At 45.5% G+C, this 72,089-nt stretch overlaps 1 protein-coding gene across 1 annotated transcript; it reads right to left on the reverse strand.

Annotated features, from left to right (window-relative positions):
- Positions 1-2,662: 2,662 nt before the first annotated feature.
- Positions 2,663-55,956, reverse strand: NUMBL (NUMB like endocytic adaptor protein). Its single transcript, XM_040406175.1, has 10 exons — positions 55,848-55,956; positions 17,064-17,207; positions 10,780-10,921; positions 10,174-10,248; positions 9,467-9,541; positions 8,115-8,255; positions 5,890-6,094; positions 5,334-5,633; positions 3,694-3,855; positions 2,663-3,410 (listed from the first exon to the last, which is right to left on the reverse strand). Exons 3-10 carry the CDS (start codon positions 10,903-10,905, stop codon positions 2,704-2,706), a joined length of 1,791 nt encoding a protein of 596 aa, XP_040262109.1. The 5' UTR covers positions 10,906-10,921; positions 17,064-17,207; positions 55,848-55,956; the 3' UTR covers positions 2,663-2,703.
- Positions 55,957-72,089: the final 16,133 nt, after the last annotated feature.

The raw sequence follows: 72,089 nt of genomic DNA on the forward strand, positions 1-72,089 counted from the left end.
AAGGGAGCGGTGGCCCAACAGGTCCTGCAGCTCTTTATACCTTTTAGACCAGCGCTTGCTCTTGTAGTTCAGACATTAGATTCCTTCAAGGGGTTGCACAGAATTAGATAAACATGGCAGCTTTCTTCCAAAAGCAGCGCCACACTTGACCACAGGTTGTGCGTGGTACGGCAGCTCAGCCTTGTTCAGTTCAACGATGCAGAGTTGCTGCAATATCTGACACAACCTGTGGACAGGTGTGGCGCTGTATCTGGAAGAAGGCAGACATGTTTATCTAGTCCCATGCAACCCCTTTAATTGTCTAGATGTCTTTGTTCAGTAAAATTCAGATGACGAAAACAACTGTTGTGCAAAATAGCATTTTTTTTCCACATTTGACCACTTCTTGGATGAATTTGGCCACATGTGTGCAGATTTCCATTCAGAAAATTCACAGAGTAATACAGTACCAGCTAAGTGGATGAGATTTTCAAAATCTCATGTACACGGTGCAGTAATTTTCTGCGCAGAAACTGCGGATTTTGTAATCTGTGGCGTGTCAATTGTTTGTGCAGATTTGCAATGCAAAGCATGAGATCTGGGGAAAATCCATGTCATAGTCCGTGGCAAAATCCACAAGTAACACCTGTGGATTTTGGCGTGGTAACACAGCAAAAAAGTGCATTAAAATCCGTATAAACTGCACTGTGCATGTACCCTTAAAGGGGTTGTCCACCTTTCTTGTGCTTTTTTTCCATACCCAACACTGTGGCCGGATCGGTGGTGGTGAGCATGGGTTTCCGGCTCCATTGCTCCCCCTTGTACGTTGCTGATGTCGTATCTACCCGCATCAACATCCTGTTCGACACAGGTCACGTGACTGCTGCTGGCTATGACTGCTATGGCGGTGATGTGTCATGTCCCTGGGTCACGTGACACATGGGTTACTTGTCACTGCTGCGACAAGACATTGGCTGTGGCGGTCAACCACGATGTTGAAGCGGGTAGCTACAGGACCAGCGGTGCTTGAGGCGGAACGCAGTGGCTTGTGTCAGGTAAGTCTGCTCACCATGGGTCCGCCCGTGCTGTTGGGTCTGAAAAAAAGCTAAGAAAGTTGCATGTATCTGCATGGGGAGCATAGTAATCCATATTCCCTATACTGATCTGTAGTAAGTGGCCAAAGGTGGAGAAACCTATCTGTAATGGACCTTGACGCGACTTCTCCCGGCTATCTCCCAATTTAGTCAACTTCCATTTCCAAAAGTTAATTTTAACAAATGCAACAGAACTAGGAAAATATATATTAAATATGGAATACATTTGGCATATAAGTTACATTTATATATATATAAAAAAAAAATACAAATAAAACATAACGCTACAAAAAGAAACATAAAAGGTAACTGGGTCTATACAAGAAGTATAATCGTCTATGCTGCGATCGACGGTTTGGTCACAAATGACACGAATTATGATTTGGCACAAAGAAATGAGATGAAACAGCGAAGCTTCCCTCCCCGGTCCATAAAGGAGGCGGCCATTATTGTGGTCAGAGCCAATATGAGGCCACCAATATCATCTGCCTCCTCTATGTGCAGAGGATGCACGCTGCGCAGCCGCCCACAGATGCAGCCATGAAGGGTTAAATCCTGGAAATGAGAAGCCTGGATGCCCGGTGCTGCCCGGGAAGGGGCATCACCGGCACAAGCAAGAAGAAGTCTAAAGCGCGGAAGAAAAGTGTGCCACTTTATAACATGGATAAATGGATAAACGAGCGCCATTTATGTAGGTGCCATTGTCTTCTTTGCTTTCTGATCCTGGCTAAATATAATTGCCGATTCTGTCCAGTTGGTATTGCAGTGGCAGCATATCGCTGGGTATGCCATCACTTGCCAATAGGTGTGGGTCCAACTAACTAAATGGAACTGAGCTGCACTTGCCTAGAAGGCCCTGGCATGATGCAGGGAAAAATCCAGAACGCCGCAGCCCATTTACTTTGTGTGCCGGAGGTTGAAACCCTACAATCAGCATCTGATGCCTACCGAGATGCCATCACTTCCTATGGGTGAAATACTCCCCTAAATGTGTGCGTCTATAGCTGTGTGTGCAAGTTCCACGCTCTTCCAGCAGGAGGCAGCAGAGGCTTGGAAGCTCCTCTAGATGAATAATTTAGAACAGACCAGCAGTATATACAAATAAATAATAAGACCTGATAGAAGACCCAGCGACAGAAAGAGCGCCCCCCACGGGCAGCGGTATGGGCAGCGTGCCCACTGTGGGGTAAAACTATGCAATGATGTGAGTGACATCCGCCCCACGTCCAATATATCCCACCTCAGTGCCTCGCTATCACTTACCTCAAACCTCCTCTGCACCTACATAACCATTCTGCTGTTCTTAGAACGCTCGCGTTTCCTACCTCCATGTTCCAGTCATACATTATTCCCATAAACCAAGATCTTTCTAGATTTTTGTTTTCACATTCAATAAGCAGGTCTGGCGGTCCTCATCCCCAGTGGCTACAACATAACGGGCGACCCTATCAATCCCATCCATAAATATGGATGTGGTCTTTTTTTTTTGATCAGATGATCTCCAGTTATACCCCCCACCCTACCCCCCACTGGCATTCAGAGTCTTGGTCCAGGACCGGCCAGGAGGATTTGCCATGTCTACTGACACTTCATCCTGAACACAGTTTACGTAGACTTGGTGCCATCTTGGCTACAATTCTATCTGGAAAGTTTTTTGAAGTTCATTGGAGAAAGGGTTGGCCATACGTTGCTGAGACTTGGACTCGAGTGCTGCCCACTGAGCTTCAAACTGGTCCACCTCCTGTGCTGTGGAGGCCAATCTAAGCTGGCTGGGATCTGGAGGCCATGTACCATTGGCTGTGCCGTTTGACTTTGGTCCTGATGAGAGAGGTGGCTGGGAAGAGGCAGGGTTCTGGATGCTTGTGGTTGAAGAGTAAAGAATGTTTTGTGGGAATGGGTTGGTTTTACATGCCAGGTTGGAGGATGGGACTTGGGTGGCAGAACAAAAAACATTGGCCACCATCTGAGACGGCGTAATACCCACCACAGGCACACTGGGAGCAGGGTAGGACATGCTGTTGGCCATAGATGGAGTATAACTACCTACAGGTACATAGGCAGCCTGCATATGAGGAGCAATAAACATGCTAACGGGAGCAGGAGTGGCATCGTATGAGACAGGATAGGCCTGCACAGCAGCTGGTACTGCCATGGGCACAGCCACCATAGGTTGAGGTATGGGCTCTTGTTGCTGCTGCTGCTGTTGCTGTTGGGCTTTGGCTGCTTTCGCTACCTCTTCCAGCCATCGCTCAGCCTCAGATGGTGTTCGGCGATGACCCATCTGAAAGTTAGAAGGGGCTGGGGTGGTCATTGCTTGATCTGTCCATCCAGGGACGTCTAGAAAGAAATGGGCAAAATTAGAGGTGCCAATATGGAGTCATCTTTGCAATACACATATCTAACAAGCTGTTGGACAGACTGCAAAGGGCGAAGGAACCCTGGCATGTTATGGTTCATGAGCTAAGACACCCATGGATTGCCAGAAGAGAGTTGACCCTGGCACCCTTTCCAGCTCCACACCCCTACCGTCCTGCCATAAACTTCCTGAGGACCTTATTGAGAGTCTGGATGAAATAAGGCCAAATGGTAGACCCTGTTGTCTTTCTTCCTGGTTACTCACTCTGTGCCGTCTGCCGTGGTGCCACATTAGGAGGGGTCATAGTTCCATTGCCATTGATAAAGGGGTCTTCCGGTGGTATGTTAGTGAAGGAGTTATTGATCTGGTTGCAAAGATCGGTAATTCCATCTGGATCCGGGGGTCCTGCAGGATCCATTTCTGTGACTGAGAGAAGAAAAAAAATAGCCATCACTACTCTGTCCTGTGGACCCTGAGGCATGTCACCCTTCTTTACAGAGCATCTGTCAGCAGTTTTGTACCTATGACACTGGCTGACCTGTTACATGTGCACTTGGCAGCTGAAGACATCTGTGTTGGTCCCATGTTCATATGTGCCCGCATTGCTGCTCTCTCTGCAACTGCTGCACCCTCTGCACTTTGATTGACAGGACCAGGTGTGATGATGTTTTCACCGCCTGGTCCTGTCTGGTTTCAGCAAATCACTGTTTCTTGAGTAATCAAAAGTCAAACAATTTTATAATTTTTGTTTCCAGATCTCTGCTTGCTGTTATGCAATAGGTTTACTACCAGTTTCATTGTTTACTGCCAGTAGATACAAATCTGTCCTGGCCGCACGACTCGTTACAAGACCCAACTCTGATAACTGTACTGCCTGATCACCACATGACCAGAACTGGAAGGAAACAGCGCCTCTCTTGTCCATGGGCTATGTCTGGTATTGCAGCTTAGCCTTAATTTAGTAAATTAAGCTGAGCTGCAATACCAGACACAGCCTGCAGATAAGAGTGGCGCTGTTTCTAGACAACTCCTTAAAGCTTCACAGCGATGTATCATATTTTCAAAGCTGTTCTCTGCATTGTGATTGACGAGAAACCTAGCTCTGCATGCAGACGGACGCCTTGGTGGAACCAACAGACTCCATTGTAAGTCAATGGGGTCTTTTTGGTGCCACTGATGTTGTGCAATGGATTCGTCACAGTGTTGTGGCATCTGTTGTAAATGGAAGTCACAAAACTGATGTGAACATAGAAAGCCACAGTTTAAAGGGGTTGTCCCACAAAAAACATTCTACATTTTTCAAACCAGCACCTGGATCCGAATACTTTTGTAATTGCATGTAATTAAAAATTTAGTATAGCCAAAGAGTTATTCAATAAAATGTATCCGTGGAGCGCCACCTGCTGTTTGTTCTTTTTCTTATTTCGCCGACCACCTCACTGAGGTGGTCGCACGTGCTCAGTTTAAATCTTCAGTTGCCACCAGCCCTATCTTCTGTTAGAAGCTGTGACAGTTACAGGGAGAGAGCTGCACACGCCCCCTGAGAAAGGACACGCCCCTGAGCTGCCAGCCTGATGTAGCAGAACAATTGGAACAATGAATGGGGAGATCTCTGGATCCATGTGAGGTCCAGGGCTGGTTCTAGCTTTGTTACAAAGAGATTGTCATATGCTATATGATGCTCATTTTTACATCAATCATAGCACAACCCCTTTAAGTCATCCCTCCTTGCCCAGCTGAGGACCTGACTGTCACACATTTGCTGTGTATATCCGTCGATTTTTCCGGTGCATACACCAAGCAGTGTGAATAAGCCACCGATTCAGTTTTAGGCTACCTTTCAGTGCTGAAGCAGCGTGATACCCGGACCCCTGGATTTACTGTCTTCATACGTTAGGTCTCACCTTGGCTCTTGTCCTGGAAGTTGGTTTTGCGCTGTAAGGTGGACGGGAGCTCGTTGAGTCTCAGCGACAGCTGCCTCTTGAAGGGCGAGTTCTTCTGGCTCAGAGCTGGGAACCCTCGAAAAGATCCCTGTCTCACAAGCTGTTCCAGGGGAGCGTGTCTGCGGGGGATGGCATGCTGGCCGCTAGTGTCCCCCTTCTCTGCCGGACCTGAGTGACCTTGTAGTGGAGAAGAACTCTCCGGCGGGACTGGCAGCACCGGGTTGGGTGGCGCATTCACAGGCTGGGTCTGAGCTGCTTCACCTGAGGAACACAGAGACCACCAGTGACCTACTCAGATCCTTCTCCGTTCCATATTCTAGGGCAGTGTGATTAACCTGCGGCACTCCAGCCGTGGTGAAACTACGACTCCCAGCATGCTCCATTCATTTCTATGGAGTTCTATTGCGAACAGCCAAGCAAGTGTGCATCTTGGGAGTTGTAGTATTACCACAGCTGGAGTGCCGGAGGTTAGCCATCACAGTTTCTAGGGGCATTTTGCATTTTTCCACAATTTTACCTTTCTTCTTATCCTGTGCCTGCTTCATCGCATCTTCGCGCTCCGTTTGCTGGGATCCCGAGGTGACGCGGAAGGATCCCTCGCGGGCAAAGCTGGTACGGCTGGCATCGAAGGATGCAGTGACTCCGCACTCCTTTTCTCGCTTCTGCTTTCGCTCAAGGCAGGCAGCAAACGCACAGCCCACAGCATGACTCAGGCGCTCCCCCTATGGGTAAGTCAGGCACGTAGGTTAGCTGCCCTGGGACCACACCACCACCTAATCTGCCATTTTTCTGAACTGAAATAACCAATCTTGAGTCCAAAACTGTATGAATACTTGTTAAATAAGTTCTTAATAAATAGAGAAGACATGGCTGCTTTCTTTCAAAAACAGTGCCATACCTATCTACAGGTGGTGTGTGGTATTGCAGCTTAGCCTAAATTATGTCAGAGGAGCTAAACTGCAATACCAGACACAACCTGTGGACATATGTGGCGCTCTTTCTAGAGGAAAGTAGCCATTTTCCTAAAATCCTATACAAACTCTTTAAAGGGAATGTGTCACCAAAATATTTATCTGCCAGTTAAAACCAGATAGCAGCACATCTCCTATTTTGTAAACGTTTTTGATTTTCTGATTGCAGATTTTTTTTTTATTGTATTTCCTGAACATGATTTATGGAGGCATCTCCCCTCAGCTGTTCTTAACATCATTTACAAAGCATTAAGAAAATTGCTATACGGCAGCGACATGGTCCATAGACACAATGGTCAGGAGAGGACCTCATTGACTTCTATGGGAGAGTCTTCTGGGCATTCTCTGTGATCCGTGCAGAGGTCACTGTACAAGGAAGGAATAGATGAGCTCTGACAATCACCTATTGTGAATGGAGGATCCTGTCTTATCTATACACAGAGGTGATATCATTACAGGCAGGATTAGAATGACAGATAAGCAGATAACTGCAGTAATGTGATCTGTACAGACCAAGAAGTGGCGCCTATTATTAGGCTTAAAGGTAAATTGATTGGGTTGCACTCGTTGTCCAATCTGTGAGGTGCTTCAGTGGAGTGGATAGAATCCAGGTAAACAATAGTAAGAGAGATACCACCGCACACTCAGGGTTATGTGACATATCCTCCAATGAGTACATTAGTAATTGCGGAAGAATGCCTTGGTCACATAAGTCCCATGAGTAGGGTAATCGGGATTTAAGTCCGCAGCCTCCCCCCGCGCGTTCACGCTGTACCACGGGGGCCCTCCTGAAATCCCGATTACCCTACTCATGGGACCAAGGTCCGAAGTGACCGAAACGTAAAGACTCGGAGTCACGAAATTGGCATTCTTCCGCAATTACTAATGTACTCATTGGAGGATATGTCACAATAAAAGTATTTTATTTGCATCATAACCCTGAGTGTGCGGTGGTATCTCTCTTGAGGCTCCATTTACACGTCCGCAATTCAGTTCCGCATTTTGCGGAACGGAATTGCGGACCCGTTCTTTTCTATGGGGATACACACGATGTGCTGTCCGGATCCGGAAATGTGGATCCACACTTCCGGGTCCGCAATTCCGTTCCCGAAAAAAATAGAACATGTCCTATTCTTGTCGGCAATTGCGGACAAGATTAGGCATTTTCTATTATAGTGCCGGCGATGTGTGGTCCGCAAAATGCGGAACGCACATTGCCGGTGTTCGTGTTTTGCGGATCCGCAAAACACATACGGATGTGTGAATGGACCTTTACTATTATTAGGCTTAGTGGCCAGTGCAAAAATTGCAGGATTTTATAGTTTTTGTTTAAATATACATATTGACATAGTAATTTAAAAATATCATCAAAAATTCTTTGATAAAACATAAAAATGTTAGTTAAACAATAGGTAATTTTTTAATGACACATTCCCTTTAAAGGGGTTTTCCGGGAGTTTAATATTTATGGTCTATCCTCAAGATGGGTCATCAATACCTGATCGGTGGGGAGTCTGACTCTCGGCTCCCCCGCTATTCAACTCTTTGAAGAGCGCCGAGTGACATCACATTCATCCATTGTGTGGATAGGGCTGAGCTGCAATACCAAGGACAGCCACAATACAATGTACGGCGCTCTGTCTGGTATGCTGTGAATCGGTGCTGGGTGTCAGAGCCCCACCCCCACTCCTGAGGATAGATCATCAATATTTTCCTATTTAATGTACATAGGGCTATTAATTATTACTATACTCCCCTATAGTAAACTCACCGAATCTTTCAAGGCCATAAAGCAATGACATATCCAGCGTCGGGTAGTTCCGTCTCGACATATATAGGAGAAAGCCTTGTCAAAGTTGCGGTCTGGTGCACAGAATGAAACCTTTTCAATGGTTTGGTCCACTATGAGATCCTGGGAAAGAAAGAGAAAGGAGATGAAAGCCATTATCTGTGGATTACTGTCAGGGACTTTACACTTTACCTTCTCTGCAGCCCCTGAGATAGTGACCTCCATACAGGGGTGGCTGTGGCTGGTAGGGAGGTTCAGCGCTTTCTAAACAGGGCTGAGCTGCAGTACCAGACACAGCCACATGGGTGTGCACCTGCTCCATCAGGTACTGCAGAGAAGAGGCCGCCTGCTGGAGAGCGCCACTGACTCTTCATTCTGCTGACAGTGGGTCCCAGGGGTTACACGCCCATTGAAGGCCTTTAAAATAATGGAGAACCCCTTTAAAAAACCTCCCAAGTCCTTGCTGTCCTCTTGTGTGAAGTGACATGATTTCCAGATGTTATATGTTTGGGTGGGGAATCTGGATGACTACCAATATGGCCGCCATTACAGCTCTTATACCACCTAGTGTTCCAGCGGTGGCCGGTAACGGGACATCCACCAAACTGAGGCATAGTTTCCAGCAGTTCCGAATTTTCAGAGACAACCCCAGCAAATTTGGTCTGTCCTGGACCAAAAGTGGGCACGACTTAGGTAAGCATTGCCCATAAGTGGGAGGTCCTGGGAAGGTCTGCGGTTGTTCCCATGCCTTGTGTTGGTAAGTAGGCTGAGGTGATGCACAACTTTAGTTTTCAGTAAAGATGAGCTGTAATACCAGACCCAGCCTCTAGACTAGAGTGGCGCTGTTTGCGAAAAAAAAAAAAAGGAGCAGACCCCTTTTTTCTAAAACAGGACAACCCCTTTAACCTAATGCAAGAGACGCAGGTTCCAAGGTAACTGACATAATTAAAGGGGTTATTTGAGATTTTTATACTGATGACTTATCCTCTGGATAGGTCATCAACATCTGATCAGAGGGGGTCCGACACCCAACACTCTGTTAATCAACTGTTTGAAAAAGGTTGCGGCGCTCCGGCGAGTACCGCGGCCTGCTCGCAGTTCACCAAGCACAGCGCAGTACATTGTTTAGTGGCTGTGCGCGGTACTGCAGCTCAGCCCTATTTAATGGAATGAGACTGAGCTGCTCCTAGGCCATGTGACCGATGAGCGCAACATCACAAGACAATCCCTTTAACCCTTTAGGCTCAAGTGAGCTGGTGAGACTGTGGAAAGGGGATGTGATAATTGCGTGACGCATTATAATCATGGCTGCTCTGAATTAACCCTGTCCTCACCTTTGTCTTATCGTCCACAACTCGCAGTCCATCAGCGGAAACCCACAAAATGGCTTTTACTGACTTCTTACCGAGCTAAAAAAACAGAGGAAAAATTGGCGCAATTAACAGAAGTTATGTTTAATACGTTGTATCTGTCCTAAGAAAGCTGGGTGGCATCCAACGCGGCACCCATTACAATGTTCCCGGACAAGGGATATTCATTACAAATGTTTCTAATGTGATGGAAGAGGACTGCTGTATAGAATGTGAACACTAGAGGGCAGCACAGACCACTATGATCCCATAGTCTACCATAGGTTGATGGAGTGAGAATGCTGCTAATATAATAATCTATATGACACTGTGGACATATGGGGAGGGGGGTCCCAGGTGGGTGTAGTGAACATTATGTACTTCATCCTCTCACCGCTCTATAACTGGGCACAGAATGGCTGGCAGTGCCTCTTTGATGATGACTTTGGTCTCTTTCCTAATTCCTCCCCCGGATTCTGCAGAACACTGACATGCCGCCTTTCATCTTATCTCCAGCGAGCACATAGGCCCAGATTTCCTGCCTCATAATACCCTTCACAAAGTCTCCATGTATTATGCAAATCCATCCAGATGTGTCACCACCCGCTGTAGGACCACCCCTGCAGTATTATCTGTGCCCCTATAATGAGATTTGGAATTGAGGAGAGTCACACATCATTGTACAGGCTCACCAGCTTCAGCTTCTTCACAGCATCTTCACATACGTGCATGCCCCGCGACTCCTCCACCTCCACGTGCCCCAGGTACTGCGAAGAAAACAACAAAGATCTTATCAGCACAGTACAGAAAGTGAGCACTAGAGGGCGGCATAGACCGCTATACTCCTATATAATAAGGCAACTGGGTAGGGATGGATAGATGGATAGAAGCTAAGATATGAGAGAAATGATGCAGTGGCGTAACTAGAAATGACTGGGCCCCACAGAAAATTTTTGAACGTGCCCCCCCAATCCCCCTAGCAACTTCTTCGCAACTCCTGACTCCTGTGCAACCCCCACTCCTGTGGCTAGTCAAGATTGCGCTCTCAGACGAGCCCCGGCAGCCGCTACGCCCGTTTCCTATAGTGTCTCTGTATATAATGTCATTGTATAATACTGTTGAGGGGGCCCTGACAATAAAAATCGTGTCCCCTGTTTCCCCCATAGCTACGCCCCTGAAATGATGGGTAGATAGATAGATATATAGATAGATATGAGAGAGATGATGGATGGTTATAGATAAATATATGAATTAGATAGACAGATAGATTTGATCAGTCGATAGATAGACAGACTCACCCTGACAGGGAAGCTGCATTTCCCCCTCCTCACGGCCTCCTCGTCTGCCCCCCACTGGTGGGGTCGGCTGGCCTCTGGGACATACGTTGGCTTTTTCCTCCGTAGGCTCTGCCGCAGCTTGTTCATCTCAGGAGGTGCCGGGCTAAGAATAAGTGAGGCGGCCATAAAGACATGAAGTGAAATGCTTTCATATCCCTCTTTACTAAACTGAAAGTGGGGTCATGTAACACAAAAGTACACCTGTTACATATCCGTGAGGGGGGCATGACCACTCTGCAGGCAGCATTATCATCCTGAGGGGGTCTCAGGTCTTGTTCATGTCAGTAACATGGAACAAACACCCCCAATATCCTCCAAATTCTACAACATTATGGCTGATAGCAGAGAACATTAGCTATGCTATGACTGGTACCTGGGGAAGCTGTAATGGCGACCATACTGGTTGTCACTAAACTAATTTAGTGATCTCCAACTGTGGCTCCTCAGCTGTTCCGAAACTACAACTCCAGCATGTCCTGATAGCTGGGGCATGCTGGGGGTTGTAGTTTCGCAACAGCCAAGGAGCCACAGGTTGGAGACTACTGACCCAGTGTAGCACAGCAAAATTGTCAGGGGTTTGGGCGGCTGGTGGCGAACCTCACAGGAGACCCAATGGTACAAAAATTCCAATGTATCCACGAGCCTTAAAGAGTCAATAATTCCTAGAATTCCACACTCTGCCTTCCAGACATATGTGAGGCGAGATTGAAAACATATGTTGAGGAAGATGTTTACCCGAAAGCTGGATCCAGAATGGTAGAAATAACACAGAAACAAAAAAAAGAGAGCAAAAAAAAGCAAGATCACTCATAGGGCCATTAAATAGCAAAATAAAGCAAGGGGGCAAAAAAAGAAAGAGAAAAATAAAGGGAGACCCCGCCCGGGGCTAAAAAATAGACCAAGATAAAGCAAGACTCCTCCTGGGGCGAAAGAAGAGCAAAATAAAGTGAGATCCTTCCCGGGGTGAAAAAAGAGCAAAATAAAGCAAGACCCCTCCTGGGCAAAAAAAATAGCAAAATAAAGCGAGACCCCTCCTAGGGCCAAAAAATAGCAAAATAAAGCGAAACCCCTCCTGGGATGAAAAAATAGCAAAATAAAGCGAGACCCCTCCTGGGCCAAAAAATAGCAAAATAAAGCGAGACCCCTCCTGGGACGAAACAAGAGCAAAATAAAGTGAGACCCCTCTTTGGACGAAAAAAATAGCAAAATAAAGCGAGACCCCTCCTGGTATGAAAAGAGAGCAAAATAAAGCGAGACCCCTCCTGGGATGAAAAGAGAGCAAAATAAAGCGAGACCCCTCCTAGGGCAAAAAACGACCGAGATAAAGCGAGACCCCTCCCAGGGTGAAAAAGAAAGAGCAAAATAAAGTGAGACCCCTCTCGGGGCAAAAAAAGAGCAAACTAAAGTAAGACCTCTCCCAAGGCCAAAAAAAACCAAAACAATATAAAGGGAGACCCCTCCCAGGACGAAAAAAGAAAGAGCAAAATAAAGCAAGACCCCTCCCAGGGCGAAAAAAGAGCAAAATAAAGCGAGACCCCTCCTGGGACGAAAAAAGAGCAAAATAAAGCGAGACCCCTCCTGGGCCCAAAAATAACAAAATAAAGTGAGAGCACTCCTAGGAAGGAAAGAGAGCAAAATAAAGCGAGACCGCTCCTGGGACGAAAAAAGAGCAAAATAAAGCGAGATCCCTCCCAGGGCTAAAAACAACCAAGATAAAGCGAGACCCCTCCTGGGCCAAAAAAGAGCAAAATAAAGCGAGACCCCTCCTGGGACGAAACAAGAGCAAAATAAAGTGAGACCCCTCTTTGGACGAAAAAAATAGCAAAATAAAGTGAGACCCCTCTTTAGACAAAAAGAGCAAAATAAAGCGAGACCCCTCCTGGTATGAAAAGAGAGCAAAATAAAGCGAGACCCCTCCTGGGATGAAAAGAGAGCAAAATAAAGCGAGACCCCTCCTAGGGGAAAAAACGACCGAGATAAAGCGAGACCCCTCCCAGGGTGAAAAAGAAAGAGCAAAATAAAGTGAGACCCCTCTCGGGGCAAAAAAAGAGCAAACTAAAGTAAGACCTCTCCCAAGGCCAAAAAAAAACAAAACAATATAAAGGGAGACCCCTCCCAGGACGAAAAAAGAAAGAGCAAAATAAAGCAAGACCCCTCCCAGGGCGAAAAAAGAGCAAAATAAAGCGAGACCCCTCCTGGGACGAAAAAAGAGCAAAATAAAGCGAGACCCCTCCTGGGCCCAAAAATAACAAAATAAAGTGAGAGCACTCCTAGGAAGGAAAGAGAGCAAAATAAAGCGAGACCGCTCCTGGGACGAAAAAAGAGCAAAATAAAGCGAGATCCCTCCCAGGGCTAAAAACAACCAAGATAAAGTGAGACCACTCCTGGGGCGAAAAAAGAGCAAAATAATGTTAGACCCCCACCTAGGGCCAAAAAATAGCAAAATAAAGCGAGACCCCTCCCAGGGCGAAAAAGAAAGAGCAAAATGAAGTGAGCCCCCTCGGGACGAAAAAAGAGGAAACTAAAGTGAGACCTCTCCCAAGGCCAAAAAAAAATAAAAAAAATAATAAAGGGAGAGCCCTCCCAGGTGAAAAAAAGAGCAAAATATTGTGAGACCCCTCCCAGGGCAAAAAAAAAAGAGCAAAATAAAACGAGACCCCTCTCGGGGCCAAAAAAAGAGCAAACTACAGTGAGACCTCTCCCAAGGCCAAAAAAAAAAAAGCTAAATAAAGGGAGACCCCTCCTGGGGTGAAAAAAAAGGGCAAAATAAAGTTAGACCCCTCCTAGGGCCAAAATAAAGCGAGACTCCTCTCAGGGCGAAAAGAGAGCAAAATAAAGTGAGCCCCCTCCTGGAGAACGGCGATTAGAGGCCTATGTCACCGGGAGAGGTATAGTCAGCGACACTTAATCTGCTGAGACAAACCGGGAAATAACAGCGGATAGGATTTAACATCGAGCCATTAAATGAGCGCCATTTGGCCATAGGAAAAAAAATTAATTAAAGGGGCATTCATTTTCTGTGACTTCAGGACAGCTGCACAGAAAATCTGGGTGAGAGTGACTGATAGGTGGGGTTCATGTTATACCCATTTTGGGGGTGGTTTCAATGAAATCACTACAGAAATCTGAAAAAAAAACGCTTTTTTTTTCTTCTTCCCAGAAACAGCTCCTCCCTTTTGTCCATGGACTGTGTCTAGTACTGCAGCAGCTCAGCCCCAGTCATCTGAATGAGCCGCATTACTACATAAAACTGTGTACAAAGAGGGGGCGCTGTTCTGGGAAAAATAAAGCCTAGACAATGACAATTAGATGAATTAAATTTAGAAAAATTAGCTGCTGCCATTTTTGTTTAACTCTTTGGTGACTGTAAGGATAAAATTAGAGGATCGGGTGGGGTATGAGCAGGCAGGGGAAGGCGAAAGCGGGTACAATCCTCGGCACTGTGTGGAGGTTATAACCCTGTGGAGCTCGGAGTCACATGCCATTGATGGGAGAGACATTGCCTTGGATACAGAAGGCATTGGGAAAACTTTTGTCTTCTAGACAAACATTTTGCAGCACTGACTTGTAGGATCACTATAGACACTGCAGCGTTGGGGAGGTGTCTTAACGTGACCCTATTATGGGAGGGTCTGAGGCCCAGGGATTGATTTTTGAAAAGAGTACTTTAGGAATCATTTCTCTCTAGTTCTGAACAAAAAGTAACCTAAAGGCACTGTGACCAGCTCCATACAATGACAGGAAGGCCTGGACAAGTGGGGGAGATTTATCAAAGTGGTGTAAAGGAAAACTGGCTTAGTTTAGTTGCCCATAGCAACCAATCAGAGTCCACCTTTCATTTTCCAAAGGAGCTTTGAAAAATGAAAGGTGGAATCTGATTGGTTGCTAAGGGCAACTAAACTAAGTCAGTTTTCCTTTACACCAGTTTTGATAAATCTATCTATAAGGTAAGTATGTCATCTTCCTGACTGGAGACCCCCAGTTTCCAAGATCGGGGATGGGTGTGTACCTTTGCGGCATCGGTGAAAATGTATGGTAGTATATTGTATATCGGTATGCACTACCCCACTATTTCAGTTTAGAGATGTTGGGTTAAATTCTCACCGTAATAGATTTTAGCTGCGCTGATACATTGTAACAAACTGTCAGGGCAGGAGAAAGCTTTGTGCTGATGGTGTGTTTCATTCACAGTAGCTTGTCTAGACTAGATACGGTGAAAAGTATTAGGCCTGCACTGGTTTTAAGCCATACGAATATTCACATTCACTGATCGTGAAAATGACGGAGATTCGAAACACAAGTTATAATACAAAGATACCAAACGTTTCATTCCACGACAATTAAGGACGGTAGATGTAGTGATGTGTGTGGCCCTGTATGTGGGGGTCTTTCTCCCATAACAGACCCCCACTGCTCAGGAAAAAAGGGGAGCTGGGAACACAGAGCCGGACGAGTCAGACAGATCCCTTTTTCATAAGATGGTTTTGTTTAGCAAGCAGCTAATTAGCCTTGGATTGGCAAAAAAAAAAGAAAAAAAAGGGACGTTCCGTGGGTATGGGCTTTGTAGAAGAGAATTCTATAGAAGACATTGTGGAAAAACACATAAGAGAATCTATTAGTCCCCCCCGTTACAAGCCCGGACCCCCAGACACATCGTCCATGCAGATCTGCACAGAGATGGCATCTGCCCCCTTTAATCAGATGCACCACCAATTGTACGGGGCTGGCACCATATACGCCTTGTAGCGGGGATAAAACAATATATCCTACACATCTGCTATATAAAAGCCACAAAGACATGGCTGGAGTCTGGAGACAAATGCTGAAACTGTACAAATACACGTCTATACGTGGCGAGAGCGAAATGGCCAATTACAGAGAGTCCCTTCATCCCGGCTGGGTGTTCTCTTCATTCGGTTCTCTTTTAGCTACAGTATACTGCCCCCTCTGTACACAGCTTCCTGTCCATCCTAAGCTCTAGATGTACTACAACTCCCAGCATGCCCTGACTGCCTTCCACGTAGTAAATCGCAGGTCCGGAACACACGGACACTGGCCGTGTGCATCCCGCATTTTCCCTCCCTAATATGTTACTATCAGAAATACTTCCTTTAACGACTGTATCCGTGTTACGGTCTGCAAATCGCGGATCCGCGAAATATGGATAACGGCAGTGTACGTTCCGCATTTTCCCGTTCCACATGTACCGCCCTACATTAAAAATGCCTATTCTTGCCTAATCTTTTTTGCGGGTCGAGGGATCGGACATACGGATGCAGACAGCACACAGTGTGCTGCCCATCTCATCCACGAAAATGCGGATCAGATGCGGACCGAAAATACGGTCATGTGAATGGGGCCTAAATCTGGAATTCTGGTGTGGGTCGTCACGACGTGTAACCAGATATTACGACCGCCGCTGTTAGCACAGCACTGCCAGAATGACAACTACACCACTGTAAAGAATCAATAAAATTGCTTTTTTTTAATACTTTATTTTCGAGAAGCATACTTTTTTTGGGGGATATAGGGCCACTTTACCCATAAAGTAAGTGGTGCGACCACGTGTGGCCCCCTCCAGGATACATCATGTGATGATGACATCACATGGGACATATCACAGTTGGAAATTCATATAAGATGCAGACTTCTGGGGGCGATCTGTAGCAGGCATCCTAGATGTGGAAAATCTGTCTTCAGTCATCCCAGGGCACAGTTGGCTGCATACCGTTTATCCCTTGAACTCAATAATAAAACAGTATGCAATGAGCTCCCTCTAGTGGAGACTGCAGGCAGCCACAATTTTATCATTTTACTGTATCGCAATGTATTTGGAAGTCTAGATCAGAAAACCTGAACATGTATTAAGAAATAAATTAGCACAGAATGTTATACAAAAAAACACAAGGTGGACATTCCATTTAAAGGGGTTGTCCCCTTTACTATTCTCAGGATAGGCCATCAGTATGTGGTCATTGGAGGTCCGACACCGTGACGATCAGCTGTTTCAAAATAATTGAGGCACCTGGACCACACAGCTCCGTCCATTGTGTAGTGGACAGGACTCTAATTGACTTGAACCAGCTCTGTCTGCTACACAATGGACCGCTCTGTGTAGTTCTGGTGCCGGAGATACTCAGAAACAGTGGATCGGCAGGGACGTCGGACCTCCAATGACCACATACTGACGGCCTATCCTGAGCAGTAAAATCATTGACAACTCTTTTACAGTTGTCCCTACTTACAGTGCTGGTGGGAGCGGCAGGGTGGTCTGATGTGGGCATCCAATAGTTAAAGTTCTCCTCCTGATCCCTCCTGAAAGCACAGAGAGAGCCGCCAGCGAGATGGTTGCCAGAGATAACCGTAGAAAGGAGGTGAGATAATAAGACCTACGGAAAAACAGAAGAATGCAGTTTAATATATATTCTGAAATCCATAAGGCCTGTTGTTTTCCAAGATAAACACCTTGAACAAGACTCAAGAAATCTTTCTTTGCCCTCATTGCAAAGTATATTCCCAGTGCAAGACGTCTTGTGGACAAGTGCGCAAGTGAAATACGGCCAATTTTTATTTTACAATGATATGTTTTGCTCTTTTTTCGGAACTTGTGCCTGTCATTGAAATTAATCAAAACCCCAAGAGGAGAAATCGTGCATTGATAGTAGAGTGCCCGTGTGCACCCTTCAGTGCCTAATCCAAGTAGGTCCAGACACCTGACTCTGGGAGTAACATCTACAAGAGGAAAAATGGGATGATAGGAGGAGAGAATTCGGAAGAGTTCGTATATACAGTCAGGTCCATAAATTTTGGGACATCGACACAATTCTAACATTTTTGGCTCTATACACCACCACAATGGATTATAAATGAAACAAACAAGATGTGATTTAACTGCAGACTGTCAGCTTTAATTTGAGGGTATTTACATCCAAATCAGGTGAACGGTGTAGGAATTACAACAGTTTGCATATGTGCCTCCCACTTGTTAAGGGACTAAAAGTAATGGGACAATTGGCTTCTCAGCTGTTCCATGGCCAGGTGTGTGTTATTCCCTCATTATCCCAATTACAATGAGCAGATAAAAGGTCCAGAGTTCATTTCCAGTCTGCTATTTGCATTTGGAATCTGTTGCTGTCAACTCTCAAGATGAGATCCAAAGAGATGTCACGATCAGTGAAGCAAGCCATCATTAAGCTGAAAAAACACAACAAACCCATCAGAGAGATAGCAAAAACATTAGGCCTGGCCAAAACGACTGTTTGGAACATTCTTAAAAAGAAGGAACGCACCGGTGAGCTCAGCAACACCAAAAGACCCGGAAGAGCACGGAAAACAACTGTGGTGGATGACCGAAGAATTATTTTCCTGGTGAAGAAAACACCCTTCACAACAGTTGGCCAGATCAAGAACACTCTCCAGGAGGTAGGTGTATGTGTGTCAAAGTCAACAATCAAGAGAAGACTTCACCAGAGTGAATACAGAGGGTTCACCACAAGATGGAAACCATTGGTGAGCCTCAAAAACAGGAAGGCCAGATTAGAGTTTGCCAAACGACATCTAAAAAAGCCTTCACAGTTCTGGAACAACATCCTATGGACAGATGAGACCAAGATCAACTTGTACCAGAGTGTTGGGAAGAGAAGAGTATGGAGAAGGAAAGGAACTGCTCATGATCCTAAGCATACCACCTCATCAGTGAAGCATAGTAGTGGTAGTGTCATGGCGTGGGCATGTATGGCTGCCAATGGAACTGGTTCTCTTGTATTTATTGATGATGTGACTTCTGACAAAAGCAGCAGGATGAATTCTGAAGTGTTTCAGGCAATATTATCTGCTCATATTCAGCCAAATGCTTCAGAACTCATTGGACGGCGCTTCACAGTGCAGATGGACAATGACCCAAAGCATACTGCAAAAGCAACCAAAAAGTTTTTTAAGGGAAAGAAGTGGAATGTTATGCAATGGCCAAGTCAATAACCGGACCTGAATCCGATTGAGCATACATTTCACTTGCTGAAGACAAAACTGAAGGGACAATGCCCCAAGAACAAGCAGGAACTGAAGACAGTTGCAGTAGAGGCCTGGCAGAGCATCACCAGGGATGAAACCCAGCGTCTGGTGATGTCTATGCGTTCCAGACTTCAGGCTGTAATTGACTGCAAAGGATTTGCAACCAAGTATTAAAAAGTGAAAGTTTGAGTTATGATTATTATTCTGTCCCATTACTTTTGGTTCCTTAACAAGTGGGAGGCACATATGCAAACTGTTGTAATTCCTGCACCGTTCACCTGATTTGGATGTACATACCCTCAAATTAAAGCTGACAGTCTGCAGTTAAAGCACATCTTGTTCGTTTCATTTCAAATCCATTGTGGTGGTGTATAGAGCCAAAAATGTTAGAATTGTGTCGATGTCCCAATATGTATGGACCTGACTGTATGTAGCATGAGCAGGCAACAGGGTTGGCTCCAGGTATATATGGGTATTTGTGTGACCCCTATCCTCAGCTTCACAGGAGTATGGCATGTCTACCCAGACCGCTATAGATGCCCTATGCCTGGGGGCATCTCCCAGGTTTGCCTGGTATGGACACCTGCCATGGATTGCATTCTATAGTTTCCTGCCCCCAGTTATGGTAGGAAGAACAGCTCTGGAGCACAAACTGCTCAAATCTGAGTCCCACGATTTCTAATGGCAATCTGTGTTTGTTTGTTTTTACAATTGGCCGGTTTTCCGTTATTGGTGAACCATCCATCAATAGCAGATCGTTGGGGGTCCGATACCCCGTCGATCAGCTGCTTGAAGGGGTCGCTGTGCTCGTGTGAATGAAGCTTCCTCTTTAATGTTTACCCACAGGCTGTCGACATTGTAGCAGCAGTGCGGTGTAATTACATCTGCTCCATCCCATTCACTTCAGGGTGGGTCCTCAATATCGCAAAATCGGACAACACATGATGGATTTCCTGGCCATGTTAAACATACCCTATAGAGCTTGTATGAGATGAGACTGACATGGCTGCTACAGCGTCATCCCTGTCCCCGAGCTGTGTCTGATATTACACTTTGAACGTGGCTAAACTGCAATACCGCACACACCCCATAGACAAGGGAGGTGCTGTTTTCTGCAAGACAGCAGCCATCTTGTTCTCACCTCATCCAACCCTTGTGCAGACTAAAACAAAAGAAGGAAAATCCAGCTTCATCTTAGACGTGGCAGCTTTATTGTTCAACGAAGTGCATTAAAATCCATACAAACAGTTCATGTCAACGCATTTCGGATCACCTTAATGCCGATCCTTCATCATGACCACGACTAAGGGTGGAGACATGAAAACAGGTTGTAATATTGGATTATTCTGTTTTTATGTGAAATTTCCTTCCTCTTCCACCTAGAGGCAGGCGCACCTCGCCACCATTGATTTGCTATTAATGATTGATCGCTCTTTAGATTTGATACATTGTCTATTACGCCAGTATTATCAGCTAGGGTAGCTATGCTCATTGTTAGCATTGAAATCTATTTAAAGTCACCCTAAAAAAATAAAGATGGGTGTGTGCCTGTTCCTCTGGCTGGTTTCCTTCTTGAGTTATTTTTATTCTGGACCAACATCACTGAAACCTGGGTCTCTCAGGGTTACTGCTGTTTAGTTGTCATCTTCTTCTGCACCCGTTTCTTAGCTATATGCAATCACTAATGGCTGCCATTACGACGCTTATAGGGGCTACCACCCAGCAGAGTCCCGAGTGGCAAATTACAATACATCTGCCACCCCAATACTACTGCATGACCAGACTGCTGCACTGCCCGGGAGTCTGAAAAGTTTGATGGCAATCCTGTATTGGAGTTGTAATGGCCATTAGTAGCACCAGGCATGGCCTCTACCCAGTGGACGCAGCCGGGTGGTTCCAGTGCCCCGAGAGTTCTGGAAACAGGTGTTTGGGGGGTTGCTGAAGGATAGGTCATCAGTGAGTATGTCCAGGACCACCCCTTTGAAGGGGTCTTCTCACAAAGACAACTCCTGCTCTTATGCACGCCTAGGTCAAATTATGGTCATTGCTGGGGTCCTCTGATCAGGACCTCCCCTCTATGAGCCTGAATGGTGAGCCATTTAGCAGTGCTTGTAATGCATGGGGAACCATTCATCTGAAGATGAAATACCTGGCTGTCTGCAGCTTCTCGTGGCAGAAACAGCTATCTGGTGGGATGGTGGAAGCAACTGCGTGTCAATAGAGGTCATCTCTGAAGGAACATCTCCTTCGTCTTATGGATATAGTTATATTTGTGCTAAAGAGGTAAAGAGATAAAACTTTGCAATGCAATGAGATTATGTCATGAACCTCACCTCCCAGCAGGCTGTTCTTCTTCTTCTTCACCTGTCTGAAGGCTCTCTGGAAATCTAAGTCTCCAAAAAAAATCAGACTACAGCGGTCCCTCAAGATTCAATGGCCTCAGGATACAATATTTTTAACATACAATAGCCTTTCCTGGGCCATCAAAAGTTGAAACTAGACTCAGGCTCAACATGGCCATTTCTCTGGTACTGGTTGTCTAGTAGCTCCTCTTTACAGTACAGTGCGCTACTACATGTCCTGTACTGCCCCCTGTCTGTGTCCATGATGAGCTGCTCCTTTGGATGTCAGGTGAGGACGGCTCCATGTTATGTTACTGGTACGCTGTGTGCATGAAGCTCCTGTCCTTATCATAGAAAGGGATTTACCGCTTCCAGCATCTACTCCTGACTGTTACATGTAAGGATTTTATCTGCCAGGTATCTGCTTATTTTCTTAAATCTTCATTTGCTCTTATCTAGGGAAGACATTTTGGGGCTTTGGAACCAATTGCTAGCTTTCCATAGAGCTATGAACTCTAGTTACAATGGTTTCAACATACAACGGTTAACATTGTAACTTGAGGGAGCACTGTTTTGTGAAATAATGAATATCAGAGAGAGGGAGGAGGGGGATGTAGCTGCAGCTTCTCAATCAGAAGTCTCAGAGAGACGCCTCATCAGCTCATATCACAGTTTCAACATTACACCAGATAAAGAGAAAATGCAGGAAACAGAAGCCTAAGGCCCCTTTCACACGGGCGAGTATTCCGCGCGGATGCGATGCGTGAGGTGAACGCATTGCACCCGCACTGAATACCGACCCATTCATTTCTATGGGGCTGTTCACATGAGCGGTGATTTTCACGCATCACTTATACGTTGCGTGAAAATCGCAGCATACTCTATATTCTACGTTTTTCACGCAACGCAGGCCCCATAGAAGTGAATGGGGTTGCGTGAAAATCGCAAGCATCCGCAAGCAAGTGCGGATGCGGTGTAATTTTCACGCACAGTTGCTAGGAGACGATCGGGATGGAGACCCGATCATTATTATTTTCTCTTATAACATGGTTATAAGGGAAAATAATAGCATTCTGAATACAGACTGCATAGTACAATAGGGCTGGAGGGGTTAAAAAAAATGAAAAAATAATTTAACTCACCTTAGTCCACTTGATCGAGGCCCGGCATCTCCTTGTGTCTGCTTTGTTGAATAGGACCTGTGGTGAGCATTAATTACAGGAACAGGACCTTTGATGACGTCACTCCGGTCATCACATGGTACGTCACATGATCTTTTACCATGGTGATGGATCATGTGATGACCGGAGTGACGTCATCAAAGGTCCTGTTGCTGTAATTAATGTTCACCACAGGTCCTATTCAACAAAGGAGACAGAAGGAGATGCCGGGCAGCGATCAAGTGATCTAAGGTGAGTTAAATAATTTTTTAATTTTTTTTAACCCCTCCAGCGCTGTTTTACTAAGCATTCTGTATTCAGAATGCTATTATTTTCCCTTATAACCATGTTATAAGGGAAAATAATACAATCTACAGAATACCTAACCCAAACATGAGCGATTTTTCTCATGCGAGTGCAAAATGCATTACAATGTTTTGCACTTGCGCGGAAAAATCGCGGGTGTTCCCACAACGCACCCGCACATTTTCCCGCAACGCCCGTGTGAAAGAGGCCTAAGTGTAATTTCCTATTGTTATTCAATTCCCCAATTTGCAATTAGGCATCAGCAGTTCACTCACAGAACTGCACCCTTTGAGGAGCATCTGTCAGCAGATTTGTCTAGGTGTAATGGTAACGCCCCCGTAGCTCCTAGAGGCTTTTTTGCATATCTAAAAACATTGTTTTTCTCAGCAATGCGGACACATATGAACATGGGACCAACACAGATGTCTTCAGCTGCCAAGCGCACATGTAACAGGTCAGCCAGTGTCATAGGTACAAATCTGCTGACAGATGCCCTTTAAGAGCAGAAGAGATGTGACCGAAAGCAGTAGAGAGGGGCAATCAAACTCTCCCCATCTCCTCTCCCAGGTGTCTTCCCGTGTGATCGGCTTAGAGATGGAAGCAAGCGCTGACAATAAATTGATCACAGGGTGTCCTTCAGTTGGGCAGATGTAATTGTGGAGGAACCGGCAATGAGGTGTCTGTTTCTCTGCAGGGCAAACAAAGCATTACACAATCTCCATTGAAACCAATGAGCCGTGTGTGTAGTGCACAGACGTGTTCGGTCCTCCAGAGATGTTCTCTGTGGCCGCTCTTTCCTCTAGCTAAGGCTACTTTCACACTAGCGTTATTCTTTTCCGGTATTGAGTTCCGTCACAGGGGCTCAATACCGGGAAAAAACGCTTCAGTTATATCCTAATGCATTCTGAATGGAGAGGAATCCGTTCAGTACGCATCAGGATGTCTTCAGTTCAGTCCCTTTACGGTATTTTCTCTGGCCTAAATTCCGGAACACTTGCCGGAATGCCGGATCCGGCATTAATTTCCATTGAAATGTATTAATGCCGGATCCGGTACCCATCTTTAAAAATTAGAAAAAAAATAAATACCGGATCCGTTTTTCTGGATGACACCAGAGAGACGGATCCGGAATTTCAATGCATTTGTCAGACGGATCCACATCTGGATCCGTCTACAAATGATATCCGTTTGCATACGGATTTCCCGATCCGGCAGGCAGTTCCGGCGGCGGAACTGCCTGCCGGATCCTCACAACGCAAGTGTGAAAGTACTCTAATAGGTGACGTCCAGTATGGAGGATGATTCTCTATGAACTCAACTCTAATAGCATATTTGATATTAGGTTGAATATGAAAAGTATACTGACAATCAACAACAACCAGTAGCGGGTAAGGATGTGACAACCTTTCATCCTTTTTTACACCTATGGTAACTTGTCAGCATTACAAAGTGATACATTAACAATCGGGTGCAATTAGTATATAAAGCATCGATACGTAGCAGTGTAAATGTCTACACTGCAGGAGCTCTGACGAGGAGCACGGAGCCATGAAGTGACTATTATTTCCTCGATATTGTCTATAAGTGGCTATTATTATACCGGATATCCTCTTCTCAGGCAGTCACTATAATAATTGTGCTGCCGCATCTATACCGCAGAATCTGGTGGCAGAACTCGGCGGCACATGTGCTCATCCTGATACTTTGCACTATTCCGCAAGTCACTGAGGAGTGAGGAACCCCATAGCCCACCACAAAGCCCTGCATGGTGACCGCAGTGCGGCTGGGATTAGCCACGGCTTCAAATCCCATCTCCATAGAGGCTTTAATACCACATTTAGAGTCTGGCAGAGGGAGTAATGCCATAGACTGAAGAATCGTCTCATCCACTGTGACCGGCGCCTGGAGAGGTCCTGATAAAGTAATGATGTACAACCATCTTACTATGCAGACTGTCACATCCCCAGCACGGGCGACGATAATATGGTGTCACGGCCACGGCTATGGCCGTGACTCCTTGGGAGCCGCATACAGTTGCCCGCGGTTTTGGGTTGTAGTGTCAACCGCAGCTTGCGGCATAAGGTTGTTAGCCTCAAGTGCGGTTGCCGTGGACAACAGCTATGTGTGCGGTTCCCTTGGAGTTGTGTGCGCGTTTGTAAGCACTTTTGTATGTCTGTGTGCACTTTGTTTATGTTTGGTGTGCACTGACATCTTCCCATCACTGTGGCAGTCTGTGGCAACGTTTGGTTGTATTATGTACATGTGGTGGCAGTGTCCCGGCCTCCGGGCTGACTCCCAGGACACGCTTGCCACCCATGTCGTTGCCTGCGGCAACAGCCACAGTGTGTTTGTTGTTTGGACACTTCCCCTTTAAAGTTATGTTTTCCCTTCTGGGGTTTTGGAAGGGTTAACTCCCTTTCAGTGTGTGTGTGTCACGGGGTGTGTCTGATTGTTGGGTGTGGCCTCTTGGCCCTATAAAGCCTCAGTTGTAGGCAGTAGCCAGAGAGGGTGTTTCAGCCATGCTGGCTGCAGACAGCCTCCTGGTTACTTACCAACTGCCAGTGGGGGCCAACCTTTTGGTCATAAGCTAAATATATGTCCTTTGGTGTCTGGAAGATGTGTTTGGTTTTATGTTTCTTTATTGCACCTGTGGTCCTGGGTTCCCGTGTGTTTGTGTGCTGAGTCCTGCTGTCTGTGGGCAGTACATCCACATGGGTTCCAGGCTTGGTTGTCTGTGGTAGGTCTCTGCATTGTATGTGACAAGTACCTGCCATTGCCATAGGTTGCATTTGTTTCCCCTTGCTGGAAGCTTGGCCAGTGAGACTCCTGTTCCTCCGGATCCAGAAGGAACAGGATGTCTTACTCTGACTCCTAGCCTAGGGACCGGCGGAGGGCGAGTAGGGATCCGAGATTCCTGCGCATGGGTCCTCCTACCTTCAAGGTCGGCCCATGCAGGTAGGAGTTAGGGTCAGGTTAGGGACGCTGTAGGAGGTGACCTGCTCCCTAATCCTGTTTGTCCTGGTCAAGCAGCGACCATCATCCTCCGGCACACGGCTGAGGGTTTCCCCCATCCTCAGCCGTGACATATGGACATAGGTTAGTTTTGTTCTCCTCCCGAAATAATCTATAACTATTTCAAGGTTGGAGACAAAATCAGACGAGTTGATGAGAAGCACATAACCATCTACATAATTAAAGCATAAGTAGACATGGATCACCAGGTCTAAAGGGGTATGTGGAAGAAACTGTGTAGGAACTCTGGGGCGGATTGGCCATAGACGCTATAGGGAATTCTCCTGGTGAGCCAATGCCACCAAAGCCCTCCTCACTGCACACTATTGGGGGATGTATAGGGGTCAGTATTAGAGGAAGTCCAGGTGGCATGCTGAAGGTAGGACTGGTTTGGCGATTGGCGTTGTGGCCTACATCTCACCTCTTAAGCCTCCTGATCCATATCCATATTAGAAACAATTGGAAGAGAAAGAGAACAGAAAGTGGTCACCAAAGAGGGACAGCTTCTGAGGAGGTATTCTGTGCTGCACTATGGTATAACTACCCCTGCCTACTTGTATTGGCCCTACTATCTACTTGTGTTTCCCCATTTCTGTCAATTTTGACCCACCTACAACATTGGGACCACTTTTACTTTTTTTTCCAGGGTCACTTTAAGTTCCCAGTCCGTCCATGTAGGACCAGCATCAAAATAAAAATCCCTGCACGTGGTGTAACAAAAGTAAGGGGTGCAGCCATGACCGAACTCAGAGGAGAATGGGGCCCACCATGGCAAGTGCTGCCTTTTAATCATATTTGCGTCCTCCAGTCACAAATCCAGTTCAAAGCTATGGTCGAGCAGAGAGCCATTGGCTCCCCGCCCTACCACCTACCCTTGCATGAAGTCATGAGCGCTGATGAGATACCAATGTCCAGTGTGGGGGTCACAAAGGGAGCTTTATTAATGTGCGGTGGCACAAAGGGGGCATTATCAATATATGGGACTTTCAGAGTTGCACCATTATTGAATGCGGCCTAAAGGGGTACTATTACTGGTTGAGAAGGTGGGGCACCAAGGGAGGCATTACTATGGTCAGGGGCAGTATTACATCTACTTATGGTGAGCTTGTCTAGAGGTGGGGAAAAGGTATGGAGGGTGCTGAAAATGTAAAGGAGTCAAAAAAAAGACTGTATGCCAAATTCTGCCGAGATCAGTCGTGATTGGGAGAAGTCGTCATGGAGGTCTGGGCTGGATAGTAAAGAAAAGAAAAACTCCAGTAAAGTTTGAAAATGTAATTCCTCATTTTTCCCCAGTAACAACTGGTCAATCTATAATCATTCAAGTCAAGAATCATAATATTTATGACAGCACAGAGTATTTAAGAAGGAAAGTTCGAGAGACTTTTTTGAAAATAAAACATCTGCCATAGAGACGCAACGTTGATTATTTTAAGGTTTAAAAGGACACGTCACCCAGTCTTCCTTACTACAGATGCATCCTGAATATTGTATCTTGTGTACTAGAAACATTGCAGGACAGCACTATTTCGGTAGTTTTAAAAATCAGATCACCCTGTCAATGACCGGTCCATCTACAGTTGTTTACAGGTAGAGCTGCAGGGGGCAGTATTACAATGAGGGGCAATGAATCTGCACCCTGCAGCACTGACTAGAGACAAGATGCACTCATTGATTTTGACATAGGACGCTGCAAATTTCCCCTCTATATAAAAAAAATATATATATATACAGTCAGGTCCATAAATATTGGGACATCGACACAATTATAACATTTTTGTCTCTATACACCACCACAATGGATTTGAAATGAAATTAACAAGATGTGCTTTAACTGCAGACTGTCAGCTTTAATTTGAGGGTATTTACATCCAAATCAGGTGAACGGTGCAGGAATTACAACAGTTTGCATATGTGCCTCCCACTTGTTAAGGGACCAAAAGTAATGGGACAATTGGCTTCTCAGCTGTTCCATGGCCAGGTGTGTGTTATTCCCTCATTATCCCAATTACAATGAGCAGATAAAAGGTCCAGAGGTCATTTCTAGTCTGCTATTTGCATTTGGAATCTGTTGCTGTCAACTCTCAAGATGAGATCCAAAGAGCTGTCACTATGAAGCAAGCCATCATTAGGCTGAAAAAACACAACAAACCCATCAGAGAGATAGCAAAAACATTAGGCCTGGCCAAAACAACTGTTTGGAACATTCTTAAAAAGAAGGAACGCACCGGTGAGCTCAGCAACACCAAAAGACCCGGAAGACCACGGAAAACAACTGTGGTGGATGACCAAAGAATTCTTTCCCTGGTGAAGAAAACACCCTTCACAACAGTTGGCCAGATTAAGAACACTCTCCAGGAGGTAGGTGTATGTGTGTCAAAGATAACAACCAAGAGAAGACTTCACCAGAGTGAATACAGAGGGTTCACCACAAGATGTAAACCATTGGTGAGCCTCAAAAACAGGAAGGCCAGATTAGAGTTTGTCAAACGACATCTAAAAAAGCCTTCACAGTTCGGGAACAACATCCTATGGACAGATGAGACCAAGATCAACTTGTACCAGAGTGATGGGAAGAGAAGAGTATGGAGAAGGAAAGGAACTGCTCATGATCCTAAGCATACCACCTCATCAGTGAAGCATGGTGGTGGTAGTGTCATGGCGTGGGCATGTATGGCTGCCAATGGAACTGCTTCTCTTGTATTTATTGATGATGTGACTGCTGACAAAAGCAGCAGGATGAATTCTGAAGTGTTTCGGGCAATATTATCTGCTCATATTCAGCCAAATGCTTCAGAACTCATTGGACGGCGCTTCACAGTGCAGATGGACAATGACCCAAAGCATACTGCAAAAGCAACCAAAGAGTTTTTAAGGGAAAGAAGTGGAATGTTATGCAATGGCCAAGTCAATCTCCTGACCTGAATCCGATTGAGCATGCATTTCACTTGCTGAAGACAAAACTGAAGGGAAAATGCCCCAAGAACAAGCAGGAACTGAAGACAGTTGCATTAGAGGCCTGGCAGAGCATCACCAGGGATGAAACCCAGCGTCTGGTGATGTCTATGCGTTCCAGACTTCAGGCTGTAATTAACTGCAAAGGATTTGCAACCAAGTATTAAAAAGTTAAAGTTTGATTTATGATTATTATTCTGTCCCATTACTTTTGGCCCCTAACAAGTGGGAGGCACATATGGAAACTGTTGCAATTCCTACACCGTTCACCTGATTTAGATGTAAATACCCTCAAATTAAAGCTGACAGTCTGCAGTTAAAGCACATCTTGTTCGTTTCATTTCAAATCCATTGTGGTGGTGTATAGAGCCAAAAATGTTAGAATTGTGTCGATGTCCCAATATTAAATGGACCTGACTGTACATATATACTTATCTAACATGTCACCCCAAGCTGAGGATGACACTGAAAGAATACTTACCTCCTTAGACACGGCACTGATGAGTGATCCCAGGCCTCAGCTGTCAGCGAGATCCTTCTCCCCACATATCCTGGGAACACTGTCTCCTTGGAAATGGTTGCCAGGTTACTGGATTCTGACGGGATTAAGAATGGTGGAGACAGCGTTGCAGAGGTGAGTGCTTTCCTGCTACTGACGGCTGATGGTGCCCGATATTGGAAGCATTATCGGGGGGAAGGGGGGATCAGGTGACCTCTGAAGACTGTGCCGGACATGGACACATGGGAGATCTAATACTACAGGATTAATTACCCGTCATATTAAGATCTGGCTGGGGTAGTCCTTAGGGTTATATTGTAGCACAGGCCTCTGAATGTACCATAAAGCCCCCAGGGTCCTATATTTCAAGGTTGGGAAAAGGTTTTAAAAATTGCATGACAGGAAAAAAAACTACAGTCACATTCAGGTTAAAACACAGTTGGATAAATAAAAACTTCTGCTGACTTTTTTTTAAAAATGATACATGTATGACTAGATGTATTCTACTACATAGGACATGATTGAATGAGCTTTTTCCAAGAACTGCGCCACCCTAACTGATGGACTGTGTCTGTTATTGCAGTCTAATCACTTAAATGGGATGAGTTAGTTGCAATACCAACACAGTCCATGGAGAAGGGTGGCGCTCTGACTTGAAGAACATTTGGGACCTTAGAGACCAAGCAATTTTTTTATCATCGCATTCCAAGCGCTATAACTTTTTTATTTTTCTGTCGATGTAGCCATATGAGGACTTGTGTGTTTTTGCGGAACAAGTAGTAGTTTTTTATAACACCATAGCTGGGTACACACAGCTTTCTGGTTAACTTTTATTGCCTGGGGGGATGGGAAAAACCCCCACCAATATCGCCACTGAGTTTTTACTTTGTAAATTTTGTGACATTCCATCATCAGCATAAATAACACAATAACTTTATTCTCTGGGTCAGTACGATTACAGTGATACCAAATACATATACAGTGACTTGCAAACGTATTCACCCCCCTTGACTTTTCTCGTATTTTGGTGCCTCACAACCTGGAATTAACATGGATTGTTTGAGAATTTGCATCATTTCATTTACAGAACATCTCCACAACTTTGAAGATGTTTTTTTTTTTTTATTGTGAAGCAAACAACAAATAGGACAAAATAACAGAAAAAGTCAATGTGCAGAACTATTCACCCCCCTAAAGTCAACACTTTGTAGAGTCGCCTTTTGCAGCAATCACAGCTCCAAGTCCCTTCGGATAAGTCTCTATGAGCAGTTGTCACATCTTACCACTGGGATTTTTGCCCATTCCTCCTTGGAAAACTGCTCCAGCTCCTTCAGGTTGGAGGTTTGCGCTTGTGAACAGCAATCTCTAAAGAGGACCTTTCACCAGAGGAAAGCCTCTAAACTAACTATACAGAGGTGTAGAGCGGCGCCCAGGGATCCCGCTGCACTTACTGTTATCCCCGGGCGCCGCTCCGTTCGCCCGGTATAGCCTCCGGTATGTAAGTAGTTAGGCTCCACCCACTTGATCCTGCCGGCGTCTTCTTCTCCTATGCTGTAGCCCTGTCTTTTATTCACCCGTGCGACGTTTCAGTACGCTTACTGGGACCGTTATCAAGCCTTCATTTTCTTTTCACTACATTGGAAGTGCTGCAGTTTTTCCTTTTATATATATATATATATTTTTTTTTTTATTTTTTTTTTTTATTTATATATATTTTTTAACTTAATAAAACTTTATTTAACTCTTATTTTTACCAATTATTAGTCTCACAAGGGCACCTCTGGCACCTCTGACACATAGGCATATACTGCAGGGCTGACCTGGGGGCCCTCATTAGGCCCCCGGCTGCCATGCAAAGATATCAGCACCCAGCGATCTCACTTGTGGGGTGCCGATGCCTGAAAGAGGGAGTCACTTAGATGCCATGGTCATTATCGACAGTGGCATCTAAGGGGTTTTAGATCTTCCTTTTTGAGCTGGAGCCCAGCTGTCCTATGAAAGGCGGTGGCCTAGAATAAGGCCTGTTAATGACCTCTGTAAAAACAGGAGCTGTCACCTCTCCGGACATGTCTATTTTAGTGACTACTTGCATTCTCCATGTAATAAAAATTTTGGAGCCTCTATTCTTATGTTTCTGTGTTGTGCTGTTCCTCTATTATTCCTGCTAGAAGTTAGGAATGAATTACTAGCAGTTCGCAATGAAGGTCCATATGGGTGTTATTAGTTGGGGGGAGGGGTGTCCCTGCACACTGGTAGCACTGATTGGATAGTGTCAGACTGTGCAGCAACACCCCCCCTCCCCAACTGATAACACCCATCTGGACCTTCATTGCAAACTGCTAGTAATTCCTTCATAACTTCTAGCATGACTAATAAAGGAATGGCACATCACAGAGTCATAAGAACAGATGCTCCAGAATTAATATTACATGGGGAATGCAAGTAGTTACTAAAACAGTGTCAGGAGTGGGAACAGCCCCTCTTTAAGTACTAGATAGGTGGGGATCAACCGCTGAAATCACAACCAGTCCCTAGATTGAGGGGCCCTGTTCCATGACCAGGGCTAGGTGGACTTTCAATGAAGCGGCAGTCGAGCACACCCTGACACTTTATTCAAAGTCTATGCAACTGATGAAAATAGCTAAGAACTAAACAATGTTACCAGAGCAGCTATGAAGAATGTCTCTGGCTCTAAAGGACCCGGCCCCCCATGCATTACACAGAGAGCCCACCAATTTCTGTAAGAACAGTGTAAGGCCTCTTTCACACGACCGTTTATTTTTTTCGTTTACGGGCCGTTTTTTGCATTCCATATACGGTCCGTATACGGAACCATTCATTTCAATGGTTGCGGGAAAAAAAACGGAATGTACTCCGTATGCATTCCCTTTCTGTTTTTCCTTTCCGTTGAAAGATAGAACATTTCCTATTATTGCCCGCAAATCACGTTCCGTGGCTCCATTAAAGTCAATGGGTCCGCAAAAAAATGGAACACATACAGAAATGCACCCGTATGTCTTCCGTTTCCGTTCCGTTTTTGCGGAACCATCTATTGAAAATGTTATGCCCAGCCCAATTTTTTCTATGTAATTACTGTATACTGTATATGCCATACGGAAAACGGAACAAAAACGGAAACACAACGAAAGGAAAAAACGGAACAACAGATCCGTGAAAAACAGACTGCAAAACACTGAAAAAGCCATACGGTCGTGTGAAAGAGGCCTAATGCTTACTTACACCTGCTGTGGTGCTGCAGAAGAATTAAAAATTTGCTGTATTGTTGGCTATTATCAGTTTCTTTTAATGGATTTGCTAATGGCAGAGAGACTGCTCAGTAACGTGTATAGCTTTGGGCTCGTTCACACGAACGTGCGCTGCCCATTGCCGTATTGCGGACCGCATTTGCGGATCCGCAATACACGGGCACTGTTCCGTGGCCATTCCGCATCACGGATGCGGACCCATTCATTTCAATGGGTCCGCAAATCCGGAGAAGCGGTACGGAAGAACCGAACGGAACACTACAGAAGTACTACGGAGTGCTTTCTGGGGTTCCGTTCCGTGCTTCCGCACCGCAAAAAGATAGAACTTGCGGTCCACAGCACGAGCATGGGCTTCGCGCGTTCGTGTGAACGAGCCCCTTGTTATATATGTGTTAGTATAATATGTGGTTGTACATATACAGTATATACTGTATATGTGTTTCCATGTTCTCGTTTTGCAGGCTGCCCAAATGGTAGGTGGTAATGCCCTGCTTTGCTGCTAAGACAAGCTGCAGTAGTTAGAGGTGGAATACATAGTCTTCTTCAGTTAGCAAGAAGGAAGGAGGTACAGAGGGTAAGTAGGTAAAGGAAGAGCCTGGACCCACAAAGGAGGAAGATGTGTGCCATGACACCAATGAGGAGGAGTCATGGCAAGAGGATAAAAGGTGGGATTAGCTCCAAAAGACAAAGCGTGCATAGACATTGTATGGCACCTACTGGAGCTGCTATTGGCCTGTGAGATACAGTAGCCTGAGGCCCACATCACCTGTTAGGAGCGTGGCATACTGGAGCCTCTAAAGCAGTGGTGGCGAACCTATGGCACCTGTGCCAGAGGCGGCACTCGGAGCCCTCTCTGTGGGCACCCACACCCTGGAAAAAGTCTGTGGTGTACCAATATGCCTTAGACTTTTCCTGCCATTCATCAGCTATGAACGGCACAGGTAGCGCACTGAATGTAGGCAGGCTATTATAACTAAATGATAAAGTACATGGAAGATATACCATTGGACTGTAGTATTCAGGGTAAATTGCCGTTTTGGGATAAATAAGTGGGTTTTGGGTTGCAGTTTGGGCACTCGGTCTCTAAAAGGTTCGCCATCACTGCTCTAAAGGATTAAAGTGACCCTCCATTTCAAGAAGAAAAAAAACAAATCAACTGAGAACCGAACAGAACACTTACCTGGTGCCCTCCTTTTCATCTTTTGAGTTGCAGATCCACCATTTCTCTGGCTCCTCGTCTGTCCTCCAAGATGAAGACCCTTCCCGCTTGTCCAGCCCTGCCCTCGGATTGGCCAGTACTGTTCAAGTAAAAAGTGCTGGCCAATCCAAAGGAAGCAGGACGTGTCTTGGACTAGTAAGTGCAAGTGTGCTTCAGATAGTCTGAGAAGCGGTGAAGCCAGGGAAATGACAAATCTGCAGCTGAAAAGATGAAAAGGTGGGCACCAGGTAAGTATTGTGTTCACTGTCCAGTTCATGTATATTTTGTTTCTTGAACCAGAAGGTCACTTTCATTTCTGTGGAGGTGGATCAAAGCAGAGAGAACAATGTGATAGCAGTATGAGATTACCAAAGTGGACAACCCCTTGAAGAGACTTGCATTATATCATACTTATAGGCCTAAAGGGGCCTATAAAAATGCAATCTGGTTCTCCTTCATGAATTCTGTACCCCTTAGACTTTGTAGAAAACGCATTGCTTTCATCAAAACCCTACAGAATTCATCCCACCAGCATTTGACCATGTACCGGTTTATTTACCATTGAGAGAGACTATGCACCTCTCCCTTCTAAAGACACAGGCCGACCAGGCCTAATAACAAATGCCGTCATGGCTGGAGGACAACATGCTGTTCCATGGTTTCTACCTAAAACAATGCATCAGCCATTTATTCCCAATGAATTATAGCCCAGAAGTCAAATATCTGTGACCAAGCGTCACATCAATCAAGCTTTAAAAGGCTTGTCCGGTTTGGACTTCCCCCATGTTATTTTGTGGGTCCCTTTAATTGTAAATGATGAAGGAGGTGAAGGTAGGAGACCTCAAATCAACTACAAAAGGGGGAAGCATACTTCTATCAATTTTCCATGTAGTTATATCTTAAAGGGTTGCTACGTCAAGCTGAAGTAGGTGCAAAATAGCTGAAAATATTCCAAACATTTTAAAATATACTTTTTCCCAAATCAAGAATTTAAAAAGGGGCACTTTTTGGACAATTTTTTTTATTTTAATGTTTTTTTTGCATCTAAATGTCATTTAAAGTTGAACGACACACTTACTACTACATATTGAGATTTTGGATTCCTGGTTGAGCAAGAAGGTGACCTAGATAATTCTGTAAATCCATATTTTTTATATCCCATCCCATTTTAGCAGACGCCATAATGTTTTTTTCTTTTAGAAATTACCGTTTGCAGACTGTCAAGGGTTTAACATAAGCATGTAAATAACATTGAAGACACAAGCCGAGTGGTGTCTTACAGATGGCCAGTGCAAGTCACTTAATTCTACCACACAAATAATTAATATAAATGACCTTTCACTCACCGGGGGGTAGCAGGGGCTAGGCAGCGTGTGCCATAGACAATACCCATCTCCCTTCCTTTTATGTCACTTGAATAGTTCCAGCACGAGTGTCTGAATAGGACACAGATGCTGTGACAACAGTAATTCCTCCCCAAAACATTCTCCCCCTTTAACAACTAAAAGCTCATTTACTGCAGCCATAGGCCTTCCAGGGACACACTAGGCCTCAAAGCTGACTGAGGGTGGTTGCCGGGGAAGGTGTGACTGATGCCCCCCTTCCTATCCATTGTGTATCCTTGTTTTAATTAAGGCCAAGAAAAGTCATACTTGGCAACAGCTGTGCATAGACGAGGGAGGTGTCGGAGAGAGATGGGACAAAGGATTCGGACAGCGGAGAGGGTATGGAAAGCAGCTGGGGAGTAACGTAGACACACAAAAAAAATCAGGACAGCTGTTTGCTAGACTTTCCTCCCCCATCCTGGGTTAACAGATAACCAGCAGTTGGCAGGAGTAAGGCCGGGGTTCAGTCTTTTATCCTAAGAAGTCCATCTAGACACAACTACTAGTCACCAAGGACGTATCCAATCAAACACCCCCTCCTAGAGATAAAGAATTCATTTCTAAAAAAAGTCAACTTTTATCCACTTTTAATGTGAAGGACATATCTACATGATGATCATAATCTTAAAATGCGTGGGAATCACAGGCTTTGACTTTGGCAGCCCCCCATTTTGGCTTCCTTTGGTGAACACAAGTCCACAAGTTCACCGTCATACGCCTTGTCATACGCCCTGTATGGGCATCTTATGATCATAGAGGACTTTGTAACGCAACCATTGCGGTTCCCCCACAGCAAACACATCATAATAAGTACCTGATGTACTGAGTAACTAAGTTGTAACGGGGTTCCGAAGGTGCACTCGGTCCCCCATTGCCCGCAGAACTGTTGCTTAGCTTTGGGAATGAGGATCTGTGTTTGACCTCATTCCCAGGGCGGCTTTACTGCTGGGTGGCTCTCTGCTCCTAAGTCTGCCTTGAGCGCCGAGCTGATCACTCGGTGCTCAACTGGATGGTCTGTCGGTCATGTGAGGCTGGCCACATCACATGACCCTCACTCCCCACTATAAATACAGGCAGCCTGCTAGCCACAGGTTGCCTGTTAATTTCTAGGTTCCTGGCTATTTGTTGGACTGCTGAATACTCACCTGATTCCGTTCCCTGATGATCCTTTGCCTGCTCCTCCTGTACTGCGCATCCGTCCTGGTATTGTGACCTCGGCTCCCACCTGACAACTCTCTTAGGACTCCTCTTGTACTTCTCTACTCTCCTGGTATTTGACCCCGGCTTCTCCTGACCATTCTTTGCTTAACCCTTTGTACTGCGTAGCTCTCTTGGTTCTGAACCGGTCCGTTCATGTTCCGTATTTTGTCTTGTCTGTCTTCCCTGCACGTATCCTAAGTTAGGGACTGTCGTCCAGTTGTCCCCTGTCATCAGTACTCGTGAGGCAAGTAGGCAGGGCCAGGGGTGAGGGTGGAGCGCAGTGGTCACTATCCTTGCCCTTGTGTGTGTGTGGACGTGACCGTTACATAAGTCATTTGCATGTCTATGGGAGACACCTAAACCGAGAAAACCCCGACATCAGTGTCAGGGTTTAATACAAAAACTCCACACATCAAATGCTACCCATGTTTTTCTTATTTCTGGATCTTAAGGGGGTTTTCCTTGACCTGGAGGGTCCGTCAAAGCCACTTAATTACACAGAACTCACCTGTAGGAGAACATATGTAAAATATTTACCATTCTGAAGTTGAGTGGTTCGGCCACTTTGTGATATTCCTCTTCTGAAAATCCAGCTTCTGCTGATGTCACGTCCTTTACCAGATTTCCAGCCTGGGCTATGGATGAACGTCCCTTCCACTGTGGACTGGGCCAGAACAATTCCTCTACTTGGTGCATGAGAGGAATGAACTAGGAAGAGGAATACTTTTGGCCTCATCCACAGCGGAAGTGACGTCTCATCCATAGCTCAGTGTGGAAACCTGCTAAAGAATGTGACGTTGGCAGAAGCTGTATTTTCAGAAGGGGAGCATCATGTGACCAGGTTCCCGATCCATACAATGGTAAGTTGTATATTACAAACTTTCTCCTTCAGGCTAAGTTCTGCAGAATTAAAGTGTCTTTGCGGGAACTACTGGACCTGGGAAAATCTTTTTAGATATCTAGGGCTGGAATCATTGGTACCTCACATTTATATTAGGGATGGAATAATTTAATGCTCAGGAATTCTTGGCAAAACAGCTTGACTATAGCCCTGGCCAAGCATTTACCTCTTGCTACACTAAACCTTTAGGGGTTTCCTAGAAGCTCGCCCATGATAATAAGGTTGGGAATAACTCATATAAGGAATTAATATCAGAAAACCCCAAAGCTCAGCAGTTTAACCCTATCTGCACCTATAGTCCTAAACCACCTGAAAACCTGCAGTTGGCCATCCTGTACAGTAATTTATGTAACTGGTCCACTGTGTCGACTTGAAATTTACATGCCCTCCAGCACTTATATCATACCTATCCATCATCTGTGTAGTATTGCTGATTCTATGTTAAATATGGCACTGATAATATAAGCAGGCATGAAAACATATGTAGGACAGGGATCCCGTGCTGGAGCCCCAGCTAGAACACATGGTAGATATCATTATTTTTACTGTTTTCAAGGGCAACCTAACATTCACACAATTACCGGTAATTCCTTTCTAAAAAAAAAATTTTTTTTAACCCCATTAGAAAAAAATCCTACCTGAAGGACAACCTTTTAAATAACGAATATGACATTAGAAGAGTAAAAGCCATAATGCATATCAAACTTAGTGAAAAATAATGATGTTTTAAAGAAAATAGCTACAATCCTAATATAAGATTGGAACAGATAACACCTCAGAGAGGTGGCCATAAGTGTGGTGATTTTGCTTCTCCCATATGGAAGAACAGGGGATATCGAATTCTCCCAACCTGGAGGAAAAAACACAGAGCAAAAGTTTAACTTGGGGACTAGCCATTAAGCCTCATAGTCCTAAACTTCAAGTCCTTGTACTGGGTGTCTAGGTTGAAAAAAAATAAAAAATAAATATACTATACAATAGTATAAAAGTCATCATATAATAAATACTCAGTCGTTATATGTCACCACTATGCAGGACACAACTGACTTTACATATACAGATCATTCATTGTTTTGGTGACATCATTAAGAGATTTCAGAGTGATACTGTAGTGTAGAAGACCAAAAAATGCTCTTCAGGGAGTGTAACTTCCTACAGAAAGACTAACTCCTCACTTCCTTCCTCGATCACCATCATTCAACGTCTTTAAGGGTGCGGACCCCCGAGACTGCTAGAGAGACGTCAGGGAGGGTCTCTATTTTTACATCAACAAAAGGATTTCCTTCCGCTAGAGGGATGGGGAATTATATGGAAGTCTGACCTCAGAGGAAAGAAGACAGGTCTGTTAACTTTCCATAAGCCAATGTTGACTGCCTTCTGCAGAGATGTAGGAAATAAAAGCTTGAGAGGCACAAGGAAGATCCTGGAAACTTGCGTTTAGTGATGTCTGGGAAGAATCTCTCTGTGTATATTTTATGTGGCACAAAACAAAAATTCTAATTCAACTTTTTGATGAACATGGTTGAGTACTCAAAATCTTAAAAATAAATGTATTAGACCGATTTAGTCATTTGGACAAAAAGATGGTGGAGATGTCAATGTTGACCAACAGTTATATGCTGCCTTTAGGCTTGCTGCGATACCGACCTGTGGGTTTTCCTCCGGTGGTGAAAGAGGCCATTTACATGAAAAATACTGTCCTCTTCTGAATATTTTTGGACCATCAAATATGTTTTTTTGTTGTCATGAAAAGGGAAGAAACCTCAATACTATATGGATCAATAAGACAACACCCATAGAAGGCTAAGGGGCCATACTGCACCTCATTGTGCCTCCAATGTTTAAATGAATTCCATATAAATCAGTGGTTTTCCAATTGATTCATATGGAATCCATAAAAAAATGTAGTGTGATAAAATGCAACACCTTATTTTACCGTCAAAATCCTCCTTGTTCCACAATTACAATCCTGCCAAGAACTTGTGGTATCTAGTGGGAGCTCACAAGGCAAGAGACTAATATTTTGAGCAATTATTTCCCATAGCAAGCAAAGCCATACAGTAATAATACCCTGTCCATATAAGATGGAAGATACTGGGGAGGAGATTCCTTACATCTCCTGGTTCTTGTAACCTGATCATGAATGTCTGCACAATGTGACTCATGCAAAAATTATCTTAAAACTCCTCCTCACCCTTTGTATTCTCCCGGGGGAAATTGCTATTTTGATTCTTTGGTGTGAACAGCAAGAAAAATAAGCAGTGCAATATCTCTCAGATGGGAAATGTTTAATTAAACTCAATTATGGACCTGCTGGGGGAAGACGCAGAAGATCTGGAAAAAGCTTTCCATGGTTGTGCAGTATTCAGCTCCAAGGGTGAAGCATTTTGTAAAGAATAGTAATAGTGATTGCACCTGTAACTTCAGCTGTAGATGCTAGTTTACATTATACCTTTGACCATCACCCAAGTTGGTAGTAAGCTGGATTTCACTGGGTCTGGATAGCCATACCACATACTAAGTTGCTCAAGCAAGGTAGAGAGGAAGCAGTGGCATCTGGGCCTGGTGTATGGAAGGAACCAAAAATACCTCTGCTAACCAAGAAGACACCAACATTATAAATGGCACATGGCAGTTGGGGCTCCTAGAGCTTCATGATATGCTTCTGGCCTTCAGCTGGACATACACATAGCAGAGCTATCCCATAACTATACATAATTAAATTGGCCTGTTAGTCAGTGGCTCCTCTCTCAGGAAACAAATGTTGAAACCCAACTTGCCAACATATTATCCACCCCCATAGTAAGCACAAGGGTATTTCAGCTGCCACCATGCACATTAGTCTAAAGTGCATGGTTAGCTTTCAATCTTCAATATTCAGATATTGGTGGATCCATGCATTTTTAGCTGAGTCTGAAGACAATCTAGCACATATGAGATGGAGACAAGGTTAGACGAATTCCCAACTTGGGTTTTAAGACATTTCCATTGACCAGATCCTTCCTCAGCAGATAATCGGCGCTAAACCCATCTGCTTCACTATTCGGCAGTCAAGACAACTTTTGGTCGGCCAATATTTTATGTGCATGGGCAAAGACCTGAAGATTTCAGACAAACGAACCAATATTCATCCGTAATGTTCCATTATAGTCAAACATGACAACTGCTATGGAAGTGATGATGGATCAAAAATTATTTTGATGGATCTGATGAAACCAACTCTCTCGTAATTGCAATTTCTTCATTTTTTGCCAGGCTTCATATGAGTGCACGGCAATGTCCACTGTGACATACTAATGGTTTATTACTTCCGGTATCTGCAGCAAAGGATGAATCTGTCAATCAGCATCCTCAGCACTTACAAAAGGATAAAAATACTCCTTAACAGCTCCTCCTTCCTGCCCTTCAGGCGCCTGCACGGAGAGAACCATAAAATCACTCGGCCTGATCAGTGTAACAAGGAGCATCTTGTGGGCTGAAGGCAATCCCTACCATATTAATTCTTACAGGCCGAGCGATGAGGCATTTGAGGACATGCAGTTCAGATATTCTATGTATTTCTATATTGTGCTTGCCATAAACCTGAAACACACAGTCAAGCAGCTTTTCATAGACTGTGCTGAAGAACCAGCGGGCGAGAGATATGACAATTTTCTTTATGTCTTAGTAAACCATGGTTTCATTCATTCACTCAACCACTCGTTATTCAAAGCCCCCAATTATATGGTAATGAGCTTGCTAAAAAAGTGCATGAATGGAGGAAAGGGATTCAATGAATGAAGGAAAATGTGCAAGGACGGCATACTGGCAGAGTAAGAGAGCCGAAGAGAACTGTGACAATGCATAGAAAAAGTACAAGAGGCCTAATCGTATGCATTCATCTAACAGCAGAGCAAGAAGTACTCTTGTATCACTCTATCCATGACCGAAAAATGGAGCAAGAACAAAAAAATAAATAATGTTAGAGGCTTCAAAGTCAAGACAATAGTTTTTAAAGGTGCCCCGAAAAAAATCACAGTACCCCAATTATGATGCATCATTTATAATACCTGTCTCGTCATGTGCGAAAGAGGGACCTTTGATCTCCTTAGGCCCCAGGTTGAAGTTTAAGATTATATGAATTTAGGGGAGAAGTTTAAAGGGGTTGTCCCAGGAAAAATATACTACATTTTTCAAACCCGCACCTGGATCAAAATAATTTTGTAATTGCATGTGATTAAAAATTTAGTATGGACACTGAGCTATACCATAAAATGTATCTCTATAGCACCACCTGCTGTTTGTTCTTTTCCTTATTTCTCTGTCCACCTCTCTGGTCACACATGCTCAGTTCTATCTTTCAACTGCCAGCAGCCTTATCGACTGTTAGAAGCTGTGACAGTTACACCACAAAGGGCACACACCCAGTAAAAGCTGCCAGCCTGAATGGGATTAGAAAAATGGGATTAAAATAAGTCCAAGAAAAAACAGGACGGACCATTTTTGCTACTTGCATATAGGAGTCGCATTGGATGTTTTGCAATTTGGTCCCACGGTTACCTAGTAAATTCCTGGTCAAGGTGCTATAATGGCCACCACCCTATATCCAGAGATCTGAATTTCATTCTTCCTTCATAAACAGTACGCTTTACTAAATATTTCTGTGGTCCAGCTATAAAGAATCTCAATTAGATGCTATAGGGAGGAAGGGCAGATAATACTGAATAGCCTCACGAGAGTCAGTAACACCTGTTAGAGGACAGACATCTCCAGTTAGAGAGCAAAGTCACTGGCTAGACTACAGTGTGCAGCCTGAAGTATCCCCCCATTCTTCAATATTTACTCCTGCAAGGAGGTATGGTCTTTCTAGTTGGATTCCCAGGTCATGATCCCCAGAATAGTTGCAGATTGGCATTGGGTGCACTGAGGAAGCTGTAACGTTCTCAGAAACTGAGCCAAGAGTTGTTATCAAGAAAACAGTCAGGATGGGACAAGCCTGAAGATAAAATGGATGAAATGAGGGAAGTAGGACAACAGGTACCAGGAAAATACAAAAACAGGATTCAATAAGGAAGCCATGGTGAAGGTAAGAACTAAGGAGAAAAGCCACAAAATGGATTACCTCGATTAGAAAGTGAGGTAGTGAGGCCGGAGTCCCCTTTAACAGACCACCATGAACAATGTCATCAAGAAGTTCCAGATGGCAGTGAGGAGGAGGAAAGCCAAGGTCAGGGCCAGCTAAGCCGCAGCTGAGAGCGGAAGGCATCACTGGAGTTACGAGAGGCGAGTCAGATTGCCCAGCAAGCTTACACGGCAAGCGGTGACCCACCACTGAAATGAAGAGAGGTGAGTAACATCACCCAGGTTTGGAGGGAAAACCTGGTGGAACTAAAGTATATTACAAATCTATCAACTATACTCCCAAATAATATATAAACATGCCTATAGAAAACTGCAGGAAAAGAGGGTGGAACTGGCAAACCACAGATGTCCTTGGAAAGAAAACACCACATATGGTCCACATGAGTATTGCCAGAGCTGCCATTTAAATGCCAGTAACGTATGAAATATACAAGCTATAAGGTTAAATGACTAAGGCCTCTGCTTCTGTATCAGAGATCGTAATGGATGCAATTTACTGATTAAGCTCTGTTCACATTGCTGTTCTGCATCTCCATCGGCGTGTCCATCACTTTTGACGGCAATGCTAAGGCAAGGTTCACACTGGCATCATGGTACCATTTATAACTGAGGGCATGGTGCTCTGCTGGATCCATCATGATTAATGGACCTCACTGCCTCATATCGGAGTATGTCGGTTGCCCTTTGGATGAGTCGTATCATATAGATTTTGACTGACTTGCTGATTACAGAAATACCAGTTCATAGATAAAATGATTCCAGTATGCACTGGTTTCATTCAGCAAAAAGACAACTCTTTTAACCCCAAAATAAAAAAAAAAGACAGGAGCCGCCCGGGCATGTAAGTAACACGTATGGACAAAACATCTTAATACCATGTAAGGCAATCAATGGATTCAGTTACTGGAAATGGAGGTTACATTTTCCATCCACCTCCTTTCTAGAATAGATTTCATGACCGTCGCAGGTTTCCATGACTGTGGATCAATAGAACATCGGGTTGTGTTACAGGTTGACTTGTAATGCTTTTCCTGGCGATACAAATTTTTAGATAACATGCATATGTCGAGGAGCTTACATTGCAGCAAGCTGAGCCAATAAATAAGGGTTACGAGCTCCGAAACATGGGTAATGGTGGAAGTATGACCATAAAATGCTCATTGTCTTCCTGTACCGCACAATTTGGATGTTTATTGCCCTTGAATGAAACCAAAATTTTTTAACATGTCCTATAAATGTAACCCCACAGAGGCACGAGGCACTTGGTGTCTCACCACAAAAGCTGCTCATAAGATGCCGTCAATCATCTAAAGTTTAATGCCTTGTTTAGTGGCATAAGATTGGACTTTTTCCATTGCTGCCCCCTAGATAAATGGTGCCAGAGGCGCACAACATTTTCTTTAGTTAGGTCTTATGCACATGACCGTTGTTGTTTTGCGGTCCGAAATTTGCAGATCCGCAAAACACAGATACCAGCCGTGTGCATTCCGCATTTTGCGGAACGGAATGGCTTACCCCTAGTAGAACAGTCCTATCCTTGTCCGTAATGGACATGTCCTATTTTTTTTGTGGAACGAACACACGGACATGGAGTCATTTCCGTTTTTTGTGGCTCCATTGAAGTGAATGGTTCCGCATAAGGGAAAGCAGCCATGTTTTCTTAAAGGGGTTGCCTCACTTTAGCAAATGGCATTTATCATGTAGATAAAGTTATTAGAAGGCTCTTACTAATGTATTGTGAATGTCCATATTGCCTCCTTTGCTGGCTAGATTCATTTTTCCATCGCATTATACACTGCTCTTTTCCAGGGATTATGACCACCGCTGCAGCACAGATACGAGGTGGCCGGGAGGTGCCTATGCGCAGTCCCAGGCAGCAGTAAGGCTGGCGCTTTAACCTATAGTGTGCAAGCACGACCACTGCTACTGGATTGCATGGTGGTCGTAACCATGTGATGGAAAAATGAATCCAGCCAGCAAAGCAGGCAATATGGACAATCACAAAACATTAGTAAGGGACTTCTAATAACTTTATCTACATGATAAATGACATTTGCTGAAGTGAGACAACCCCTTTAATCCCATGCACCCTCTTTAGTTTTTTAAACCATTGGGGCAGCTTTATCAAAGTACGAGTATTTACATCAGCTCATAAATGGCTTAGATTTGAATTAATAGATATGGCACATCTTCCTCCAGTGGTCTTTTTACGATCTGCCCCATTGTGTTTTGTGCCATGTTTATTACATTTTTTAACAGAACTTTTTAATTGTATTTCTTTACTTTTTCTAATTACAATATACTTGCACACATATACACCCACACCTTAACAGACTTCTACAAGGGACAGCCCTGGAGAGCTCTATCTCATCCCAGGCTGTCTCCATAGTGACACCGGCCCTGGTGAACATGGCACTGAGAAGGTTAACTGCTGGGAAAATAGGTTTCTCTGAGCCCAGAAGCTGCTATGGGAATGCAACTGTGTACTACAACAATCCACCCGCAGTTGACCCACGAGGGCACACTAGCAGTGCCCACAAATTCATATTGATGTACTGGTACTACTAACTACCTCAGTACTGTTACATGAGAAGGGGTTAATGTTCTTGTTTGGCTTGTCTCGGAATGAGCAAAATGGATACTGTAAAGGGCACCAACAGCCGGATCAACCCTATTAAATCAAGCATACTGTCTAGAAGAGTTGATCCTGCTGATTAAAATGACACCTGTCTTTTGAAAATCGGTTGTGGCATTCCCGAAAAAAAAATTACTTTTATTTGTAATGCAAATGAAGCTTCAGTGCACTGAGGGGAGGGGCCTCAGTATCTAGTGCTGGTCCTGCCCCTTGACGCACAGAAGAACTTATTTGCTTATAGAATAAAAGTCTTTTTTCTCGGGAACGCTGCAACTGATTTTGACAAGACAGGTATCATTTTAATCAGCAAGATCAAATCTATCAGGCAGTATATCTGGTTTAATAGGTTAATCATGCTGACTTGTGCCCTTTAAGTGAATAGGACTGAGAACAGTGAAATATCACACACAGCCAATGGACAAGAGTAGCGCTGTTTCTGGAGCAAAACAAACATGATTTTCTAATGTCATACACCCTCTTTTAGGAAATATTTACAGGTCTTATATACTACACTCGGTTCAGTAATCAGGGGCGTAGCTATAGGGGGTGCAGAGGTAGCAGTTGCTACCGGGCCCAGGAGCCTGAGGGGGCCCAAAGACCCTTGTGCCACATAAGACACTGGCATTATAGAAAGTGCATACTGGTCAATTTACACCTCTGGCTGGAGGGAAGGGGTTAGGTTAAGAATTTGGCAGGAGGGGGTGCCCTTTCAATGTTTGCCTCAGGCAGCAGGAAGGATATGTGCTCCCCTGCCCCTTGCCAACAAGCACTGAGGGACGGGGACCCAAGCTGAACTCTTGCACCAGGGCCCATGAGCCAAGCACTGAGGGACGGGGGCCCAAGCTGAACTCTTGCACCAGGGCCCATGAGCTTTTAGCTACGCCCCTGTCAGAATCAAATAGCTGTTCATTCCCAAAGCTAAACGGCTGGTAAGAGGCTTCCACTGACTGCTATGAGAGGCAGAAATCCCTCTCTCGCCTGGGGTATACCCTCAGCCGCACTTTCATCAACAGTATGAACATAAATCATGTCTGGTTTGTGTCTGTACATGGCTTCTCATAGCAGCAGGTACCTGTGCTGCCTATGACCAGTCTGCAATGCTTATGGGTGGTCTGCCACATCTGCTTATGTTATGCCGTTTGAAATACCAGCTAACGCAATGTAAACCTGCTTGCCAAGCCAAAAAGCTGGAGCTATCCAAATATCTGGATGCATGTCATCATTGACATTATGTCATTATGTAGCGGACTAACCACATACCTCCCGAAGTTTGAAGTCCCATTTGCTGGACATTATGAACCCTACCTCTGATCTAGGAATGACCACAAAACAGAAACGTTAGAGGCTTATGCAGTGTTCTTGCTTAACTCTTCCTGGACTTCCCATAAACTTTAAAAAGCTTGTCCAGATAATAATTTGAGGTCAGAATGGCTTTCCAGGTCCCAGCTGGTCTCTACTTATCTCTGGTCCTTCTTCCTCGCTGGCTGGGATGGGTCACTCCTGTGGCCCATGATTGGCTGAGCTCTAATTTCCTGTGTGTTCAGATGAACCAGGAAGTAGACACCATCGGGGATCGGGAAAGCATTGGAATGGGAGCAGCAAGGGAGGTAATACTTTGTCTATTTAGTTTTTTAATTAGATGATGCAATAAGACCCAAAGCACACAAGTAAATCAACTAAAGAACGGTTGAAAAAGAAGATCTGTCTTTAGGAATGGCCAGGTCCTTACCTTAACCCTATCGAGATGCTCTGGCATGAAGAGGGCTGTGTGAACAAGCAAGGCATCCCAGAAATATTGATGACCTGAAACACATCTGCAGGGAGGAATGGTCCACGATCTCTCCTCAATCTTGTGCCAATCTTACTTCTTCCTGCATTGTGGTTGTTTACTCAATCTGCTCAACTGTTTGTGTGTCATGCTTTAGTTATGTTGCATTTGTCTATAATTGTGACTTATCAGATCACATTTTATTAGTAATCAATGCAGGTCATTCTAAGGGTACTTCACAAAAAGCTTTTTCTGGCGGAGGTTTTGAGGCAGATTTTACTGCAGGTTTTTCATCCGAAGCCAAAAGTGGATTCAAAAGGAATCAGAAATATAAAAGAAGTACTTATACTTCTGCTTCCTGCTGGATTCACTTCTGGCTTTAGTTGAAAAACCTGTAGAAAAATCTGCCTCAATACCTCCTCCAAAAGATTCCATGTGAACCTATCCTAAAGGGTTCACTTACTTTTTCTTGCAACTAGAGATTCTAGAGACTAAGATTTTCATCTCACCATAACATGTTCTGAAGATGATGCTGGAAGAAAAGTGCCATGGAGGAATATACCTGAAGATGATGCTGGAAGAAAAGTGCCATGGAGGAATGAACCTGAAAATGATGCTGGAAGAAAAGTGCCATGAAGGAATGAACCTGAAGATGATGCTGGAAGAAAAGTGCCATGGAGGAATGAACCTGAAGATGATGCTGGAAGAAAAGTGCCATGAAGGAAAGAACCTGAAGATGATGCTGGAAGAAAAGTGCCATGGAGGAATGAACCTGAAGATGATGCTGGAAGAAAAGTGCCATGGAGGAATGAACCTGAAGATGTTGCTGGAAGAAAATTGCCATGGAGGAATGAACCTGAAGATGATGCTGGAAGAAAAGTGCCATGAAGGAATGAACCTGAAGATGATGCTGGAAGAAAAGTGCCATGGAGGAATGAACCTGAAGATGATGCTGGAAGAAAAGTGCCATGGAGGAATGAACCTGAAGATGATGCTGGAAGAAAAGTGCCATGGAGGAATGAACCTGAAAATGATGCTGGAAGAAAAGTGCCATGGAGGAATGAACCTGAAGTTGCAGACCCCCCGATACGGCCAAAAACACCTTGATTGCTGAAACCAGAGGAAACCTGAAGCTCATGGGTCCTAATGCAAACGGCATAACATCCCCAACTACCATGTAGAATGCTGGTGTGGTAGAGGGGTCTTTGGTTTCCATCAGGGACAAATACGAGATACAACAGCTACCACCGCACCCCCCATAAGATCCACAATACATAGTCTACTGTAGCAGAATAAAAGAATATAGATAGTAACAAATAATATTCAATAAGTCCCTGAGTGAAAGCTCATTTAATGTATGGAGGACACATAGACGTCCATGGCTGATCGACTTTTACTTCAATCCCTCTCTGGAGAATAAACTTCCTGTCCTCGGCTTATTATCTGACATAATGTAGCCGGGTCTGTTAAGAAATTGACCGGGCTTTCTGTTCCATATTCATTAATAAGCAATATGCAATTGTCAGCGGCCGTCCTTCCACTCCAGTTCTCTGGCCCGGTCTACGTGGTATAATGCCGCCTGACTCCATACAACTGGGGAATATTACTCATCTAAGAAGAAATGTGTATTCAGGGTCTGATCAAGACCCCTGGGCAGATGTAGGAGCTTCCTTAAATCTTTTTTCCCGGGGAGCAGGATGGGGAGGAATCATTCTGTAATATTGCCACAATACTAATCTAGTCACTCCACAGTGTCTAATGGCAATACCATATAGCGGTCACATAATACCGCCAAACAGCGCCTACCTAATAGTGCCAAACAGAGCAAACATAACAGTGTAACAGCTATGTACTGTCGGAATAATAACGATATATAGGCCCTAAAAACAACATGATCAAGTTTAGTTTAAGGTGAGGTGCTGTGTGGTGCCACTTTTGGCCAGAGCTTGTCCAGGCCAAAATAAATTATTTAGGCTCCAAATGGTGTAGGAAAAAAATGTTAAGAAAAAAAAAAAAATCCTACCTTGCCAATCCACTGCCGCTACTGTACTGATGCCGGTCTTTACTTCCTGGTTCTTCTCCACAAACAGGAAATGATTGCTCAGCCAATCACTGGCTGAGTCTGATCGTTGCTGCGATCAGTGATTGGCTGAGTGGTCACTTCTTCCTTGTCGAGAGTCACTGGGAAATACAGAGCAGCAGAGGACCTGGGAAGGCTACATTCATATACGCAGTATAAACTGTGGTACTCTGTTCCGGCAGATGAACAGAGTACTGGAGTTTACCGTATCCGGCATAAACGGACATGGCCTCGCACAGCCAGATCCCCATTGACTTTAATGGGATACCATGGTGAAATTTATACCAGAAAGTAGCCAGATCACCATTGGATCCCATTATAGCCAATGGGGATCTGGCGGTGTGTGTGGCCGTGTCCGGCTATGCTGGATACAGAACACTCCAGTACTCTAGTATGCCGGAAAAGAGTACTGCAGTTTATGCCGCATATGTGAACGCAGCCGAAGTGTCAGATGGAGAGAGGCACTGGGAAATACAGACAAGCAGAGGATCTAGGAAGACTAGGTCCACATACGCGGCATAAACCACAGTACTCTGTTCCGGCAGAGGAATATCCGATATAACAAGACATTACCGCGTACCACCGGATCCCCATTGACTATAATGGGATACGATGGTGATCCGGCCACTTTTCGGCATACATGCTGGCTTTCTGACGGAGAAAAAGTCCTGCTTGCCCAGCCAAAAGCCAGCATTTATCCCGGAAAGCAGCCAGGTCACAGTCGAATCCCTTTAGAGTCAATGGGGTTCCGCGGCCAAGTCCAGCTATACTGGATACGGTAAACTCCAGTACTACAGTTTATATTGCATACGGCAGGGGATCAATGAGGTGTGTAATGCTTCCGTCATATCTGGCCAAGCCCATATTACTGCAAATACACATTAAAAAAAACTATGCCAATAGAAAAATCCATAAGGAAAAGTCTCCTGCGGCTGTCATTTTTGGGAGGATGGGCAGAGATGTTATTTTAGCCGACACCGCAGACTTCCTGTCCCATAGAAGGACGCAGCAGAACGCTTATACTGCAAAACCATGGACAGAAAAGTATCACATAACTAGTATTAAAGTGACGCTCCACCTTCGAGCCGCTAGGAAGATTACGCGTTGCATCATATCCTGCATTTATATACACTGCTCAAAAAAATAAAGGGAACACAAAAATAACACATCCTAGATCTGAATTAATTAAATATTCTTCTGAAATACTTTGTTCTTTACATAGTTGAATGTGCTGACAACAAAATCACACAAAAAAAAAATAATGGAAATCAAATTTTTCAACCCATGGAGGTCAGGATTTGGAGTCACCCTCAAAATTTAAGTGGAAAAACACACTACAGGCTGATCCAACTTTGATGTAATGTCCTTAAAACAAGTCAAAATGAGGCTCAGTAGTGTGTGTGGCCTCCACGTGCCTGTATGACCTCCCTACAACGCCTGTGCATGCTCCTGATGAGGTGGCGGACGGTCTCCTGAGGGATCTCCTCCCAGACCTGGACTAAAGCATCTACCAACTCCTGGACAGTCTGTGGTGCAACGTGACGTTGGTGGATAGATCGAGACGTGATGTCCCAGATGTGCTCAATTGGATTCAGGTCTGGGGAACGAGCGGGCCAGTCCATAGCATCAATGCCTTCGTCTTGCAGGAACTGCTGACACACTCCAGCCACATGAGGTCTAGCATTGTCTTGCATTAGGAGGAACCCAGGGCCAACCGCACCAGCATATGGTCTCACAAGGGGTCTGAGGATCTCATCTCGGTACCTAATGGCAGTCAGGCTACCTGTGGCGAGCACATGGAGGGCTGTGCGGCCCTCCAAAGAAATGCCACCCCACACCATTACTGACCCAATGCCAAACCGGTCATGCTGGAGGATGTTGCAGACAGCAGAACGCTCTCCACGGCGTCTCCAGACTCTGTCACGTCTGTCACATGTACTCAGTGTGAACCTGCTTTCATCTGTGAAGAGCAAAGGGCGCCAGTGGCGAATTTGCCAATCTTGGTGTTTTCTGGCAAATGCCAAACGTCCTGCACGGTGTTGGGCTGTAAGCACAACCCCCACCTGTGGACGTCGGGCCCTGATATCACCCTCATGGAGTCTGTTTCTGACCGTTTGAGCAGACACATGCACATTTGTGGCCTGCTGGAGGTCATTTTGCAGGGCTCTGGCAGTGCTCCTCCTGTTCCTCCTTGCACAAAGGCGGAGGTAGCGGTCCTGCTGCTGGGTTGTTGCCCTCCTACGGCCTCCTCCACGTCTCCTGATGTACTGGCCTGTCTCCTGGTAGCGCCTCCATGCTCTGGACACTACGCTGACAGACACAGCAAACCTTCTTGCCACAACCTTCTTGCCATGTGCCATCCTGGATAAGCTGCACTACCTGAGCCACTTGTGTGGGTTGTAGACTCCGTCTCATGCTACCACTAGAGTGAAAGCACCGCCAGCATTCAAAAGTGACCAAAACATCAGTCAGGAAGCATAGGAACTAAGAAGTGGTCAGGTCACCACCTGCAGAACCACTCCTTTATTGGGGGTGTCTTGCTAATTGCCTATAATTTCCACCTGTTGTCTATCCCATTTGCACAACAGCATGTGAAATTGATTGTCACTCAGTGTTGCTTCCTAAGTGGACAGTTTGATTTCACAGAAGTGTGATTGACTTGGAGTTACATTGTGTTGTTTAAGTGTTCCCTTTATTTTTTTGAGCAGTGTATATTCTATGCTTAAACTTCTCACAATTTTCAGCTTTCAGTGAACAACTTTGGCATAACATATTTACAGTATTCGCTAGGATTTTACCTCTGGGACCCCCAACCATTCTGAGAATGAAGGGGACACGGTGCCTATTTAGCCCCCTGTCCCCACGGCCATCTGCTATGCCAGTGAATGGATCCAGCTGAAATTGGGGTAACACGGGGCAGGGAAAACTTAGATCAGCGCTGTGGCCCCTTCATTTTTAGAAGCAGTGGGGGTCTCAAAGGTTAGACCCCCGACTGACTGTAAAGTGATGGCATATACTAGCAATAACATCACATTTTATTCTCTGTTCAGCCAGAAAGCTAGATTTTGATTTTTGCTGAATAGCAGGATGTGTTATAAATGAGTGACAGTGGGGGGTGCGGGTCCCACCTCTGGGACCGCTACCTATCGGGAGGAGTCCCCTTACCCCTGGTCGGCAAGCCGGATTCAACAACATGTAGACAGACCCTTGGTGGAGGGTTAGGACCACGACCACTGTATACTGAAAAAGTAATAAAGCTGCTGAATATACTTTGTGATTCGGTTTCCCACCATTTCCAAGATGTCTGCTAGCTGTCAGTGAATGGAAACATTCTTGTTGGCATCCAGAGACTGAAACTCACTACAAGGAACCGCGCAAGTGCCAGTAGCAAAACCCACATGGTGAGAACAGAACTTGAAGAACGTGAAGGAGCGGGTCCCTCTGAAGGTGAAATATACAGAGCGATGGAGAACAATGCAACCTCTATTTCTATAAATAAGGATACTAGAAATCCCATAGGGGTCCATTATTATACTCATGAATGCCTTCACACAGATCGGGGAGCTCCAGGGTGACTCGTAATATCCTGTTTATTGTATGCAAGAAATTCATTATTTAGCACAAAATAAAACACCGAAAAGTGGCCTTAAAAAGTTGTGACTTTTTAAATGCCACTTTTTGGAAAAAGACACAAACAAGAAAACAAGTGCCTCTTTTGACTCTGCCCTCGCCACTTAAAAAAAAAAAAAAGGGGGCGTGACAAGGGTGGGAAAGGGGCGCGACCAACACCCGAGACAAATTTATCTTCATTTACACCAGTTTTTTTGGCGCACATGAAGCTAGAAATCTATGGCAGCTCAGAACTGTTGGAGATTTCTGTTTAGACTTACGGACTGCTGAAGGATGCTCCTAATTTATGATGCGGCCTGCGCCTCGTCATAAATTAGGTGCATCCTCCAGCAGCACAGAGGATATCAAGACCGGCGCAGAAATCACTGGTCTTGATAAATCTCCCCCTAAATTTCAAACGAGTACTGTAATATGGCGATTGATACGGATACGACACAACATGTAATAATTTACACCGGGACATAGCAACCAATCGGGTAGTTGCTTGAATTGTAGAAATGTATGCCTAGCAGAGAAATCAACTGCCGACTCGTTTCTTGTCTCTATTATATCATTCATGGTGGTGTCCACTTTTAACATCCTTTTATAGCACAAAATGTCTCCCAAAAGATAAGAAGATTACAGATTTTTCTAGTGATCAGCTGTGATCGGGGAGGGAACCCAGCAGCAAGTGTTCAGTTTCTCTGCAGTGCCTCTAGAGGGGAATTGAAGCATTACATGGTGCCCTTCGAAATCACTGGGCTGTCATTGTAATGCATGAATGGGCTGGAATAGCCATGGTTCTCGGTGTGAAAAGGTTGTCATTTAACAGACTGAAATGTTGATTTTTTTTTTTGGCCCAACCATACGGCACAGCCGACGATGCCGCCTTGTAGCGGAGATTGCATCTGATGAGTAACACTAAACGGTAGGGAATTTTATTGAAGGGTGGAAAATATGTGTGCAGTTATCTGCCATTGTCTGATATGTGAGGACTGGACTTCTTTGGCGTATCGGACAGGCGGGTGTCTAACCACGGTCAGTATGGACTTGTGTGTGGCTCTTAATTCAGCCTGTGCTGATCATAGCCACCCATACTTTATAGTGCTATATTACAGACCATGGATGACGCTAGTCCGAGGCAAACACTTAAAGAGGCTTGTTTCGTTGGGTTATTAACCTCATTTTATAACCATATTAAAGAATTCTAAAAGGAGTTAAAGGGGTTGTCTCATCTTATCTTAGCCTTTGAGGGCATATCGCTAGGATATGCCATCAATGTCAGATGTCAATGTCAGAGATAGGTGGGACGCACACCTATCATCAGAATAGACCCCGCAAAGTGAAGGAGAGCTCACTACCCAAGCTGGCCACTCTCCATTCACCGCTATGGGTCTTCCAGATCAATTGGAACTCCCATAGCAGTGAATGGAGAGCGCCTGTGTAGACGCAGTGAGCTACCCTTCACTTTGGGGAGTCCTGCTCTAGAGATACATGGGGGACCCTCCCTCACCTATCTTACTTCGATGGCATATACTAACGAAATGCCTGCCATCAAAGTTTGCGATGAGACAACCCCTTTAATAAAGGGACCCCCCTGATCAGGGTCTTCATCCTTTGGCCAGAATGGAGAGCAGTCACGAAGAGCATCTCTTGCTTTGGAGGACCTGTCCCGTCCAGCCCATTGATTTGAATATGTAATGCTTAGTTTCACCTGTGGTGGCGCTGCCAGAAAATTAAACTCTTCCTGTCAAAGAGATTACAGCTGATTGCTAATGATTCTCAGGATGGCACTTTGTAATCAGCTTATTGTCATGAAACCCTTCTAACAAGCATGGATTGTCCAAAGAGGAGAACCCCTTCTCTTGGGTACCTCTCCCCCTGTATACCTATTGAAGCCCTGTATGCCACCTCCATACACAGATGTGTAATTCAGTGGCACACTCATCATCTACCGTTATGTATCTTCTTTATAAGTAACACTTTTGTGGCGCCCCCTAGCTACACCCCAGCCAGGTTATTGAGGAGACCCTCCTTTCTGTAGGACACTACATCTGTATACGCAGGACTCCACAGAGATCCCGGCAGAAGGACTGTAGTGTAGGTTCTAGGAAAAAGAAGGCCACAGGAGGTATACCAGTACCACCAGGTGTCCCATACCGATCTTCTACGGACCCCTACACGACGGCTGTCACGAGTGGTCCTCAGGGGCTCAGCTGCATGCAGATGTCATACAAGACCAATATCCATCACTCAATGTAGAGATCCACAACCAATATAATTCTGCCCAGGGAAGTCTCATCATCCCCCACACTGTCCACCCAGCAAACAGTATGGGAAGACCCCATGCAGAGCCCTATAATGGCTATTTCAGAGAGGCCCACCCCATAGATATAATGGACTTGTTGGCCAGCCCTCGGCTCAGTCCTGCGCTGCAGACAGATGATGATGTATGAAACACACGTGTTCTGTCTGGCTGAAATCTATCATACAAGCTGATCACGGACAGGAGCAGTCACTGCTGCCATTCACACAATACGCCAGGAGACGTTGGCAGAGGCTATGCCAGGGCACAAGGCAGCAAGGCTGTGGATGGGTACACTAGAAGGGGCATACTATTGGCAGCACATGGGATGCGCCTGAGCTCTGGGTATACGTGTGCATCAAAATCAGAAGTTGTCACCGGCGCTGACCAACAAGGGTCTTGGTGTACACTGACAGGACACCTATGGGGCGAGGACCGAGCTTGGGCATCACATGGGTGACAGCCCATGTACTTTTCCACACTGGCGCAGAAGCAGATGGTGGTATAGATTAACCCTATGTGTTCTGGGTCATGAGTAGAGACAGTATAGTACCAATGGACAGTGACTGGTCAGTGCATGGCGGAGAACTGCACACAGACAGGGCACACGCATGCAGCATCCTGCTCTACACTGCGAGCCCCGGGATAACTGGCACTTATTACTGTGGCTGAATGAAATGCCAGTAAATCCCAGAACCCAAACAGTTTGGCAGCTGGGATGAATCGTGGAGGAGCCACCCTCGCTCTCCTCCGCCAGCACACGCGTGGTTAATGTCTTTTTCATGAGGCCACACACATACTGTGTACAGTAGACATAACTGCATACCCTGCATACCCCGTAACGGCGTACGTTTGCCAAATGGGACACATCCACCTCGTATCGTCGGCGCCGACGCTCATCCTCCTCCTCATCGCCGGTGCATGCAATATCGGCGATAGGGAAATATATACCGTAAGCGTCCCCGCAGTTGGACGTATATGCACGTACTACGTTCGTCCTATAGACCTGCCTGCGCAATACCAGGACTGCATTAACCCCCTTTAATAAAAAAAAAAAGAACAGTAACATACATGCATCTCCAGGTTAGAAATGTGTAAACCCGCCACATCATACACCTGCGGGTCCATCGAGACCAACATAGCTCCTCAGGTTCCAAGATGCAGAATTCAGCACCCGCCCACTCTCCCTTCCTGCAAATCCAGATTAAATGCCACCCTGACTCATTCATTGTGTGATGGTCCCCTCCCTTCATGCCACAGGCGAGCAGCCATGTACTCACCGGGGGCAGAGCAGATCTCACTCCAGAGGTGAGCGGATCCACAGGATCTGCAGGAGAACAATCCCAGTTCCGTCCTTCCCAACGGATAATCCCAAATGCAGGGACTGAGGCTCTGCTTTGTTACCCATGAGTCCACGCATGCTCCTTAGAAAGGAGACAATCACCATAACCCCGCCCACCTGCCTGCTGACTGGTCCCTGAGGCTTGAATATGCAAATCAGTCCATTCTGGCCCCTTCCTGAGACCCTCCCCCCTGTTAGAGGGGCTCAGATTCCTTTCCTTCTGTTACAAAGTATCTGGAATCTGACAAATTCTTCTCCCTAAATTTAGAAAGCAGAAGAAGCGGACAGGAAATTGTGTCAATAAACATTCGCAGCCTGGATTTCGGAAGATACATTGCAATCGATGAACAGAAGGCGGGCGGTTTACGATTCGCTACAAATCGATATATATGTTTTTTTAGGAAATGTTTTTAGGAAAATCAGATCTTTTTGGATCCAATTTTTTTTTAGCAATCTTTACAATTTGCCAACGGGAAGTCAAGATCAGAGAAATCTTAGACTCCCTGCAAACGAAGCGGATTCCGCGTGGATTCTCGCACTGAAAAACCGCAAAGTAATACAGCACCAGCGTAGTGTATGAGATTACACCGATCTCGTGTACGCTCTGCTTTTTCTTGCCGGGTGGATTTAGAAATCTGCAGTGGATTCTTGGTTTGCACTTTAAAGGGTGAGATCTGCGGCAAAACCGCATCAAATCCGCAAATTTGGGTGCGTAAATGCAGAGAAATCTGCACGGAAATGTTTGTAAATGCGGTAAGCCTTAAAGGGGTATTCCGGTTATATAACGTGATCTCCTAACCACAGGACAGGGGATAATTATTAGATCTGTGGAAGCCCTACCAACGGGACCCCCACGATCATGAGAACCAGGGCCGCGCACCCCTGTGGAGCCCCTCTAAATGAACAGAGCAGCCGGTCGGCCATGTGTACAGGTGCTTTATTTCATGTTATGGAAATTCCGGAGAGAGGTGAGTACATCCCATAGAAATGAATAGAGCGGACGTGCAAATGCCTGACCAGATGGTCTGTTCATTTATCCCAGCCACGGATCTAATAGTTATCTGTCTCCTATGCTGTGGAGAGGAGATAACTTTATATAACCGGTCATCAATATCAGATCGGCGGGGGTCCGACACCCAGCACTCTCGCCGATCAGCTGTATGAGGAGAGGCGCGCAGTGCGCACGTGCCGTCACTCTTCCTGTTTACCAGGAAGAGAGAAGGGAGACGGCACGTGCGCACTGCGCGCATCTCCTCATACAGCTGATCGGCGAGAGTGCTGGGTGTCGGACCCCCGCCGATCTGATATTGATGACCTATCCTGAGGATAGATCATTAGTAGTAAAAGCCCGGACAACCCCTTTAAGGCTACCTGCGGGGCTGTCTTGCAGAAATTCTGCATGTGGCTCTGCACTAAATCCGCACCAATAATGACATGTGCCACTTGCGGTTTCTGGTGCGGATTTGATGCGGTTTTGCTGCAGATCTCGCTCTTGCATTGCAAAGGGTTAAATCTGCACAAACGAACGGCACAAAGAATTGACACGACAGGTCAATTTCCGCATGGAACGAAAAAGTAAAGAGTAAATGAGATTTCTGAAATCTCACACACTTTGCTGGTACGGTACTACGCTGCGTATTTTTTGCGTGCTTAACCCGCAATGTGTGCAGGAAGCCAAAGGGTGTTTTCACACATACACTGCGGATTCTTACATCTAGTTTTTTTAATTAAGGCTACATGCACATGACCGTATGTGTTTTCCGGTCCGCAAAAAAAAAACGGATGATGTCTGTATGGCATCCGTTTTTTTTTGCGGCCCCGTTTTTTTTTTGCGGATCCATTGTAATAATGCCTATACTTGTCCGCAAACTAGAAAAAAATAGGACATGCACTATTTTTTTAGCGGAGCTACGGAACGGACATACTGATGCGGACAGCACTTTTTTGCAGACCTATTGAAATGAATGGGTCCGCATCCTATCCGCAAAAAAAAAACGGAACGGACACGGAAACAAACAACGTTCGTGTGCATGTAGCCTAAGCATGTCGATTACAAACCAAAACAAGCAGTAGTCGGATCATATTGTATTATACTCGGTCATCAAGACCGTGGAAGCCTCAGCATTTCCTGGCCAGGCTCCTCTTCAGTTCCTCCCCTCTGTCCGCTAAGTGGTAATCCCCGATGAATCCCCTTCCGTACGTCGACCCTGCTCCTCCCGAATTGTACATATGGATCCTAATAAAAATGTATGGAGAATGCCACAAGAAAAAAACTGCATGGGAACTGATTTGCAGTGAGGATTTCAAATTCGTGCCATCTCAATTCTCTCCATGGATTTTCCCCGTGGAGTTCGTCATTTTCAATGCATCAGAATCCGCATGGAAAAGACCCCAAAAAATGTCATGTATTTACATGCTGCTCTTGCCACAACTGCGGTCTGTATCATTTCCTTGCAGTTTGTAAGATCTCTGCTTGCAGTCCCGGATTCAGGGCCAGAAAATATGTCTGGGTAAGCCATATGTATTGACCTGCTGCTCTTGACGCAATTGCATCTGAGTAAGTTCCTTGCAGTTGTCAAGATCTCTGCTTGCAGTCCTTGAATCTAGACCTTGTGATTTACTTCCAGGGGTTAAAATGAATAGGGTCCGTGATCCGCATCCGACGATCTGCACCGCAAAAAAAGTACTGCGCGCACTACTTTTTTTGCGGTGCGGAGGCACGCACAGAAAACCCATGGAAGCACTCCATAGTGTTTCCGATCCATGCCTCCGTTCCGTATGAATGGGTGTGCACAGGGCCAGTGCCCGTATATATTGCGAACCCGCTGTTTGCATGTTCGTGTGCAGGAGCCATTACACGTGTGTGTCTATCACATGGCCGGGACACATTTTTCAATCACTGGTAGTGAACGTTAAAGATTTTTATTCAATGACAGCAAGCAGAGATGGTGAGGAATTGTCACAATGTATATTGGAAAGCTGTAGAACTTTTCATTTCACAACGAATAACCTTTATTGGCTGAAAGCAAGCTAGCCCTTTAATTAACGCAATCTATTGTTCCCTGTTATCAGCCAGTTCTGAGAATGTCAAGAAACAATGGGGAAAATCTACAAAACCGTCATAAAACGCGCTAAAATTTGGCACAATTCTGACACATAATGTCAGGTTTTAGACCTATTCAAGTCAAAGGGGATAATCCGCTGGACTTAGCTAGCTGGTTTCAGTTTTCCACCTTGACCATGGGGCGTGGCTTACCAGAAAGGGGTGTGGCTTAAGATGCGACAACGTGCGCCAAACATTTTGGCACAAAGTAAGCCACCCAGTAGTTGGTGCTTCAGCTTCTGTGATACATTTGGCACACAGTTAGACTGTCTAAGTTTATGCAGTCTACATTTTAGACAGGGGTAGTAAATCTGCCCAAATATGTGACCGTTATAAGATGCACCGCTGGTAGATTCACAGCTTCTTCATGAGCGCGAGGTTGCAGATTTTCTTATTAAAGGGGTTGTTCCATTACGACACTTAATGTCTGAACAGTGGCGGTCCGCCAATGAAGCACCCGACGAATCAGGAGAACGGCGCTCCCCGTTTGAATGGAGCGTGTCCTCCACTCCATTATACTCTGTGTGACTGCGGGAGACATCTGAATACAAATGCTCAGCTATCTCCGGCAGCCCCATTAAGCTGAATCACCGCCCCAATCAAACAGGGAAGCATGTGCAGTACTCCGGAGGAGGGCGTACTTGAAAATTGCTTGCTGTTTAACGCTTGTCATGTTATTTAATGTCATTTTATGCTCTGTACACCCGGCATGGTTATGGATGGAAGGGACAGAGTTATTCAACTCTGACACGGCCCCTACAGGAAGCTTGGGTGAGGATCCTGGATCTGCAACTCCATGTGCTTCATTCCCCACAAGACTGAACTAAAGCTACAAAGACTGACCAATATCTGGATGATCTACAAATTGGAAGAATGAGACAAGAGAAATCTGCATGGCCAAGCACTGGAGTCATTAAGGTATTCTGCTACCTAAGCTATTTAGACTTTACTGCAGTGAGGGGAATACTGTTAAGACACCCTTCACACTTGGACATGACTTGGCCAGCTATACATTCTGCAGGAAGGGACTTGTGAAAGATAGTGAGAAAAGAGTACGATAATTTCCATTCTTGCTCAAATCCATATAAAACCATCTGTGGAGATTCGCACTGTATATTATGGGAACTGTGTTTCTGCTATAGTTGGATTTACTACAACTCCCATTTTGTACTACAGTAAAAACAGACTATTATTCTGTTAAATCTGGCCTAGTTACTGACTCCTACACCTTATGCCGGTCATTGCACTCTGCTTTGCACCGATACAAACACTTAACATCACGGGTGCCCCAAATACCATCAGGCAGGAGCCCCAGAACCAGGGTGTGCCCTGAAGGAAGAATGGGTGCGCCCTCTAGTCACTGCACGACCCTAGGGAGCAACGGTGTGAGAACAGCCACTGTGATTGACTGTGCCAGCCAGAGCCACTAGAACTCCCATCCTCCTTTCCAGGTCCTCCTGGGCTCGCTGCACATGCGGCCCCATCTTTCTGATTGTCAGGGGGCCTCAGCGGTCGGACCCCAGCCGAATCAGACGCTTATAAGTTGTCGTATACAGACAACCCCTCTCAGCCATGGCTTAGATACGGAGACAGATTTGTAGGATGAGGCTGCATTCACACAACTGTATGTGTTTTGCGGTGCGCAAATTGCGGATCCGAACAAAAAAAACGGATGACGTCCGTATGGCATCCGTTTTTTTTGCAGATCCATTATAACAATGCCTATCCTTGTCTGCAAAACGGACAAAAATAGGACATGTTCTATTTTTTTTGCGGGGCTACGGAACGGACATACGGTTGCGGATAGCACACGGTGTGGTGTCCGCATTTTTTGCGGACCTATTGAAATGAATGGGTCTGCATCCTATCCGCAAAAAAAAACGGAACGGACACAGAAACAAAATACGTTTGTGTGAGTGCAGCCTAATTGGCAAATATGCAAAAGACACATAACTACAGTCCTTTCAGTCTGAAGGCTCGTGCCCATGATGAATGTGACCAATTGTCTTCAAGGGGGACAAAAGCATGACTACTTGTCAGCCATCATAAAGCCAGAAACGGGAAACGGACTGACATCATGTGACACACTCTTACAGTAATTGGGAATGACTAGAAAGCATAGGTGAGGTGTAGGTCATTTAAGGACACGTCGTGGACAGGTCGTAAGAAGATGGGACTATTAAAAGAGATTTAATGGGGTGATATTAGAAAAAAATTGCTTTTAAAAAATATATATATATATAAAAACAGCTCCGCTCTTGTGGCTGTGTCCAGTATTACAGCTCAGCCCAATATTGTTGGAATGGGCTAGACTGGACATGAGTGGGGCAGTTTTTGGGAAGAAAAAAAAAACGGACCCTTTTTTTTATAATCTTAAACAACCCCTATACGCTCTCTCCACGCTGTGTGGTCACACCCCGAGGATGATGATAGGTTCTAAGATTCAAGTAAAATCATATAAGAGCAGCGGTTCTCCCCAAGCAACTTCTCCGCAGCCTAAAATGGCTGATAACAGGGAACGACAGATGGCACCAGCATTGGATCAGCATCCCTTCAAAGGTCGGTTACATTGCTTTATATATAAACGCACAAATTTAGGAAAATGAACTTCAGTAGTCAGGAAGTCTGGCCTACTACAACTCACCCTTGGTAGTTGGATGATATACAGTATGTCCCTGAAGCACCAGGCACCCACACTGCCCTATGGAAAAGATGTTCTGCTGCGCCACCTGGTGGTCAAGTTCTTAAAGTATAAACACACCAAATACCCAGTCTTGTCCATCATGATCCTCCAAAATTCTCCTCACTAAGGTTCCTTCCCCTCAGCATACGTCTGATCATTACCTGATATTCATCCTTTTCTCCCTGGTGGTTTAGTAATCTTTTCTTTATAATCCTTTTGCCCCCAGTTTTAATGGAAATCCACTCTCCATCTTCCTGATGAGCCTATGATAAACTTTATTTTTATTTTTTTATACACAGCAGCCAATCAGAGGAAGCAGAGCTGCAGTGGGAGGGAGATAGCGGCAGCCTGAACCAATGATGAGACAGGAGGCGTGTCTCAGACTACATTCCCTGTAGTGACAGATCACAGCTCTGTCCTAATGGAGCGAAGCTGAAAAGCTGCCAAGCATCCAGATCTGGCAAAAATAAAAAGCAGACATCCAACACCAGAATTTCTGAGGTCATGGCTAAACAGTCGCTTTAAAGATGTATTCCAGCTTATAAAGGGTTTAAAAAAATAGCTTATACTCACATCACGATCTAACACCCAGCGTCGGACTGAAGTAGCTTGGGCCCTCCAGAGGAAATGATTCTCAGGGCCCAACCTCTGTTTTATTAGGGGTCCATTATTGTGAGAGCTTGGGCCCACTGGAGGATTCTCTGGTGGGCCAGTCTGACCCTGCTAACACCCCTGCCATTTCGGTAGTGGTGGGTTCCCTGCTGCACCCCATTTCTTGCTGATATCCCAACGCAGCAGGAAAAGATTGGGAATGCCGCTCGGCGGAGCGTCCGCCTTAGCCTGCTTTTGGCTGAACAGCAGCCATTTCTTGCTATGTCGGGACATCAGCAGGAAGTGGGTTGCAGCGGGGGCCTGGCCACTGTCAAAAGGGCAGCGGTGTAAGGTCAGTGAGGGGAGTATAAGCTACTATTTTGACCATGGGACATCTTTCTTCTAGGGTTGGAATACCCCTTTAAGAAGGTTTACGGTGGTGATCGTGAATCTTGGGAACGCAATAGAAGTCTTCTAAATACTACAACGTCATTGTGGGTCTTCTTCAGTCTTTTACGTGCAGTCCATAAGACACCAGCCTCAATAGCTGCTCCTAACCTCAATGCTGGACGCTTAGCCATGATTAGTCTGATGGAGACAACCAGCGGGGCACTAAAGGGGTTAAATAAACATGGCTGCTCTCTTCCAAAAACAGCACAGCACCTCTTCATGGGTTGTGAATGGAGCTGAACTGTAATACCACTCCCAACCTGTGCACAAGTGTTGCGCTGTTTTTGGAAAGCTGCTGTATTTTTCTAATTCTGGACTACCGTACGTTCCATAGGTCATATAGCTGTGATAGAGAAGCCTGCCCTGCTCAGTTACCCCCTCTATTAGCCAGGAAAGAGAGTTGAGATGTCCGAAAGCAGGGAAGGGGGGGACTAACACAATTGTTCAGAAGTCACGCAATTTTTGGAAAACAACTTCTTTGTTGGCAAGGGCACCTGTCAATAAACTGATCTCAAGATGTCCCACTGCCAGGTCCCCTGACAGCAAGTTAAACATCCCTTCTGCAGCGCCACCACAGGTGGAACGAAGCATTACACAGTCCCTCCCTGAAATCAATGGGCTGAGCACATAATGCACCAATGTGCAAATGTGGAATTCCCCTCTAAATCTATTTGGCTGCTTAGTATCACTTCTCATGCGCCAATGTCCCGATGTCTGAAGACCAGGAATGACTGGAAGCTAGGATCACATGTGCCATCATGTCTACCCGTAACTACGAAAGGGAAGAAGATCCTGTAAATTGCATCCAAATCGTCATTGTAGACAGACATCAGAGAATCTCTGATCCACCCGGGGACATAAGGGAGAAATTTCCACATTAAAAATGACGAGAGGAAAACCACAGGATTAGACAATGAATATTACAATACGTGACTGGCTCCAGCGTCGTCTGTGCGCGAGAGATTTTAATATGGAAATTAATGAGCAGATGAAAATCACTAATGATCGGGAAAAAAATGAATACAAATGACCAAACTCCAGCAGATATATAATGTCACTGCTTAAACAGAGATTAGTAAACATGGCTGCTATCTTCCAGACACCGGTACATGGGTTGTGTCTGGTATTGCAGCTCAGCTCCATTGAAGAGAACATGGTTGAGTTGCAGTACCACACACAACCTGTGGAGAGGCTGTTTTTGGAAGAAAGCAACCATGTTTTTCTACCCCACCTCCCATGTAGGAATAGTTAACAAAACCTCCTATATAAGTCCTGGATGATCCACGTTTCTGAAGGTCCTTGCACAAATGACAGCTGCACCAAGATTGTGCAGGAGCGCGTAGTCCGTAGTCAGTGACAGCCAGGCTCCCCATAGAGAAGGCAGAGATATTTTTTTTTACCACCCCAGCCTTCTCCATTGCTGTACACAATGAGCGCTGTGTATACAGATCAGAGAGTGGCAATGCCGCTCCCTGCTCCGGTCCTAGCAATCACGTGATTGTCGAGGTTCTGGGGTAACTGCAGGAACTGCTGGATCTTAGCAGACCCAGATCAGCCATGTTCCCCTTGTGACTGTGGCTGATATGTGCAATAAATCGTCAAAAAATGTAAAATAAAAAAAATACATAAATAAAAAAGAACATCCCACCCCAGAGCAACCATACTGTAACAGAAAAGGGACACAGTTCATAAATGTGTTGTGTGCTATTAAAAAAAAAATGTGAACAGACCATTTTTTCCCATTTTACATTTTCCCAGGTCTAAAAAACAAAAAATACTAAAATAAAAATGACCTAACAATAAAGCTCCAGGTATCACTGAGAGAAAGATGTAACAATTGTTTAAATTGAAGGGAAAAAAGTGACAACTTTCAAAGCCGCATGTAATAAAAAAATAATAATAAAAAAAATTTTTGGTCACAAAAGAGGGTAAGTGGTATTAAACTGGTTAACAACATAAAAACAATAAAAAACGCACAGCTTTGTTTCTTTTCAGCACTTAATGACAGATGTCAGGCAGATTGACATCTCCCAAAGAGACAAGAACTGAAGAATCAGCAATGTAAGATGAACGGAAAACTCGGTGCTTTGCATTTTTGCAATAAAGGGAAAACACCCTGGAAATATAAGGATGAGGCCGCATGGGGCAGCAATAACATTAAAAAAACTGAAATTATTTCCCCCCCCCCCTAAAAACGCTATGTGTGAAACTATCCTTAAGGCTCATGCACACGATCCACATTTTTTGCAGATAGTACATGGACTTATTTATTTCTATAGGTCAGAAAAATAAAAAAGGACAGCACGTGGATGTCCTCCATGTGCTGTGCACATCTGTATGTCCGTTCCACAGAATTTACACAAATTCTTGTCCCTATCTCGGACAAGAATGGTCATTTTTATTGATGGCAATAATAAAAAGTGCACATGGAAGGTGTCCGTATTTTGCAGATCCGTGGATTGCGGACCAAAATACGGAACACAGTTGTGCGCATGAAGCCTTACACATAAACTACAGGAGTAGTCGCCCTGCTTTCCTGGACTTCCTTTGTTCTAGAAAACATGCCTTGCCATGCTGAGGTTCTTCTACTGCTTTCTGCATAACGTGGCAGATTTATTATTCGGGAGGTTGGGTAAGGAGATGTAAGGAGATGTAATGGTGGCCAAATCACCTTTCACTCAGCTTTCCCAGAGACAAAAAAGCGCGTAGCCATGAAGATCACCCACAACTCAGATTACCTATAGACCACGTACGCTGTAGATGCAGCTCCCAAGCATGTAAGCAAGGCTTTTTGGAGAACCCCTACTTTTTAAAGGAATCCCCATCGATCAGCTGCAATCTGTGGGAAAACCTGGCAGTAAGTGTTCATGACGGGGGTATTGGTTATATTTTGCTCGCCCCTACTACAACTACCTGCTCTCACCTGTTCAGCCCACCCATTATACCAATACACCCAACCATCCCAAAAAGACTCAGACACCTGTTGGAATGTATTGGCCACAGTAGCCGTTTATTTATATAAATACAAACATAACATAAACCATAAAAATTCCCAACAATGACTCCTCCTGACGGGGGAGGTCCTTGAAGCCCCAAAAACCCCCAGCTGCCGACCCGGGGTGAGCCATTTTGCCTCCAGCCGTTACCCCCAGCTCGGAAGCACCACAGAATGGCCCCCCCCTCAACTGCTCGGCCACCATGGGAGTCCAGCCCCAACCGTGGGGGCCCTCCCAATGTCCTCCAGTTCCACCGTAACCAACTCCAAGGACCCCCCACCGCCACCAACGCACAGATTTGACTCCTCAACTCTGTGCGTTCCTCCACATCCTCAGGGCCACCTCAATACCCTCCTGCAGCGCCAGGCTCCACATATCCACCCCTACTGCATTCAGGTGCACCCCGTCCGCTCTCCAGAAGGATCCAACCCCACTCTCCAAGTCCCTATGCCTGACCACCACTGCCCCATTCTGTGCCATAAACCGCCCAATCGCCCGATTAACTTTAACCCGAGCCTTATTTACCGCCTCCAACGACCTCGCCTCCCTCCAGACTCGCCTCGGTACTATGTCTGACCACACAGTCACCAACCCAGGGAACAATGACCACAACGCAACAGGTCCCATTTGATATCTTTCACCAGCTCCCTGATAGGCCTCGCAGCCAAATCATTTCCACCCGCGTGGATCACCAACACATCAGGCGCCCTATCCATCCGTACAAAACGATGCACCTCAGGCAGCACCCCTCTCCAAATCATGCCCCTGCGCCCTATCCATCTTACCACCACTGACGCCCTACTTGCTGGTAGAGACCTAATTTACATATTATAAAAGTTTGATTTTATAAGAAACTGCTGAAGGAAAGTAAGTAAGACCATTATATTTTCATATATCGCAGGATAAGGAATTTAACTAGCCCCCAAAAAAAAATATGACTTTAGTGGGGTGACAGAAGCCCTTTAAAGAGGACCTTTCACTAGTGTACAAACTAAAAACTAACTATATCAGTGGGCAGAGCGGCGCCCAGGGGTCCCCTTGCACTTACTAGTATGTCTGGGCGCCGCTCCGTTCGCCCGGTATAGGCTCCGGTGTCTGCAGCTCCCTCTGTTGTACTGGACTGATTTTTTGTATGAGGCGTGTCCCTTGCTGCAGCGCTGGCCAATCGCAGCGCACAGCTCATAGCCTGGCTATGAGCTGTGCGCTGCGATTGGCCAGCGCTGCAGCAAGGGACACGCCTCATACAAAAAATCAGTCCAGTACAACAGAGGGAGCTGCAGTCACCGGAGCCCATACCGGGCGAACGGAGCGGCGCCCAGACATACTAGTAAGTGCAGGGGGACTCCTGGGCGCCGCTCTGCCCACTGATATAGTTAGTTTTTAGTTTGTACACTAGTGAAAGGTCCTCTTTAAAGCAAAATATCATCCACCCCTTTTTTTTTTTACAAACGATTCAAACGAACATATGACCTAAAACGATTCCCATCGTCCTATGTGTTTTATGACCTCATCCCCCAAACCCAGCCTTGCCGCTTCAGTTGCTGCACCAATCCTAAACGAGTGACTGGAGTACCCCTCCCGATCCAGCCCCAACCCTTGCAAACATTTAGAAAACACTGCCGAAAATTGAAAATGGGACAAATAGGATCCATCCTCGTGAATTAACAGTGGACCTAGCCCCACCTCCACCCGCGAACCATATTCCCGAAGACAGCTAACCGGACACATATCACAATCCGCCACCGCAAACAACACCACCCTACGACCCCGACCCTCCACATCGGTCTTTGATCTACGGATAACGAACTCCACCCTATCCGGAAACAAATCCACATCATCCCTCATCAACCCCCCCGGTCTATACACCGACGGACAAACTAGTTCGCCCAAACGAAGCGCCCCAAAAAACGCCAGCGAAAAAGCCAATCTAAACAAACGGACCTCTGACTCTGAAATACACACCCCCCTCAACTGACCCCCCAACTCCAACAATAACGCAAACGATACCGGCCTCCTGGTATCCACCCCCGATCGCAGCCTACACCATCCTTTTAACGCCTGCACCACCAGAAACGACTTAGTAAAATCAAACATCCGTCTCATTTTAAAACCGAAAGCCAGCCCGGCCATACAACCATTAATTTTACTAACTGACCATCCCTCTTCCTTACAGTGACCCAAAAACATCAACAACGCTACCTCCAAATCTTCTGTCTTCGCACCCAGATCCACACACCAAGACTCCCAATGATCCCAAGCTCTGACATACATAGCCCACGTACCGGGCGCCAACGACGCTTGAATGAGCCCATTCACGGTTCTTCCAGCAGATCCCACAGGCAAGCCTGACAAGGTAGGCCCGTAGCTTCCGTGTCCGGAGCCAACTGACGAAAACGATCCCACTGTGAACGAGAGAGGGCGTCAGCAATACAGTTCTCCACCCCCAGGACATGCACCGCCACCACCCAGGCATTAAGCGACAAGCACTCCAACACCAACCGCTGAAGAAGCCGTACCACTAACGGCGAAGATGCAGACAAACCATTTATCGCCTGCACCACCCCCATGTTATCACAGTGAAAACTAATCTTCCTATTCCGAAAACGGTCCCCCCCACAACAACACCGCCACCACAATTGGGAAGAGCTCCAATAACGCCAAATTTCTAACCCAGCCGCGCTCAAACCACCCTACCGGCCACTGCCCAGCACACCATTGGCCACCACAAAATACACCAAAACCGGAGCCACCCGCCGCATCCGTAAACAGCTCAAAGTCAAACGAGTCCATCACCTCCCCCATAAATAACGAGCGACCGTTATACTTCTCCAGAAATGACATCCACACCTTTAAGTCCGCCCGCAATTCCTTCCCCAGCCGAATGTAGTGACGAGGCGAAACCACCCCCACGGTCGCCCTAGCCAGTCGTCTGCAAAAAAACCTTCCCATAGGCATGACCCGGCAAGCGAAATTAAGTTTCCCTAACAGTGATTGAAGCTCCCGTAGCTGCAACTTCTTCCTCCTCTGGGCATTCACCAAATTTCCTTTTAAATCCTTTAACTTATCTACCGGCAGTCTACACTCCATTTTTTTGGAATCAATCACAATCCCCAAGAAACTCAATACCGTTACCGGACCCACCGTTTTTTCCGCCGCCAACGGAACCCCAAACCAATCAAAAAGCGAACATAACGTTTCCAACAACAAGGAGCACACCAGCGAACCCGGGGGGCCTATACACAAAAACATCATCCAGGTAGTGAATCAGAGATGCACAACCTGACGAGTCTATCACAGCCCATTCCAGAAACGAACTGAACGTTTCGAAGTAGGCGCATGACAAAGAACACCCCATGGGCAAGCACCGGTCCACAAAGAAACCCCCCTCCCAAAAACAGCCTAACAAATGGTGACAATATGGATGCACCGGCAGTAACCTAAACGCCGCATCAATATCCGTCTTAGCTAAGAGTGCCCCCGCCCCAAAGCGCTTCACCCACGCGACCGCTGCATCAAATGACGTATATACCACCGAACAAAGTGCGGGGTCAATACCATCATTGACCGAAGAACCCTTTGGAAAAGACAGGTGATGAATAAGCCGAAACTTATTCACCTCCTTCTTAGGGACCACTCCCAGCGGTGACACTCGCAAATCCGCAAAAGGCGGCTCCTGAAACGGGCCCGCCATCCGACCCAACAACACTTCCTTATTTAGTTTATCTGTCACCACCTCCGGATGCTCCCTGGCCGAACGCAAATTCTTTTTTAACAACACTGCCCCCCCGGTACAAACCAAAATGGCTACCGTCTTCTTCCCCCCTACTCTATTTAACCCCTACGCCCTTCCCCTCCTGCTTAAACCCACCAATATGACCCTCCTGCGTCCACCGCACCCCCTGCTACCCCAATCCTAATCTCCCTGGGGCTCCCTAACCAAACCCCCCGTCATGTGGGCCTACCCTTAGGGGCCCCCCTTTCTCCCCCCTTCCAGTCCGGCCATTTCCATTTCTCTGCAGCACCACCACAGGGGACATTAAGCATTACACAGCATCTATTCAAACCAATGACTTGTCTGGGTAATGCAGGACAGGACAGGTCCTCCAGAGAGATAGACACTCTTTGTAGTCACTGGCCAAAAGAAGAGGGTCCACAACAGGAGACCCATTCTCTATTAACTCAGAATTCCCCTACTAGAGTTTATGAAAATTAGGTTTCAAAACCTGACAATTAATTTGAAAAGCATTACCCCCTAAAATACCAAGTGCCCCCAGGAAACAAAGATGCTCCAACATGGCTGTATTACCCGACAGATGGTCGAAGTATCTACAAACACATTCAGATTTGTGGTCACTCTCTAATAGGTCCATAGGCCTGGGTACTGCCCATTTAGTGCAGACCAGCTAAAATTCATTGTCACACACTTTACCATGAGAACATCTGGTCTGGAAGACTTTTCCTTTTAATTAATGCGGTATATTATGTTTATCACATCTTCGGCAAACTAGCCGAGCAGTGGGAATATGATGTCATACTCCAAGAACGTCACAGTCTCCTGTCTACTAAAACAGAACTGGACCCGGAGAGCAAGGTTTCAATGCGCGTCATTTATTGGGTGAGGCCTTCACATTCCAGACAGACGTGAAATCCATTCTACCTCTGATGTCCATCCAATGTACCCATAAGACGCCCCCACACTGCTTCCTGGAAGCCTCACAAGAGTTAAAGGATATTCGAGTATTCCAGACTCCACACAAGGCAGCTGCCGGGGAGCAAATTAAGGACAGGCGAAGCTCTGGTCAGGGCGTATTACACATGAGTCACCTCGCTGGAGCGCATGCACATAGCTGCTGAGCTCACACATGGCTGCAGACCAAAAAGTCCACCAGAACCTTCTAAGATTTCACTGTAGATCATCTATATACAGGATAAGCCATATTTAGAACGCACCAATTCATCCACTCAATTCTGTGCCTATAAAGAGGCAGTGTGTCCACCACCCCACCCATTAAATAAAGGGGGTATCTGGTCCTGCAAACGATACTAGGTGTTACCTTGTCATTTTTCCGTTGCTCTATTGGGAAGATCATCCCACAGTCCTATTTTCCAGCGGCCAATGGAAATCAGTCCTGCTCCACTTGTCATGTGCTGCTGTATAGTAATATACTAAACAAGCAGCCTTATCTAACATATAATGTGGTATCATTGAGCATCCGTCAGCAGGGTCAACCCTATAAAGTCAAGCATACTCTCTGATAGAGTTGATCCTGCTGATTAAAATGATACCTGTGTTGTGGAAATCGGATGTGGCATTCCCGAGGAAAAAATACTTTTGTCCCCTGTAGTCCTCTCATACCGCCTCCCTGAAATATGTTCTGATATCCCATAATACCTGCCTGGACATGCTGGGAGTTGTAATCCTCTCCTCTTATACCCCTCGCTGAAATGCCCTCTGATATCTGATAATAAAGACCTGGACATGATGGGATTTGTAGTTCTCTTCTCCTGAACCTCATTCTTGTAATATCCTCTGATATCATATAACAGCCTGGACATGCTGGGAGTTGTAGTCCTCTCCTCTTGTACCCCCCTCCTCTGAAATCTCTTTATATCAGCCTCAACATGCTGGGAGCTGTAGTTCTCTCCTCTTAACCCCATCCTTCCCCTGATATCCCATAATAACAGCCTGGACATGCTGGGAGTTCTAGCCCTCTCCTCCCAGTAATGTGCTCTACTATCACATCATATCAGCCTCAACATTCTGGAAGTTGTAGTACTCTCATTATAGACCTCCTTCCTGAAACATCCTCTGATATCCCATAATAGTGACCTGGGCATGCTGGGAGGTGTAGTCCTCTCCTCTTATACCTCCCTATAATATCCTCTGATGCTGGTGTATAGATTACTGTTTCCATTCTGTGTGTTGTATCGTCACCCACTGTCCCGGGTATGGTGTCCTCCTTTTGGGGGTTATGAAAGCGGTAACACCCCAGTAACCTATCATATAACGGATGAACTACATGTAGGGTTGCCACTTTATTCCAGCAGATTACCGGTAATACCAGCTAGGCCAGTGTTTTACCAGGCAGGGGCAACCCTAGTGTAGACCTGGAACCCCACCGATTAGCTGTTTTCAGCAGCCTGGATTCAAAACAGTAGATGGAGCCAAAAGCAAAAGGCACCATCCACTGTACAGTGGCCACCGTACTGCTGGTTGTTACGGGGTGGTGTTGCCCCTTTAAATTATTTAATCTATGCTTTCAGTGTAAGAGCCGGCTCCCTGAAAGCGCAGTCATGTATGATGTCTGTCCTCTTTACCTGACTTGTGTCTGATGTGTAAAGGGACCCAACACCAAA

This window comes from Bufo bufo, chromosome 8 (genome assembly GCF_905171765.1).
Source record: "Bufo bufo chromosome 8, aBufBuf1.1, whole genome shotgun sequence".
Taxonomy (NCBI): Eukaryota; Metazoa; Chordata; class Amphibia; order Anura; family Bufonidae; genus Bufo; species Bufo bufo.

Bases quoted from the DNA above. Each gene is read 5' to 3' on its own strand.
- NUMBL (XM_040406175.1), bottom strand. From the start codon at position 10,905: ATGAACAAGCTGCGGCAGAGCCTACGGAGGAAAAAGCCAACGTATGTC. The intron at 10,249-10,779 runs GTGAGTCTGTCT...TTTTCTTCGCAG, and splicing joins AATGCAGCTTCCCTGTCAGG to TACCTGGGGCACGTGGAGGT. The intron at 9,542-10,173 runs GTGAGCCTGTAC...CTGTTTTTTTAG, and splicing joins CTGTGAAGAAGCTGAAGCTG to CTCGGTAAGAAGTCAGTAAA.